The sequence below is a fragment of the Gossypium hirsutum genome, chromosome A12 (genome assembly GCF_007990345.1).
Source record: "Gossypium hirsutum isolate 1008001.06 chromosome A12, Gossypium_hirsutum_v2.1, whole genome shotgun sequence".
Taxonomy (NCBI): Eukaryota; Viridiplantae; Streptophyta; class Magnoliopsida; order Malvales; family Malvaceae; genus Gossypium; species Gossypium hirsutum.
In genome coordinates, this window is record NC_053435.1 from 93,886,793 (window position 1) to 93,958,396 (window position 71,604).

Consider the following 71,604-nt stretch of genomic DNA (forward strand, 5'->3'; position numbering starts at 1 on the left):
CTGCAGGAGCGTTCGTCAGTCTAAATGGCATAACTAGAAACTCGTAATGACCATACCGAGTCCTGAATGCTGTCTTATGGATATCTGTCTCATTGACCCTTAACTGATGATTTCCAGATAAAAGGTCGATCTTGAAAAATACAGAAGCTTCTCTAAGCTAGTCGAACAAATCATCAATCCTTGGCAGTGGATACTTATTCTTAATCGTCAGTTTGTTCAACTGGCGATAATCAATGCACATCCGCATCGTACCATCCTTTTTTTCACGAATAGCACCGGTGCTCCTCATGGAGACACGCTTAGCCTAATGAAGCCCCTATCCAACAACTCTTGAATTTAAGCCTTTAACTCCATTAACTCCTTCGGTGCCATCCTATACGGTGTGATGGACACGGGTGCCGTTCCAGGCAACAAATCTATTTCAAACTCAACTTCTCGGTTCGGAGGCAATCCTAGAAGCTCCTCCGGAAAAACATCTTGGAACTCCTTTACGGTCTTAACCTTATCCACTGTCAGTCCCTCCTCTTCTGACTGACTTACAAATGCCAAATAGGCCTCACAACCTTTCCGAATCCACTTTTCGGCTCTTAAAGCCGACACCACATTGGACAAATAATCCCTTCGCTCACCTATACCATAACCTCCTCATCCTTTGTGGTCCTTAACACCATTCGTTTAGCAGCACAATCCAGAGTCGCCTTATACTTAACAAGCCAGTCCATTCCCAGAATGAGGTCAAACTCTCCGAACAGTAACTCTATCAGATCTCCAGGGAAAACCTTGCCTTGAGTTTCTAAGGGTACGTCCTTATATAGTTTGTCTACCCTAAGCGAATGACCTAAAGGACTTAACACAGATACCCCACTCACCATCTTCTCAGAGTGCACACCCAACAACCCAGATATGGCACATGCAACATAGGAATGAGTAGATCCAATATCCACCAAAGCAGTATACGGCATGCTAAAAACCAAAAACGTACCAGTTATAACATCGGGTGCATCGCCCTCTTCTCGACGGTGAGCTACATACACCAATGGTGGCTGTCGAGCTTCAACATTCCCAGCAACCTTACCAGGTGCCCCTCGTCCTCGACCATTTCTATTTTTGCCCCTACGTTGTCCATGTCCTCTCGGTGGTTCTGGTCCACCTCTTACGGGTTGAGCAACTTGAATCTGATCAGCTCTCTGAGGACAGTCCTTAACTCTATGCTCCATAGATCCGCATCGGAAACAAGCACCGGAACGTTTCCTACACTCGCTCAAATGTACCTTACCACAGTCTCCACAAATTTGTGGTCTAACAACATTCATCGGCACTGCTCGAACTGGTTCCTCCACTCTTGCTCTCTTAACATTCCTATTAGCACCACCCGAGGGTCCTGAATCCCTCCGAAAACGGTTCCGATCCTTCTCCCGATTCTGCTTTTCAGCACGCTTTACCTCTTCAGCTATCTTAGCTTTCTCTACCAAAACCGCAAAGTCCCGCTCCCTCTACGGAGCAATCAACACCCTAAAATCATCTTTAAGACCATCCTCGAAGCGCACACTTCGTTCATATTCCGTAGCGACTATGCCCACGGTATACCGGCTCAGCCTCATAAACTCGGCCTCGTACTCAGCAACTGTTTTACCTCCTTGCACCAGATTCAAGAATTCCTTTCTACGGGCGTCCACATAACTCGCCCCAACATACTTCCCTTTAAAGGCCGTTTTAAACAGTTCCCAAGTTACCCTATCAGCTGGGATCCCTTCTCTCACAGTGATCCACCACTGATAGGCCTCGTCCCGCAGCAACGATACGGCTCCCTTCAGCTTCTGCTCCACAGAGCAGTCCAAGTCGTCCATAATCCGTTCTGTGGCCTCCAACCAATATTCCGCCACATTCGGGGCTATACCAGACACGCCCTTAAAGATCTCCGCTCCGTTAGCCCGAAGTCGTTTAGAAATAGATCCCCGAACTCCATTGCCCGTACTTACCCCGGTAACCCTTTCCAGAATACGAAGCATTGCCTGTGACAGGGCATCATCCTCGGCACCGCAGTCATGAGACTCTACCTCTGTTACCGGTGGTACCGGTACATCCACCGCCGGTATATGTCTCGAAGACGAAGATCTCGCTCGAGCACTTCCTCGGCTCCGTCCACGGCCTCTTGTACTCATATCGTATTATCTTGATTACGAATTTTATGCATCAATTAATATTCCAGTGTTTATTACAGATGTTTTATGAATCAGACAGTAGTTCAGAGTTTGTTTTCGCAGAATCGAAGTCTAGCTACAGTTTCAGTCTCTTATCAGATTTTCCTATGGTTTCAGTATCATCCTATCTAGAGTATCCTAATAAGGTTTCAGTACAGACAGATAATTCAGGAAAATATTCAGAAAAATTCAGAATACTTACAGACTTGAGCCGGAGATTCGGAATTCCATATTCTAAATATCTAAATTTTGAAAATCGAGTTTTTCGCATTCTTTATAAAATTTTCGATTTCGAAAATCTTTGTTTTTATAAACCCATTCCACAGCCAAGTTGTTGCAACCTAGGCTCTGATACCACTAAATGTAGCACCCCAAACCCGGCCTAGACGTTATGACCAGATCCGGCATGCCATATCGAAGCGTTCAAGACATTTTATATTGTTGATCCAGAAAAACTTACTTAGTGTTTTAAAATATAATTTCATTATAGGTTAAAGTGAATGGAAGTTGTGCACCAGGTAGGAAACCGGAAAAGAGGTGGTGAGTCCATCGGACTGCTTAAGTACCAAGCTTCCTTCGGATCCAATCCTAGACATGCATACCGCCATTGCCACACATTAACTTCATGGATATTTCTAGGAAACCGATTTGATTAAGTCATTTTTAGGAAAAGTGATTAATTTTGGAAAATACTTTCATTGCGGAAGCTTTGCTTGTTGTCGTGTTATTTTGAAATCAATTGTTGTTTTTTTTTTGAAAACGCGCCCTAAAGCTATCCAATTTCAACGGTTAAAATAAGTAATACCTATCTTAGTAATACATATTAAAACCATCAAAAATAATTAAGTGGCCTTATTACATTTAAAAACCCAAAACTTCAAACGTAAATAAAAGGATGTCCAGTTCACCAGAAGAAAATCAAACTTTCAGAACGGGTGGCCACTCCGAATTCCCTCACAGCTCCAAGCCCACTATGGTTGGGGATTACCTGTATGGATGAAAATAAAAGGGATGAGTTTGGGGAAACTCAGTGTGTAAATTAACCCAACCATAGCCTATATCAGCTCAAACCATAGAAACAGAATAAGTTAGCCTTAGCCCAGAACATATTTCAGAATGAAGCCTATAGGCCCATAACAGAACAGAACAGATATTACATGTTTATGCAGAAACCCAACCCAGATTCATCCATAACACCCCCGTACCAGCCTTACACCATGTGGGGAGACTACTCGACCTACCCAACCGCTAAACACCACAGAAATTGTAGCGAGGCTGCCAGATATTGTGACGAAGTCACCAGATACAGATATTGTGGCAGAGCCACCAGAACAGATATATGTGGCAGAGCCACCAGATCAGATAATCGTTGCATAGCCACCAGAACAGATATATGTGGCAGAGCCACCAGATCAGATAATTGTAGCATAGCCACCAGGACGCTTCCTCCATAATATAACCCATGTCCCCATGCAACAGATATATAATCATGGCATACATCATACAGAATCAGATCGTCATGCTTTTCAGTCAAAATTAACCCTAGGGGTATAACGGTAATTTTGCACCTAGGGGTATAACAGTAATTTTCCATACATAGGGGTATTATAGTAATTTAGCTGCTTTTAGGGTTTTCATGCATATCCTAACTATTTACGTACTATCAGAACACTTACCGCGCATACTTACCGAATTGGGCCCGTTGACCCATGAACCCGACCTTTGGCCCATTAAGCCTAAATTATCAAAATGTACGAAATCGCGCGTCCTGCAGTTTATTACTTTAGATTACCAAATATACAAACCCAACTATCTTACGAGCATTCTCACACTCGCAAATTCCCAAAATACCGACTTTTCGGCATTTCGGTTTTTCGACTTTTGCCAATCTAGTCTATGAGAGGGTGTCAGTTACACACCTGTTTGCGACGATATGCTGACGAGATCCACACACGAACCGCCTACAATTGGATTACTAACACGTTAATCTAACTATTCAAATACAAACTACGTATTAACCCCTTACAATATTCGGCCAACCACACCTACAGATCATAGTAAGCTTATAAGAAAACAATAAGTAACTCATTAACAAATTTTTGTCAATGTTTACCACATAATCATAATTTCACTGCAAGCTGTCTTCTTGAGCAACAGTCACTAAATTATTTATAACTGGAGCTACGAAACTCCAAATCAAGTGTCGTTAATTTTCCCTGAAAATAGACTCATATATCTTCTATCCATAAAATTTTCAGAATTTTTGGTATGGCCAATCAATACCAGATTTTTCTTAAAGTTTCCCATGTTTCACTGTTTGACTAATCTAACCACTCTTCATTACGAATCAAATTTCTCATTGTACAGAATTCAAAATATGTTCTCGTTTATTCCATTTGAAACTAGACTCATTAAGCTTTAATTACATAATTTATGCAGCTTCTAACACATCTCCCACAATTTATGGTGATTTTCCAAAGTCACGTTACTGCTGCTATCCCAAGCAGATTTATTACCAAATCCCTCTTTCACACCTAACTTGCATGCTTGTTATTTAAACATGTATATCACCAATCAATCATCACATATCTATGATTTTACTTAAGTATAATCTCCATTTCATCATTTTAAAGCACAACATGTTAGCCGATTTTTCCCCTTAGCATCTAAGGCACATGCATGCTCATTTGTTTGGACCAACTTCACCTATCTTCCATTTTTCATCAAAAGAACATGAAACAACAACCATTTCCTTCATTTTAATTCATGACTAAATGCTCACAACACAACTAAAAACCAAAATATGCTTCAAGAGTTAAGGTAGAATCAAGAAGAACTCATGAACATCAAGATAGAAGCAAACTACCATGAACTTACCTTCAATTTTCTTCCCTAAGTGACCGAACATTCAAGAGCTTTCTCCTCTCCTTTCTCTTCTCTAACTTTCGGCTATGATGAACAAAGATGGACAAAACTTTGTTCTTTTCACCCCTTTTTCTTTTAATAAAATTTCATATTTCATCCATTTAATTCTTTAATACAAAAGACATGAAATGCCCATCATGGAACATTTACCTAAACCATTATCATGGAACATTTACCTAACCCATTATCATGGAATATTTACCTAATCCATTATCATGGAACATTTACCTAACCCATTATCAATTTGTACCATGAATTATGGATATCAAGTGCTCATATTGTCTACAACAACATGATGGCTGGCCACTTCATGTAAAATGGGAGGTTTGTCATGCAAATCCTCCTATTTTGCACTCCTATTTATTTGGCCACTTCAATTTAGCCTATAGCATTTTCAAACATTTTCACATAGGTTCTATTTCATAATTTCAACCCCTTTTTCTTATGGAACAAAAATTAACTAAAATTGCCGGGTTTTATCTTAAGCTTGGGCCTTCTAGAGGCCCACTAACATAATTAAACCTATGCCAACATTCACAGAATTCCCGAAAATTGGGGCGTTACATCTATTATGAATAAAATATATAGGTTATGTTTATATAATAAAGTTTGAAAAATTTTACCAGTGGAAAATTTTACAAAAATAAATGGAGCTATTTGCAGACAGTAAGCTCAATTTCAAAAAGCTTTTTCAGAATATTTTCTACAAGCTTATGTTTTTACAAATGATTTAGATGAAAATTTTCCTACTATAAAATTTAGACTGGATCATGAACCATTTGATATAAACAGTATTGGATGGGGTTCTGTTAAAGAAATAATAGTTCAAATTTTTTCTTTTCATCTATTAAAAAATTTCCCTGCATCTATTAAGTCTATATTATTAAGCATAATAAATGAAGATGACTTTTATTATTGTTTTTATCTTGAAATAATCAATCTTATTGGTATTGCTGAAAAAGAAAAATTTTATGAGCCATATCAAATTTAAATTATTCAAATAATGATTGGAAGTCTCAAACTTTCAGCAGTCAAATAAGACAAAAGGATACTTGACAAAAAATATTGACAAGTGTTATAATAATCCCAGTTATTATCAAATCCAAGCAGGGATAAATTTAATGACAAAAACTCAATATTTACTTCAGCAAATGACTCATAGACTCCAGACTGATGGAAGAAGAATATTGGCATATGAAACTGGAAACATCCAAAAAAACAGAGATGAAGAATCTGTGCAACTATTAAAAAAGGTAGCTGACATGGAGATAGATGATTTTCCATCACACATAATAGAAGAAATCAAGAACATGTGGAAGATTTGGAACTCACCAAGACTGTTAACAGATTCATTACATCTAGATGAAATAGAGTTAATGAATATAGATAATATTCAAGAAAGATAAAGCCAAACAATGAAACCACGTGGGAGAATAACATCCAAGAAAGGAATATTCAAGTTTAGAGGTTACTTAAAGAATAAGGCAATCCATATACAAACAAAAAAAGATCGCAACCTAGAAGCAACCATTAATGATGTGACAAGACAAAAGGAAAATTATGTAGAAATAACCATTAATTTATCATTAATGAGATATTATATTTATCAGAAACATTGTGCGGGATTCAAAAAAAATAAAATAGAGTTTAAGAATTCTCTTATAAATAAAAATAGAGGAAGCCTGAATAAGGCATCAAAAAATATTTTAGAAATCTTTCTTTTTACTTTTCATTCAACATCCTCTCTTTGTAAAAACTTTTCATTTACTTTTACTAAATATTATCTACTTCCACATCTCCTTTTATCCGTTATGTAATTGGTGATTTTATAATAGGATATATTGCAAGCAAGATTGCTGATGGGTTTTTATTTGTTTTTTTTATAAGAATAATATTATAAAATTAATTAAATATAAACATAAAATAAGAAACAGATTAAATACGAAAATAAAATATACGAGGAATCCTTTCTAGAATTAATAATAAAACTATTTTATCTTATTAAAAATACTAGTAGAGAACAATAAGATTTTATTAAGTAAAATAGGTTATCAATTCTAAGGAAGTTTGATCAAATGATGCGTTTTCAGTTCACACTTGTATCCTGGATTTTAAGGGTTTAAGTTTACGCAATTCGCCCACCAGCCCACCCATATCCTGGACGGAGCTTCCCTCCTTACTCACCGCTTCCAATGTTTTTTCCTTCAATTTTTTAGCCTTATCTTTCAACCCACCCGCCTTGCTCATTGACTCACCAATCACACGGCTCAACTCACCCGCCTCAGGAACTGACCCAGCACCCTTACACACCCTCACTCCCACCCCCATATCCTCCACCAGCAGCCTCGTATTCACTAATTGGTCAGCTTCCATAGGCCATGCCAGTATCACCACCCCACCCACTATCCCTTCCAACACCGAGTTCCACCCACAATGACTCAGAAACCCACCCACCGCCTCGTGATTCAGTATCGACACCTGCGGTGCCCATTCCCTTATCACCAAACCCCGACTCGCCACCCGCTCTTCAAACCCATCTGGTACATTTTCAAACTCGTCTTCTCGTGCTTGGGTCGAACCCGTTTTCACGACCCAAACAAATCGGGTGCCACTCTTTTCAAGCCCAAGAGCCAAAGCTTCCATTTGTTCCATTTTCAACAGCTTTTGACTCCCAAATCAAACATAAACAACAGACGCTTTGGGGCATTCGTCAAGACAAGTCAGTAGTCGCTCATTCAGATCAGACTCAGAACCCAAATTTTCCGGACCTGGCAAGTTTAGTGGACCAACCCCGAAAATCCAATCGTGGCTCAATTTTTTCTTCAGATAATCCATGTACTCGCCTTCAAATGCGTCAAAAGAATTGAAAACGCAACCCCAATTCTTGGTATTTGCAAGCTTGAGATCCTTGATGAACTCCCAGTCAGGATCAGATTTTTTATACAAACGAAACAAAGAAGGCAAATGATTGGATTTAAAAACATGGGAACCAGGCAAAGCAGAAAGCTCAACCTGCTCCAAAGTTTTAAGTTGTTCAATATTGTTCCATACATAATCGTCTATAGCAGCCAAAAAAGCACCGGAAAGGAAAAAAAACGAGTCTGGATATGTTTAATTGGTGGGCAAGGTGTAGCGTCCAACCAAGGAAGAAATCAGAGATGATGGCAATGGGTGGGTCGGGGTGAGAGTTGAACTAATGGAGTAAAGGGTCGTGAAGTTTGGAAAGAAAGGTTAGCATAGGGAGGTTACCAGAGTGGCCGAGGTCTTTGACGTTTTCGACTCCGGGAGGGATGGAAGGGTGAGAAGGGAAAGGGAGGATGAGGGAAATGATGGAAGAAGGGTGAGAGGAAAGAAGGGAGGAAAGGTAAGTGAGGTTTTTTGGGGTGATAATGATGGTGATGGTTAGGCCGTGGAGGGAGAGGCGGTGGGCTAGGTGGAGGAGCGGGAGCATGTGGCCTTGCGCTAGGAAGGGGAATAGCAAGATATGACAGTTGTTAATGGTGGTTGACATGGTGAGTTGAAAGACTGGAGGATGGATGCCGGTGAGTTGAAGGAACTGCCTGCTTTATTATTACAACTTTTGTCGATGGTAGGCTAGCCAGGAGTGAGATTTTTGTTGCCAATTTGTGGCGGTAGTGTGGACAGTGAAAAAAATGTGAATAGGTTGATTTTAAGAAAAATTACGGGGAATAGATTTTTTTAGGGTTATTGGGGTTTAGAGTTAAGGTTTTTGGCGATTAAAATATGAATTTAAGTTTAGTGTTTAGGGTTTTAGCTTTTTAATTATTTATTTTGTAATAATTTTTTGAGACGTTAAATAAAAATTATTTATTTCAAAATTTTAAAATATTGTATTTACACCAATTATATATTCAAATTGAAAATTTGAATTGGATTTATAATTGAAACTCAATTTACTAGACGGGAATGAAATATTCGTTATTAATTTTTTTGTTTTCTTAATATTGTTTGATTTGATTTTTCAGTAAATTATTTATTCTCTCATCTATTCTTTTTGAATAGATGGGTCCAAAAATTATATCCCGAAATCTCGGGATATATGATTGATTTTTTAGAATAAGGTTGATGTTGAAATTTAGAGAGAGAAAACCCTTCAAATAGGATGCATTATCATCAAAAGCACCGAAAATGTGTCCACCTAGAAGCGTTTTCAATTGACATGGTATTAAAAATGCTTTTAACTGGACGCTCTTTTAATGCTTTTGCTAACAATGCGTCTTATTTAAAACGTTTTCTCTTTACAATTTTTCTTAAAATTGACCTAATTACATAATTTTTTTTTGACATTTATTAGTAAATTAGTCGGGAGTGTTATGAATTTTCCATAATTTATTTTTTGATTTGACAGAGTAAAGTTCAAAGAAAAAGGAAATTTTGCTATGTTGGGCATTAGCCTTCTCCACCGGTGAAGAAAAAAAAAAGAATTGGCTATGTTTAAAGAAACTGTGTCCTCCATATCTTTGTCTGGTTAAAAAGGTTCGAATTTTAAGTTCATTTTAAAATTTGAAATTAATTGGATATTCCTATTAGGTTTGTTCATTTAATAATAAAGAATCAATCAATACTTAAAACATAATGAAAGAAAGGGGTCTGAAGTTAGCTTGCGTGCCAATGTAAATTTCACCTATTCATAAATTAGACTATCTATCTAAGTTTGAAGGTAGATTTGAAAATGAGTTTAAGCAAAAAAAAAATTAAACTTATTTAAAATATGAATCAAGCTCGAGCTTAAAAATCTAAAGTACTTAACTTATTTTTAAGTTTATAATAAATTATATTATGTAATTTACATTAAAAAACAAATTTATATTAAATACATAATAGCACTCTAATGTAAACATCAAAATAATGTTAAGATGATTGAAAATTTTTAATAAATAATAAAATATAAAAAATTATTAAATATTAAAATAATATAATATATATATTAAAAAAAGTAATAATAATATAGACAGGACTAAATAGGTTTGGGTTAATTTTTTCCAAATATGGATGGATTTGAGCAAAATTTTATACTCATATTTCAAGTTAGACCAGGCTTAAAAAATATGAAATATGTTAATATCATGTTTAGACCTAACCTAAACCCAACTTGATCCAACCTATGAATATCTCTAATGTGAATTATGGCATGATGGTGTTTGTTAATTTGCAGGAAAGATTAGAGTTTTATTTGATAGAACTTGTGTCCAAATGGGCTTACAACTGCCTCCCTCCATGGTCCCATTGCTTCTCTAATGGGCTATCTGTTGGATACATCCAATCCAACTTTAATTTCTTGACTCCCACATGGGTTTTAGATTAAGACTGTAACTAAAAAGTATTTGGGTTTATAAATTACATTAATCATGTTTGAATTTAAGAGATTGATTGAATCAATTCAAGTATTATATCAACTATAATTTCATATTATTTTTATTTTTTTGAGTAGGAGAATGATGAATAAGATTTTTTTTCTTAAAAAAATTCAAACTTAATTAAAAATGCTAAAAAATTATAAGGATGACGATGAATTACAGTTTCATACAATCATTTTCTTATAATCCTTAACTTGAGTAATTTGTGAGTTAATCTAACTTTTTACTATTGAAAATCTAAAACTTAAACTTAATTGATTATGAAATTAGATAAGTTTAGCAAACTTCTTTTTTAAGGATACAAGTCCCTTTAAACATGAATATGTAGTTATGGGAAGCCTCTTACTTGAAATATGACAAAGGGACATAACCTAAATATGTAGTGTATTGGCTAGATGATTCCTTTAGGCTAATTAGCTCCTCTCCTTTTTCTTTACTTAATCATATATATATATATATGCAAATCATTTAACAAAGTTAAGAGATCAAATATATATTTAAGCTTTTAAAGAAGATCTATTCAACTCACATTTAACAATCAAATAATAAAATCATGAAAAATTTACCCTTGAGTATAAAATAAATTTGTTTATTTCAGAAGATGCTCATGATCTAAGCAATAAAGAGAAAACAAATGTAGAATTTTCAGAAAAAGGCAAAAAACTGAATTTATGAGAAGCAAATAAAAGGATGGGAGTATAAAAATCCAAAGTTTGAGAAAAGGAAAATGAATATGGAATGAAGTTGATGGGTGTAAGCAGTTAATGTTAGAGAAGCTGGGAAGAGCCTGTCTTCTTTATGTTATTATTTTCTTTTCTTCTTTTACATGTTTGTTTGGTTTGGCTTTAAATTTGCCGACAAAGATTGATATTTGGACACCATCATTCAACTCATCTCAAATTTGTTGATGGTTGGTGCCGCTGATTTTTCTTTTTCTAGAAAGATATCAACAAAATAAAAGTTCTTGGATATTGTGTGTTAAGGATGAGATATCTTTGTCTATGCAGACCAGAGGTTTGCCTCAACCTGGAGAGGGGTTATAAGGAGTGCAAGTTAAGAATTTATATACATTTGGACCCCATTCCTCTTTGCTATTCAGAAAAACCCACTGCAACTAAAAAAAACCCTAATTAATATATCTCTTCTTTCATCATGCCATTGTCATTTCACCTAAAATAGACCCTTCACAATATAATTTTATTCCTAAAATGGTTTATATGAACATTTTTAAGTTATTTTATTTGATCTAATTATTTATATCTTTTAATCTTCTAAATATATTTAAAACTTTAAAACAATGAGTATAATTATGTGAAAAAAAAAAGCAAATTATTCTTTAGTACTCATTATCTTTCATATTAATTAGCATGATCAGTAATATAACAAAATCAATGAATAATCCAAATATTAAAATTTGGAACAAACTAAAGACATGAACTAAGTTACCGGACACACACTGATGACATTTAAAACAGCTGTTTGACACAAATTTTGCATGTAATTTTTATTAACTCAATATTAATCAGTTTAGCTAAGGCGTATAACTAATATTATTTGAATTTTTTTCAATAAAATCTTAATATTTGTTTTTATTGTAAAACAAAGACTAAATTAATATCTAAAATCTGTCTAGTATCAAAAATAAAAATAAAAAATTGATCCCTTGTTATTTGTTTTGCTTACAAAATAGGGAGCCAAAAACTTGGATAATATTCACATGAAATTCACATTTCACCAGCTTAGGAATGGCCGACATTACATTCCTTCACATAATATACATATATAAACCCCAAACTTTTACATCTACCGACATCAAAGTAGAGAGGAAACACACACACACACAAAAAAAAAAACCCCATAGAAACAAGTCCATGTTGTTCTCAAACATGTCTAAAACAAATATGGTAAGGAGACATGTATTAGAGAAGAAGAGATCATGTTCCAAAGAGAAAGAAAGTGGCTGTTTATCTAAACATCTGAAGAAAATCTACCCGATTGGGCTTCAAAGAACCTCTTCATCTTTATCGTTATCATCCTTGTCCTTGTCTTTGTCACAAAACTCCAATGATTCATCTCTTACAGACCATTCCAGCACTCCCTTGGAACAAAAGATTTCATTGGCACTTAGCTTGATTGCTCCTCACCGTGAGCGAAGAGAGTTCCCCATGGTTGTCAAAACTCATGTCCATCATCACCAGCAGCAGCAGCAGGATCCTCCTGGCAATGGTGAAGTGAGGAGGTGCCATTGGGTTACAAAGAACAGTGGTAAGTTTCTTCACACGGCAACATTGTCGGGATTCTCAACACAACTCTGAATACTAATAATGGTCGTTGGTTTTTAGTGTTAAAGTTTGATAGCAGATCTTCAATCTTTGTCTTCCTTAATTAATTTTTACCACATCCAAGACACAGTAATCAACCTCATTTAAACTATTTTATTACATTTCAGAATCAATGTGTTGGATGGCCAGAATTTTCTTTTCATTAGTGCATTAAAATTCATGTTTAATAATAATAAGATATATGATATTTACAGTGTCAAAGTAGTTGCTTTAGTAACAGATAGAAATAAAACAAAGAGAAGAAAAAGAAAGAGTAAAAAGGATGGAAGAAGCTGTTAATAACTTGATGCCAAAGAAACTAAGAAAAGTTTTTGATACAGATAAGGTTTACATATCATTTCACGATGAACAATGGGGTGTTCCTGTTTATGATGACAAGTAAGTTTTAAGTTCCAATTCATTAACATCAAATTTCAGACATCTAATCAACTAATGTTTTTATTGACATCTTCAACTGACATATCAATCAAACAGCAAATTGTTCGAGCTGCTTGCACTGTCTGGTATGCTGATGGATTATAATTGGACAGAGATTTTGAAAAGGAAAGATCTATACAGGTGCAATGTTCTTCAATTTGCAGATACATACTGCAACTTTTCTTTTTCTTTTTCTTTTTGGTATGAACACTGAACTAAAGCTTGCAGTTACCTATTTTTTTTTCTTAAATCATGTAGAGAATCCTTCTTGGGTTTTGATCCTGAAATTGTTGCTAAAATGGGGGATAAGGAAATCCATGAGATATCATCAAACAAAGCAATGATGTTGGCAGAGAGTAGAGTAAGGTGCATAGTAGACAACGCCAAGTGCATACTCAAGGCAAGTTCTACACGCAACATTTTAATTCATTCTGGTATTCATTTTCCGGAACTAAAAGTGAATGAATTTTGGGGATGAAAATACAGATAGTGAGGCAATATGGATCCTTCAGCAGCTTCATGTGGGGATATGTGAATTATAAACCAACCATCAACAAATACAAATACCCCAGAAATGTTCCACTTAGAACTCCAAAAGCGGAAGCCATTAGCAAGGACTTAGTGAAGCATGGATTCAGGTTTGTTGGGCCAGTGATTGTGTATTCATTCATGCAAGCAGCAGGGTTGACCATCGATCATCTGGTTGATTGTTTCAGATACAGTGAATGTGTAAGCCTAGCTGAAAGACCATGGAGGCACATTTAACTTCATTTCTCTGCTAACCCTAATTCTTTATCTTTTTCCATCGTCCTTTTTGCTCTTACTCAAACACAAACTAAGCTCTTCATGTATAAATTGGCCTGTAAAGATAGCTTTATATAATACGATTGTTTTGTATACATATATATCAAGTGAAATAGAAACCTTGGGTTGTAATTATAAGATCACATGATCCCACAAGTATATAAACATATACGTATTATATCCAAACCTCATATTGGTATCTCTGAGTATAGATATGATGGAATTGATGTCCTAACAACACTAGAATAATTGAAAGGATTACATGGTAAACCTGTTTCAGTCTATATCCGCGGGTAGTTGGGAGGGTTTGGTAGATGAAATGTAGTGTTAATATATGGGAGCCAATCATTAACCAAAACTTACTTGTTTTATTGATTTAAACACTTTGCACATATGAGTAAACAGGTGGGCATCAGTACGCGTGTCTCCATCATCAGTCAAGAGTGTGAGGAACGCAAATCAACCATCCACCTTGAAACTTCAACTGGTTTCATTTTGCCCTGAAGGCCCAATGGCCTGCAAAATCCATGGATTTCCCTGCGGCCTGCACCGGCGGTTTAATTCCAACTACCTGCAAAATCCAATTATTCTTTACCTCAACATTGTTAATGTGTGTTTGCCATGAATCTGCTGAAAGTCTCAATCCCCTGGAATATATGCAGGCAGCTTATATGGGCTCCTTGTTTTAACTAATCACGCTTTGTCAAATTGGAGTTCCCACAATAATATATGGATTAGGTCTCAATTCCCAAGCTGGATCATGGGGTTGATTCATCTCAGTGCTAATATTGGGTGACAAGTTGTTTAAAATCAAATGGTATACATGTAAAACCGGCCCAGCTTTTGCTACTCATCCGGTTCTTAAAAATAAGTTGCATGAAACCGCTGGTTTAAGAGTTCCGGTGAGATTAAAAATAGTCGGTAAAATTAATGTAATAGTAAGATTGAATAATATAGCGATAAAAAATATGTTTGGATTCAACCGTGGTAATAGTTAGATAATAATTAAAATTACCATTAAAGATATTTGATTAAACTTATATATAAATAAATAATTAAAAATATATTTTTTACATTAAAAAATAAAATATATACTAAATTTGTATTATTAATTCATATAACTTTTATTATATATTTATTAAATTATTACAAAAATCAAAATATATATTTTATATAATAATATTAATAAATAGAAAATTTTTGCTTCATTATTTTGTAAATTTAAAAAATACTTCACCTCTCACCTTTTGATCTGAAAAATGATAAATAAAAATATATTCTTAAATTCCATCTCACCATAGCTGTGGTGAAATCTAAAAACAACTTAAGTTAGAACTAATATGATATTACTTTAGATTCTTTTTGTTGTGGTAATTAAGGCATTCATTGTCCGTAATAGTGACTAATTTTCTCATCACGATATTTTTCGAAGAGATAAACAATTGGTCACGAAATGTGTTTCATTCTCATGAGTGAAATCAAACGCCGACCACATGATTAAGAGAAGAGATGAGTAATATTCACTGCACCATACCTCATAATTTACTTTAGATTTTCAAATGCAACACAAATTAGACTCTAAAATCAATTATTAATGTTAAGTGCTAGCTTCCTCCACTTTTATCCCATACTAAAGAGCCATTTAGACTCAATTTATGGAATTCATGTTTATCTCCATGACTGAAATACTTCACCTAAACCCCAAGTTATTATGTTACTCGAACATCTACCCCAATAATATTATCTTCCCAAAAATTGTTATGTTGCTGAGATATGGGGTTATGTAGGTGTTGGACGTGGATACTAATTTAAAACTGTTAAATATGACTCCTATTTTCAGTCAAATTTGAAAAATAGTCTTTCAGTTAAACTCTGTTTACTTGTTTCAATCAAACACTGATTAGTTTAGATTATTTTACTATTATTTGACTTATGAATTTAGCCTATAAATAGGCTCTTTTACAACCTTAGAAAACAACCATTAGAGATTAGAACTCATAACACATTTAGAGAATTTTGTGTTTACGTTTTGTGGGTTCTTTATTTTCAGATTTTCGGGGTTTAGTTTTTATCTCCATCTTTGGTACTCTTCGTTCTTTTGCCATTATAATAAAATTATCTTTGCCCGTGGTTTTTTATCCTCTTTGGAGGGGTTTTTCCACGTTAAATTTGTGTGTTCAATTTCTCAATTTATTCTGCTATTTTCTTGTTCGTTGCTTAATCGGGTCGAAATCCTAACAAGTGGTATCAGAGCTAGTTCAATTTTCATAGATCAGCCCATTCAGAGATGGCAACAACAAGGTTTGAAATTGAGAAGTTCGATGGTGAGACAAATTTCAATCTGTGGCAAGTTCGGATGATGGCAATTCTAGTTCAACCAGGCTTGAAAAAGGTTGTTATCGGGAAAAAGCCTGAGAATCTAAATAAAACAGAATGGGAAGAGCTTGAGGAAAAGGCTTTATCTGCAATCCAGTTGTGCCTCACAAATACGGTATTGCAGGAGGTATTGATGGAGAAGACCTCATCTGCCTTGTGAAAAAGGTTAGAAACTCTTTATGCGACTAAGTCTCTGGCTAACCGTTTAGTGTTGAAACAACATCTATTTACGTTTCGCATGAACGAAGGTGAGCTTCTTAGAGATCACATCAGTCAATTCATTACTCTTTTAAATGATTTAAAGAATGTTGAGGTTCATATTGACGATGAAGATCAGGCTATGCTATTATTGTGCTCTTTACCCCCTTCATACAAGTCTTTCAGGGAGACCCTGATTTATGGCATAGACAAACTCTCGTTCGAAGATGTGAAGGGTCATTTGTTGAGTAGAGACAAACTCGACAATGAGCTTCATTTGGATAGCAAGACAGATAGGCAAGCTTCCGTTTTGGTAGCATCAAAGAAACGAGATAAAAGGTGTCACTATTGTAAAAAGTTAGGTCACGTCAAAGCAGATTGTTATAAACTGCGAAATAAAAAAGCTGCTGAGAGTAACGAGGAAGATGTAGCTGGTGCTAATTTGGCCGATGAAAATGGGGATGATTTCTTGTTAGTGTCAACAAGTGATAACACCAAGCTCACGTCCGAGTGGATCCTAGATTCAGGATGTTCTTTCCACATGTGTCCCAATAGAGAATGGTTCTCCACATACAGTTCGATTGAAGGTGGAGTTGTGCGCATGGGAAACGATTCATCTAGTAAGGTAATTGGTATCGGTACTGTTAAAATTAAGATGCACGATGGGACGATTAGGACACTCTCAGATGTCAGATATGTACCTGATTTACGAAAGAATCTCATCTCCTTAAGTATTTTAGACTTGAAAGGATGCAAAATCAACATCGAGTCGAGCGGTATTAAAGTATCTCGTGGAGCTCTCGTTTTGTTAAAAGGTAAAAGAACCGGCAGTCTTTATATTCTGGAAGGTTATACAGTGACCGGTGAAATTGGACGTCCCTCGTCCGTTACGGAGTTGAAGTCAACTTGTTTAGAGCGGAGGCAACTTGGTCATAGGAGGGAAAAGGTATGACTGTTTCGTTGAAGAGAGGTTCTCTTTTAGATGCAGGTTTTGAAAAGTTAGGGCACTGTGTTCGTGAAAATCAGACCCGGGTTAGTTTTGATTTGGCAGTGTACAAGTCGAAGGCTAGAAGTCTTCCAGTTTCTAAGCACAAATTCGACTCAGTTAATTCCCTGCATAGTTCAAGATAGGCTCGTGGCGGGCTTTGGCAAAGATGGCGTTGTGGAAATATGAGTCAAGGTGGAGATTTGTTAAATATGACTCCTATTTTCAGTCAAATTTGAAAAATAGTCTTTCAGTTAAACTCTGTTTACTTGTTTCAATCAAACACTGATTAGTTTAGATTATTTTACTATTATTTGACTTATGGATTTAGCCTATAAATAGGCTCTTTTACAACCTTAGAAAACAACCATTAGAGATTAGAACTCATAACACATTTAGAGAATTTTGTGTTTACGTTTTGTGGGTTCTTTATTTTCGGGTTTTCGGGGTTTAGTTTTTATCTCTATCTTTTGTACTCTTCGTTCTTTTGCCATTATAATAAAATTATCTTTGCCCGTGGTTTTTTATCCTCTTTGGAGGGGTTTTTCCACGTTAAATTTGTGTGTTTAATTTCTCAATTTATTCTGCTATTTTCTTGTTCGTTGCTTAATCGAGTCGAAATCCTAACAAAAACATTTATGGTGATCAGTTAGTTTGGTGGTGGAAGCAAAAGAAACATAAATTATCCAAAAAGATGGTCAGAAAAGTGAGATGCAAATAAGGATCATTGAATCCCCTTTTTCTTGCACATGCTGATGAATTGTTCCCTAAAGTTAATCTTCCACCAAATGTAACCATCATTTTGCTTCAATGATATTGGGGACGACAAACAACCTACCAAAGCCTCCCCCCTTCCCCCTCCCCCACTTTTTGCCTGCCCCTCACCTTCTCTCTCCTCATTTATCATTTTACCTTCAACTACAATCAATGTGAATATACTAATAATATAATACCAATAAACCCCCCCATTGCAAAAAAACAAAAAACAAATGGCAGCAAGAGATTAGGGTTTGCCTTGCCATGTCCAAATTGTCCACAACAGTTCGGTAAGCTTTTAATTTTACACTAAATTGTTATATATAACTTTATGGTCAAATTAAGCAGCTGCTGCTGCTCATGATTACAATCTTAGGTGGAAAGGCTAAATCTGCTAGCTACAATTACTTCATCAAAACCTGAATGTTTATGAACTTTGGGTTGCACCCATGATTGTAACTTTGTTGATGTTGACCTCTATATAAAACCCAATCTCTTTCCAACTACTATACTACTCCAGTTCCTTCATTTTTAAATATATATATACATACATATATGCTTGACCATTGTCATGACTAGTTTGGAATATAAAGTAGTAAATCATTTGTGCACTGACTTGCGTGTTATATTTTGAGTTAAAATTCGTAGATGAACATTCATTTATTTGAATACGTAGAAGCAAACTAAATAAATTGGTATCTATTATACGAGTGTATTAATTTATATGTTATTTTTTTAGTTTGAATTTGTAGAGTAAATATTTAAAAAAGACAACATCATTTTATACATTCATGACACAGTTCAACAAGTCGAGCTTAATTGTAGCAATAGTTGTAATCAAATTATATTACCTGAATTCAAATATAAATATCAAATTTGAATAGGATTATGACTATATGTTTTACTTTTTCATTAATTATTTTGCCAATATACTTATCATGGTCATTCATCATTATGCATGGTTTTATAAATGATGAATGACCATATATAAATATATATTATTTATAACAATTATTTAAATTTTTTGTCTATTAGTTAAAAATAGAAGAATATCTACTTTTATCGAAGTTTAGAAAATAGTAAAACTTTTTAATTTTACATTATGGTTTGATTTTATTTTATAAATGGAATATAAAATATGATTATTATAATACTAAAATCATATATATTCTTTCTTATCTATAACAAATAATAAAAGTTGTCCCCAAATTGAGAATTTAGAATTGAGAAGCGCTTATTAACAAACACAATCAAATTTAAAAAATAGAAAATTTAAGGGAAATTTTACGTATTTAGGGTTTAAGTTTAATTTATTATTAATAATTTAAAAGCCAGTTGGGGATTTATATTATGTTATCACATTTATGTATTCATATTTTATTGATAAAAAGATCTTTTAAGTCCTTCTCAATATCGATATTGAGTAAATTGGTCCATTTTAAAAAGAAAATTAGAGCAATTTAATTATTGTCAATTTAAAAAGTGAGCAACTAAAGACAATTGATAATCACATTAAAGTTTTCTATCAATTGTACATAATTTTAATTGGTATAATAACAAATTTAACCCTTAAAGTTTACACATTCTATCAATTTGGTCATGATTTAAAAAGTTTAGCCTGAAACATTTATGTGAATGTATAAATGTTGAGGCTAAATTTGTTGGATTTTTTTAGAATCAAGACCAAATTGACAAAATATATAAACATCAATGACTAAATTTATTATTACACCAAACAATATTTTGTACAATTGATGGAAGACATTAACACCATAATTAATTATCCTTAGTTACTCACTTTTAAAATTGACATAAATTAAATTGCTCTATTTTTTTTAAAGGGACTAATTTACGCCATATCAAAATGAAAAGGGACTGGAGATGTTTTTTTACCTATTTTATTCATATTACTTTTTAATTATGTGTATTTTTTGGTCTGTTCAAAAGTATCATACATTTACATTTTAATTCTTTGGTTAATATATTTTTTATAAACTCGTATATGTATTTTATGTTGATGATATTTTACATAATATTTTCATAGTGATGCAATATAGTAAATAATTTATGTCGCTTAGTTTTTAAATACATATATTTTTTATAATGGTATAATGATTTATTTGGCCCTTCAATTTTATTTTTAAAAAAAATTCATTTTAGCCTTTCATTTATTTTTTTTTACCTTTTTTAGCCTTTAAATTTGAGTTTTTTTGTTAAATCACCTTAAAATAGTTAGAAAAATTAATGTTTTCTCACTTTGCTAACGTGGTATATATCTGGACTGTCATGTGGATGATACATGAGTATTTAATTAATTTTTAAAAATTAAAAATCGTTAAAATTATTTAAAAAGTAAAAAAAATATAAAAATATTTTTAAAAATTTTCAAAAATTAATTAAATGTTAACATGTCATCGACGTGATAACTTTACTATCTATTTTGAGGTGATTTGACAAAAAATATAAATTCAAAAGTTAAAAGAAAAAAGTAAATAGAGAATTAAAATATAGTTAGAAATAATCATTATGCTTTTATAATTTGTGATGGCCGTTCAATAAAGAGAATTTATTTTTTGTCATATTTGCATTATTGTTCTGTTTAAAGTATTATCAATTTATATATTTACACATTAATAATTATATTATGCACCTTCATTATTTGTGTCTATTTATGTTATTTTTCATATTTTATGCAATGTCTCAATTAATTTCATAAATTACATAGTATTTCATTTTAATTATAAATTTATTTAGACAAAATTAATCATTAAATCTAGTCTAACATTATTTTGTGTTAATATTCTAGTCTAATATTAGATCTCCATAAATACACAAATTATTAGACCTATATTGGAAACCAAAGAAAAGTAAGCTTATCATAATGATTATTGTATTAGATATTGATGGATGCAAAGAAATAGAATGAATCCTGACTTAGTTCATATTAAATTTTTATGTCCGACTTTTAGTATTTACTAATTTGATAGCTTTGATTTGATATTTCCATCGAATACTAATTATACTTAAAAAGAGTTAACCATGCATCAACTCTGATAACTATTACTAATTTATGCTTTATATCAATCATGTTTTTAGTAAAAATAACATCCAAGTACATAAAGCAATAATCGTTGTTGAGAAGTTTTCCTTCACTGGATCTAACCCAATTTTGGCAGAAAGATTTAACAAACGGAAACTGATGGCATTTGATTTGTGTATAACGATGGAACACCCTTAATCCTATTAATTGTTGTGGTTACTTCAAACCATTTCACTTGATAATCTACATAAATGTGGCATATGAATATTTACATGTTATTCGGCTTTTCCTTTGAAAACAAAATGGATGAAGTCATCCACAAATTGAAAAACAATAATATATAGAAGATGTGGATGACAGGCGGAAGCACTTTCGGAACAATGAAAATGACATCAATGATGATCAATCTGTGTTTAGCAAATACCGACGTTTTCCTAACCAACAGTAGCTGTACCCCAAAATCAATTTAATAATATCTGCTTCGCAAATCATTTTTATCATGCACTGCTATCAACAACATTTAAATTATTATATTTGTTTGTTAACCTCACTTGCATAACAAAATACATGCAAGACACACTCACCTCCCTAAATACACTACTTCAGATTTCAATACAAAATATGATAAAATGGTTGGATTCAACAACTCGTTTGTCACATATATTCATAAAAAATGGGATGCGATTATACACTACGAGCAATAGTATAATTATAATCTCCACCATAGAAATGCCCAAAGTCACATAAATATTCATTTCCTTTTTAACTTCAATCTACAGATTATTTATCAAACAAAGTTAAGGTGGAAAGTCAAAGGGGACCAAAGGAAGAAAATCAAAGCTAAAGGGTTTAAGGAAAAAAAAATACAAGCAATTCTACTAACCTCATCTCCCTCTCCACTTGGCTGAAGCCAAAGAATATTTACAGGGGAATTCATCCTACAACATTCCATGCAAAATCCATATCACTGTATCTATCCTAACAATCCATGCATCTCAACTCCCAACAAACCTACAATCTCTTATTTCTTCTTCACTCAACTCAACTTGCCTCTTTTGGTATCACCTCAAATCTCAAAACTGGCACGATGTACCAAGCCTCTGCATCTGCTTTTGACCTATGGTAACAGATTTTCGTTTACTGAAAGCCGGCTTCAGCAACTCCTGGAACTTCTCCAAGAATAAGATCCATTCCTCTTCATTCAAGTCAGCCAGCTTCACAAAGCTCACACTTGCAGGAAGTTGCTCATTTGCACTCCTATGCCCGGATGAGCTTGTAAGATACCCATTTTCTTGTTTTGTTCCTGAAAATTTGGAATATTTCTGGCTCTTGTCACATAAGCAAGTATCTCTAAGTGACATTGAAAGCTTCGAAATGGATGGGATCCTTTCAAGAGCTTCGAAAGGAGAAAAACCATTCTGCTCAGCTTCCAATTCACTTTCTTCATCTTCCTCAAAGCATTCCTCCAGCTTCGAAAGTGGTAAACGGTGGTGGTTATTCACAAATCCATTTCCAAATTGGAATGATGCTCTGGTCATAGAATCATCAGTTACCATTTTTGGGATGAACTCCAATTCTGGCTCCTCACAGTCAATTTCAAACTGGAACTCTGCATCTCCCACTTCAGACTTAGGAGATGACAGCTCCCGCTCTGCAATCAACCTCCTTGCCTCAAGACAAACAACTTCTAGCTCACTAGGTTCCTCCTCTCCAGCTCGAAATTCTCTACTCATCATCTGACCAATTTCAGCAAGACAGAGACCGAAGGCTGCAGCTTCCTTGAGGAAAATTGTGCAGAGAACCAGAACACGTAGGCAAGCTTCCCGTATCATGGGGAGTTCCCTTCGCAGCATCTCGCAATCTTTAACAGGATCAAGCTTCTCTATGTACTCAAGTTCATCCTCGGAGAAAGGAATTGAAGCCTGAGGCCAATGAATCCACTCAAAGTATGGATCTTCCAAAGTTTCTGGCAAGCAAAGGCCATGATCAATAGGAATGAGTTCTACCTGACCAAACCTCCCAATGCCATCAAGCTTCCGCACTAAAAGGTTTCCTGCATGTCTGTCTGTGTTAAATATTCGTATATCAAGTATCCCTATACGGTGCACAGCAGAAACGGGGAAGCTTGAGGTTCCATGATCGCTAGCATCAAAATCATGTGGTATAAATTGTTGGAAAGACGCAATCTTGCTAACCAGATTCTTCTTGAGAGGCTTATGTGCATTCACCCCATCATTGACATTGAAGACTGAGTGAGTAATCTTCACCAGAGCAGTCGGAGGCACATTCGCAAAATGACCGTAGTCCAGAAGGTAAGCCACAACTTCTCTAAAACCTGTCTCCCCTACTCGGACAGATAGTTTCAAACCAGGTTGTCCAAGGGCTTTCCCAACAAAGCCTTTTGGATTGTTTGGTGCAAAAGGTTCTTCATCTGTTGGCTTCACGATTGCAACACTCTCACCTCTGGAATTCCTGAAGTAATAGGCACCTCCAAGGCCACTATGAACAGGAAGTGGATCAACACCCATCTTAATCGCCTTAACAACATCCTTAACCAGAATTTTTAATACGTTAAAGCTATCAGAATGCCCCAGTATCTCAATAGGACCACTCCTATCTCTCTGCTGAAGGTCCCTTCCAGTAGGCGACAGACAAGGAGTAGAGGAGCTTCTATGGAGATAGTTCCGTGTCAGGAGAAGTGGAGAATCATTCCGAACGGCACTAAGATCATTCTTCAACTCCACATCGCCAAAAGTCAGCGAGCTTTGCTCTGTAGGGAAATTAAGGGCAACCTGCAACCTTCTCTTAACTGTATGAGCATTGTCACTGCGATCTAACTCCATGCCCAAGACACAGCCGGTCTCAGTCTGAACAAAAACCCGTCTTCTTCGGGTAGGTTGTTTCTCTTCCATCGCATTGTTCCTAGGATATTCCCCTCCAAGAGGACTCTTAAACACTGCCACAGCCATCTGAGTTTGAACAGGACTGTCCAACTTACGCGACATGAAAAATAGAGAAAAACCGATCACGGCTTTCCTGGTAGCCGGCAGAGTCGAGGATGGAAGAGAACTTCTTGTCCTTCAAGAAGACCCCAAACTCCAAAGCCAATAGCAAATGAACCAGAAAAAACTCTAATTTACCAACAATCATCAAATAATAAAACCAAAGCCAAAAAGCCCAACACAGAAGCTAGAAGAGAAAAAAAAAAAAACCCAGACAACAGATCGCAGACGAAAATGAAGATCTATCCCTACACTACATTAAATGAGCCATCTTTAGCACCCATAAACAGAATCGAAGCCCAGAAAACCTGTAAAAAAAACCAAGATTTGATTCAAAACACTATTCTGATTTAGCACATAAAAGAAATACTATCATTATATAAGCCAAAGCATTCTCCAAATGGTTAGATTTAGCTTAGTAAAGTAGCAGTTACTACAATGAATGCATTCGTGAAATACAAAACAAACAGAATCTCACATCCAAAACAGAGTGAAATTAATGCATTTCTTCTAACATATTCAAGGAATCTACTAAAAGACAAGGAAGCCGCTAATATGAATATTAGCTTAAAATGCATCCATATTAATAACTGATCCAAGAAACTTCCACAGTAAATAAAAAAACGCCTAAAGAAAATTAAAGATTTTTAATTAATTCCAAAAAAAACATAACATGGATAAAATCTCAAGACATTGATCTTCAACGTTCCATTCTACTTAATACCCGACACTGAACCTACGAGTTGAAGAAAATTAACTTACCAAATTCCGAGATCTGAAGGAAAAGGAACAAAGAAATGCCGATTGAACTTTAATTTCGAAGAAAACAAAAAAAAAACAGAAATAAAATCTTAAGTGGACGAGTTCAATAAAGAGAACGAATCAGGGAGAGGGGGGAGTGTAAAAGGAGGCAAGGAATCGTCCGAGTTGACACAGTTGTCTAAACACAGTAAAGCTTCCTTGTCTCTCTCTTTCTCTCTCTATCTTTTTTTTTTTTAATTCCTTTCACCTAGGTCTCTCCTTCAACGAAGAAACGCTCTTTAACTCAGTTTTTGCCCTTACCTTGCTATTGAGTTAAATTGACTAACCCTAGTTAACTCTATTACTACTTTCATTTTTCATGTTAAGGGGGGCAATGGAAGGATCTAGAACTGGGAATTTTGGCCGTTGGATGTAGGGGGAAGAGGGCTTGGGCCGTTGGATGTGCTTTTGTTTTTATTCTGCATTTAGTCTTTAAACATTTTAATACTTGTGGAGGCGACGTGGACATAGTGGATTGGATGGTGACGTGGCGGGAGTCACCGTCTTTCCAGGAAGTGTTAGCAAATGGCCCGGTTATTGCTAACTTTTTATTTGCCGATTTGATCTGCGATACCTAAATGACCCTTGTGATGAAATCACCAAAATACCCCAATTTTGTTGAAAAAGCTGGACTTCTTGGTTAAATTCTGTTCTTAGCCGCTGTATTTTGTAAATGTTATGGGTTTAGTCAATCCATTAAATGAATGTGGAAATAACATGCTAAATTGTCATTACACATATGATAATATGTCTAGAAAATTAGATTTTTAAAATATCAGAACTTGACTTAAAATGGACTTCAATTGGTGAGGACTAAAATTCCAAAAATTGAAAAGTAACAGAGGCTAGAAATGACAAAATTAATGTACAGGGAGTAAATTCATAAATTTCGAAAAGTATGGGGACTAATAGCAGAATTTAACCCGTAATTCTACTTCTGCTTAGGTTGGGTCCTAGCGTATCTGATAACTTCCATTTCAGGAAATTTGATCGTACGGTTTTGATTTGACGGAATTCTCAATCTTTGACCTCAATTTATTTGGTGTTAATCAGTGGACTGAACAAACTCCACAACCAAATTTATTAATTTTTTTTATTTCAAATAAAACTTTTAATACATTGAAAATATTTTATAAAGATTGATTAAAAAAAACTGCAAATTTTAATTAAAAAGGCAAAATAATTTAAAACTCTTTACATGTCTTACATTAATTAATCCGTCAAACAAAACTCATGTTTGGTGCACTATTTTAATTTAAATAAAGTAAAAAATGGTTTACATCTTAAAATATGTATACGGAATTTTATATTCCACAATATATTGTCTCTATGGAAATACAACGAGTAGAAGTACACTGTCTAATATAAATGGTTGGGTTTACTCGCTTACCCCGAAGGTATATTCGAAATTTGAGAGTATTTAGATAAAAATATTTTACCTAAAAAATAAATTTGAATAAAAAAATTAGGCATGTTTACAATATGAGTTAGACTCGAGCTTGAACGTTCAAGGCTTGAGCTTAGCCTGTCCTATTTTTTAATTTATAATATTTTATATTATATTACTTTTATATATTATATAATTTAGAATAATTAAAAAATAAACTTATACTAAATATATAATATTACTCTAATATAAATATTAAAATAATATTAAGATCACTATATAAAATATTTTAATAAATAAAAAATTATAAAAATATTAAATATTTAAAATAATATGATAAAAAATTAAAAATTAAAAAAATAATATGGGCGGACCTAAAATAAACTTGAGTTAACTTTTGCAAATATAAATGGGTTTGGACAAAATTTTAAACTCATATTTTAGATTAGGCCAGACTTGGGCAGATATGAATATATTAAAATTATGATTAGGCCCGACCCGACTCGTGAGCACCTCTAATGTCAATATCTAATATTGATTCAGTATTTATCATACGTGAGCCTAATTAGTTAATGTAATACAAGAGATGTCAACACGGTAAATATCGAGGTCATTTTTTACAAATACCCCCACACCGTTCTTTTATGTTTTAATCGAAAACCTTTGCTGATGAAGAATTTTAAAACTTAGGAAATTTTCAAAATGCTACTTTTTTTAGAATTTATAAATTTAAAATACTAATTTGTTTTGTTTAGATAACTAATTGTTTTAGAAAAATTAAATTATAAAAATTATAAAAAAACTAATGATATTAAAAAAATAATATAAAAATAATCAATATGGAACACTAGAGTTTTTAAAAGTTCAAAAATATTTTTAATAAAACAAAATTTAAAAATTACATCGAAATTAAATAAAATTGAATTTTAGACATTAAGTTTTTTATTTTATAGTAGAACAAGATTTTTTTTAATGAAAAAAAATTGAGAATTTTTAATAAAACCATCTCTTCAGATAAAATTTGAAAAGGAAAATAAAAATACTGAAATCATCTCTTAAAATTCTTTATTATTTTATCTAAATAAATAATTTTATTTTTAAATTTTCGAAAACTTTGATATAAAAAAAAATTCTCTCCCACCTAACAAAAAAAGCCCCCTTAAATTTTCTACTTCTCTTTTAAAAAAATTTTGAGAAACACATAAATTATCATACCATAAACATGGTAAAATTACTCACACTATCTTTTTTAATTTTGTTTTTATTAGATTTTATTATTATAAAATATTTTTTTTAATTTTATGGAAGTAAATATTATTTTTTATATATTAAACAAGAAAGGGATCGAAGTGTTCATACCAACAAGAAAGAGATTGAAGTGTTCATACCTGATATAATTTAAATTTCTCGAAGCCTAGAATGTCACTTGAAGAGACCTAGGCTATTAGCTGACATCTAGATTAATCAAGTTTGCAATGATGCCAAAGTTACTTGCATTGTCACTGGAAAGATGGAGGCCAAAATAGTATACCGTTCATTTTTCATGTATGGAAGCAACTACAACTCTAATAAATGTAGCTTTAATAATCAACCTTTGGATCGACAAAAAGGCAGTAATCAAAGTTAGCAACATTATATTAGTATCTTCATGTAATATTATGATAATCAGTTGAAGATACTTATCGAATTGATATTTTCACGTAATGCAATTATGGATCAAATGAAATTATATGCTTAGGTCTATGGCATGTGGTAAGTGTTTAATTTATATATACTTTTGAGTCAAATTCGTGCTTAAAAGCTTTTTTTGATTTTCCCATACCATTGTAGGTGGTGAAGCAAAGTACAGAGGCGGCCCTCGCCCCGAAGGGGTATTTCTCTATCATACTATTCCCTCTATTAACTACTATACTAGATAGTAGTTTTTTTGCACTAACATAGAGAAACCTCTTAAAGACTCAACCACGGAATCATATTATACACATCTCTTAGCCGTTATAGCGCCCTTTAACTCAAGGGCAATAAAAAGCCAATGAACTCAATGACCAAAATAAGCACATTTAGTGGCATCATATAATACCACTAAACCCATGACCCAATGCTTGACAAAGGAACGCAAAATCAAGACATTTATTGGACAATTGTCGAGGATTCTTGACAACTTGGATCACAAAATCCTCGACATTTATGCTTCTTTTAATTGTGAATCATAGGTAAAGTCCTAATTAAAAAAAAATTCTCATCAATCTTGAGTTAGTATTGAATTGACTTATAACACTAACTCAATCGACAAAGCTTTAGTTGAAGTGGTCAAGTTGATGTGCTATTGATGTTGGTGATTAGGTTCAGATATTTTCATATGCAATTTTTTATTGGTTTTCTTTAAATATAAAAAAGACTAAAATTTTCTCATAATAATATAATTTATTCCAAGTATTAAGGGATTAATTAGTAATTTAATTAACTGATTCGGTGTCATGAGACCAAACTTAGAAACGACTTAATATTAATGGAGATACAAATTTTTTAATAAATTTTTTAAAAAAATATAACATGACAAAAATATTTTCTTGATAATATAATTCATCTTAATTATTAAGAAATAATTAAATTTTAAACCAATTAAATTAGTGATACAAAAGTCGAATATTTTATAAAATAGTGAAAATTGAAAAGGTTAGGTTGAAGTTGTTTGTTATTGAACATTACATGTCCAGAGGTTGACATAAACATGGGTAGCATAGGTTGCTTACTTTGAACTGTTGAAAATGGCTTTAATTGGACATAAGTGCCCTTTATTTGTTGTGGGGCTGTCATGTCTAACTTCTATATTACCAGATTCAAACCATCACTAACTCTCTTTTTGTGGTAAGTGATTTGAAAATGATAGATTAGGACTATAGCTTTTTAATTTAATTTTGTTTTTATATGTTGTAATTAGTTTTAGGTAATAATTAATAATTCCAATGAGATTAAATCAAATCTAAAGTACATAAATTTTAATATCTTTCATGTTCATTTTATGAATTATGAAGATTAACTTTTTTTTTTTGGAGTTCATACCTATCCTTTTTAATAATGTTTTTTCTAAGGTTTAAATTTAAATTTTGTCTTTAAAAGTACAATATGTCTTTGATTATATTAACAAATAATTTAATTTATACAAATTAATTAATCAGAATAATTCCAAGGATGGATTTGAATAAAGAATTTCAAATTTATAAATTTTAAAATTTGAAATGCATGATTTTTATATTCATTATTCTGTTAGGATAAATAATTAAAAAAAGGTTAATAAAAAATAATATTTTTTAATAAATTATAAAAGAAAAATAATGAGATTAAAATATATAATACAAGAATTTTGATAAATTGTTTCTTTTTAATCAAGTAATTTCTTTTAGATTTTAAAAGCCTCTTCCAAATCCTTCACCTAAAAAAACTCTAAAACAGAACTCACACATAAATTACCACGCAATGAAACTTAAATCTGAGGGGAAAATTTGCAATATTTAACTCAAACCTAAAATATTAAAAATTATAAAGGTTGTTAGTAGTAAATGAATAGGATTGGCAAATCTAAAAGTTTTTACCTTTGATTCTATTAAATTCAAATCAAATCTAAAGATAATCAATTTTTTTATCCACAAAATAAATTACGCCTTTTTAGTTGAGTATAGTATCAAATTAATGCAATTTAATAGATGTTGCATTCATCTTAGATGTGTTCATGGGCTGGGTTACTCGGCCCGGCCCGAAGGTCCGTCTGAAATGTGAGAGGGTTTAGACAAAAATATAAGCCCGAAAAATGAGCTTGGACAAAAAAATAAGGTCCATTTAAAAAATGGGTCGGGCCTTGGGTAAGGTATTTTTAGCTAGGGCTCGGCTTGAATTCACTAAAGAAAAAAAAATCTACATTTTTTTTATTTTTTAATATTATTTTCTTGTTGTTTTCTCCCTATTTTGCTATCATTTTACGATTACGTAGCTACTATTTTGTTGTTATTTTTTGGATATTGTATAAAACTTATTTTATTGTTAATTTTGTTATTATTTTAAAGGCATTTGTTAATTTTTTATTATTTTAGAGGCATTTGCTTATTAAGTTATATCTATCTTAGTGCTATTTAAGTCTACATATTTTTTAAAATTTATTTTCAATTTGTTGGGAAATATTTATTTTGATGTATTATATATATTTAAAAATAATATAAAAATTAATACGGGTGGGCTGGGCTGGACCGGGCCGGGCCAGGACCGACTTTTAGTGTTTTTATCCGGGTCGGGCTTGGGCAAAATTTTAGACCTCTTTTTTAGCTCGGCCATGCTCGTACCCAATAAATGAGCATAATTTTTTAGTTGAGCCTAACCCGAACCCAGTCCATGAACACCTCTAATTCATCTTTCCAAATTAAATTTCTTTTAAGAAAATGGATTCTTAATAGTGAATGTGGAAGCCAGACCTTTAACTATACTTTTACTTTTCTTTTTGTCTTTTAAGGTTTCTTTCTTACTAATGACCTTTTCAGTGTTTTTCATGGCGATTTAGTATCCAGATACTACCGTATCAAATTTCTATATAAATAATTTGTGATATTTTACTTTTTAATTTTCATTTTTTTTTCAGATCTATTAAGAAATATTATTGGATGATCTCATTGAGATTAAGAATTATGATGGTGTTCACAAAATTAGATTTTAAAGTGTTGTAGAGAAAGATATATCATTTGAGATATAACTTTTTGTGCATCATTAATGTAGTGGACCTCTTGAGATTTTTTGGTTGAGCTATGTTCATCATCAAGTAGGTCTAATGATAATGGGGTGAGGATGTAATTATTGACAGTTGATTAAGGTGATACATTTTTAGTTGTTTTTAAATTTTGGGGTTAAATATAAAATTGGTATTTGAATTTGTCTACTTCTTCCAGACTAGTACTTATGACTTTTTTTATCTTAGATTGGTACATGAACTTTTTTTTCCATTAACTAAATTAGTACCTGAATCTAATATCGCTAAGTTCAGGACACATAACGAAACAAAATTGTGACAAAAAAAAGGAAATTAATTATAGACAAAAAAAAATTTGGGGGAGAAGAGTCAAAAAGGAAAAAAATTAGATTATGGCATCATCATGATATTAGATATGCCACGTATCACAATCTTATTCAACCACGTGTCCTAAATTTAACAACGTTAGAATCAGATACCAATTTAGTTGAGAGAAAAAAAAGGCCTAATACCAATTTGGGACCAAAAAAACTATAAATAATAATATAAGAGAAGTGAACAAATTCGAATACGAATTCTATATTTAACCATTTTTAAATTATATGGATATTGTGTTACTATCTGTTTATATTTCTCATTTATTTGGATTTTTTTAAACAATGATACATAATATATTTATAGTTTATATTATATGCAATATCTATGTATGCCTTATTTATGGTTGATTGGTTGGTACTAATAATAAATATTATTCTTAAAAGAATATCATTGTAACTGTCGGCCATGATCAAACAAAACAAAATATTATATAGTGTGTGTTGAATTGTGGAGAGAGAAGGACAGAGGTGAGGTGATGGAATAACTTAAAAGTCAAGACTTATGGGAGTGAAAAAAATTAAGAGGGTAGAATTTAATTATCATTTTCTGTATTTTTTGTTTAGAAATGTAATCCGATTGAATTCACCAATTTGCTATTATTTTTTACTAAAAAGACTTTTCCATATAACAGCCTTTTCTTCCTCTCTTTTTTAACCCATTACCTCCTTTATATATATATATATATATATATATAAAAGTTGAGCATTTAACACTAATAAGATTTGACGGTTTCTTATTTTATCCATATTTATATTTAAACATTTTATTATATTGATGTCAATCTTTATCTAATAGTGAATTCAATTATGAAACTATAAAAATATTTCTTTTTTAAAATTATTGTTATTATGACATTTTTGTTTTCTTATACTTTTTATACTATTTTAAATAAAAATTACAAATGCTAGGATCAAATATATGTTCAATAGTATTAAAATACAAGTATGTTATTATTCTATCTATATTTTTATTGAATCAATTTTAATATATATATATTAACAAAAATATTTTATTTTATCCATATTGTAGGTGTGACAAAATCTAGTAATAATAAGAAACATAATTATATCTTAATATTGAATATTCATGTAAAAACGAGTAAATATATTATACATCTACTAAATTATGACACCCCACGATGTAAGTAAAAACATTTATATAACAAATATATATATATAAATATAAAAAAAATATGTGTTTTGATTGAAATGATAAAATTGAGATAACTAAGATTTCAATAATATATTGGGTTCAAATATCATTATTCTCATGCATATATATATATATATATATATAGATTTATTAAATATAAAAATTATAAATACTCTCAAAATAATATTTTCTATTTTTATAATATAAAAGAATATTTGGTAATTTCCTAACTGAGTTAGGATTCACCTAATGGGTGACATCAACTTAATTACTCTCTTAATGTGTAGTATAAATAATATATAAAGCGAGTAAAGATATTATAAATACAATATTATATAAGAATTTTGTCTAGAGTGGTGTTATGAATTAATCAAACACTAATTCAATCAATAAAAAGTTTAAAACAATTATTTTTAATAAACAATAACTATTATTACAAGGTTATTTATATATTTTATTAATTTATACAAAATCTTAAAAATAATATACCTAAAAATTACAATGCTGGAGTTTGAATTATAAACCTTGTGATAGAAAAGTCTTAACATTTGTTTCTAAGATGATATATTTTTTTTAATTTTAAAATAAAAATTATAAATTATATAAATTTTATCATACGCATATATATATGTGGAAATTACATATTTATAACACAAATATGTTTAAAAATAACATAAAATAAAATATGAAGCCTATGATTTGAAACTAATTAATAATAACTGGAAATTCTATCACCCGCATAAGCATGTGGAAACCACGTATCTAGAACACAAAATTGTATTTAAAAATAGCATGCAATAAATAATGAAATGTATAGTTTGAAACTAATTGATGACTCTAATATCTTTGAGTTATTTGTTTTTTTTTTATTATTCTAGTAGGACTTTAGTTTATTTTCTAGATTAATTTTAGTAGAATTTAGGAATTTTCTTTTATTTATATTTAATTTGTATTTTAAGTTATTATATATTATTAGTGTTAGTTCAAACTCATTTTTAGAATTTCTTACCTATTATAGGTTATTCAATAACGTATAGAAAAAGGATAACTTGATAAATGCAAGTAATGTAGGTTTTTCGCTTCATTGAAAGATTTGTCCACTAGAGCGTGCATACCATGTGAATAGTGACAGGCAACTTTCCGCTCCAACCCAGCGAAAGATTTGTCTGCTGGAGTAACACAATTACTCGATCAATTACGGGCTACGAACTTTTATGGAATAAACAAGGAAAGAAAAGACCTAACTTTAAGAAAAAAGTGTGGGGAAAAAGGGAGAAGCCACTAAAATCTTCAAGCATCAAGGATCGACGAATATCATTGAGAAGGCTCAATTTCTTCATCTATTTTCTTTCTATCATTAGTTTTTGTTTTTATTTCAAGATGTTTTCAAATTTTCCATGAACTAATTTTTCTTTTCTACGGTTACAATAGGTTACATGCTTATTTAATTGAATATTTTTCTATTTTAATAACTTTTTATTATTGATAGGGATTTGACTATTTATTCATTATTGTTCTTTATTGATAATAGTCTAACCAATAATTAAATTGGCAAAACCTAAAGAAATTGGAAAATGTTTTTATTTTTTAGGTTTTGAAATGAATAGCTATTGATCTAAATTAGATGAATCAAAACTTTATTTGTAAATCGAATAGAATATATTTGATGACATTAAGTAGCTGTAGCTATAATTGGGGTTTGTTTTTAGTCGATTTGGTCTAAATTATTAGCATGAGAATATAGTTTAATAATTAGATTAAGTTAATTCTTTAATTGCTTAGAAGAGAACTGAGGGAAAATTAGTACCCAAGTTAGTATTCAACTTTATTAGGATAAATGGGGTGAAGATAGAACAATTAGCTAATACACTAGATGATATTGTAATCTTAGGCTTTTATTATTGATGAACGATTTTGTTTTAAATTTGTTTCGCTATTTTTTTTATTTACTAGAGTTAGTTTGAAATTTTTTACTACCGATTTATTTGGATAAGTTATAGAGTAATAATTGGTAATTAACGTTCGAATTAATAATAATTCTCAATTAACGTTAGAATTAATAATAGCCCTATGTGGAAACAATATTTTTACACTACTTGTCACAACATATATACTTGTTATGCAATATTCGACCAACACTAATTAATAATAGTAACACAAGAAATATATACTATATTAAAATGAAAAAAAATATTAAATTCTAAGTAAAATAAAATTTATACACAAATACATCAAATTAAGAATTATTGTATAAATACAATTATTTATTATGACGTTGTCATTAATCTTGAGTTGGTGTTGAGTTAATTTGTGACGCCAACTCAATCAACAATGTTAATAATACATACAATTGATGAAAATAATAAAATTAAAATGTATAAAAAAACAAAATAAAGCTTTGGTTGTGTGGTAAAATTAAGCTTTTTCTAACGCAATTAGCGTAGGTTTAAATCCTACTACATGCATATTTTATTGTTTTTTAAATAAAATGTCTAAAGTACCATCGAATAATATAACTTAATTTAAATAAGGAAGGACATATAGTATTTTTCATAATGAGTTGGTGTCCAATTGACTCGTGACACCAACTCAGTCAGGGGTTTAAATAAATAAATAAATATATAAATATATATAATTGATGGAGGTAATAAAATGTACATAATAAAATTAAAATAATACTTTGGTTGAATGATAAATTTAAGGTTTTTTTAATGCAATTGGCATGAGTTTAAATCTCATTATATGCATATTTTTTTATTATTTTTAATAAAAAATACTAATGTATCGTTGAAAAATATAACTTATTTTAAATACCAAATGAGATTTAATAATTTCCCGACTAGGTTTTTGCTCGGTTGACTTGTGGTATTAACTCAATAAATGGTTTAAATAATAATATTAGTTATTCATAAAACCGAGTTGTTGTCCAGTTAACTCGTAATACCAACTCTATTACACGCATATGCGTATGGAAACCATATATTTGGAACATAGAGGTGCGTTTAAAAATAACAAATAACAAATATGATTTGAAATTGAATAATAATAACACATGAAATATGTACAATATTAAAATGAAAAAAATAGATTAAATCGTGAGTATAAAAAAATTTAAATACATAAATACATCATATTAATGATATTAAATGAACACAATTATTTATAATGATATTGTCATCAATTCTAAGTAGGTGTCAAGTTAATTGGTGTGACATCATCTCAATTAGAGGTGTGCATGGGCCGGACCCAGAAAAAATTTTAGGCCCTTTTTCTAGGCCCAGACTGGGCCCGGCCTGAAATATTGGCCTAAAAATTTGTTCAAGCCTGGCCTGAAATAAAATTGTTAAGCCTAAGTCCGGCCCGGCCTGACCCATATTAAAATTTTTTAGCATATTTCATTAAATAAAAAATTTAAAATATAATAAATCAAATAAATTTAAAAACATAAAAACAAATATTAAAAGAAGAAACAACTAAAAAGTGAGAGTAAAACAATTCTTAAAACAATACACAAATTAAAAATATAATAAAAAGTGGTTATATTAAAATTAAAAATAAAATGTAAATATGATTAAAAATAAAAAATATATATTTAGTATATAATCGGGCTGGGCCTAAAAAAGTTTTACCCGAGGCCAGGCCCATTTTCTAAACAAGCCTCTTTTTTTGCCTAAACTCATATTTCGGGCCTATATTTTTTCCCGAAGCCTCCCATTTTTGGGCGTAGCCCGGCCCATGCACACCTCTAATCTCAATCAACAACATTATTAATATCTACAATTGAGGAAGGTAATAAAATGTACATAAAAATTAAAATGTAAAAAAAAATTAAAATAAATCTTTAGTTGAGTGGTAAATTTAAAGTGTTTCTAAAACAATTAGTATGGGTTCAAATCTCATAGTATGAATATTTTTTTATTATTCGTAAGGGTAAACTACATAGGTAGTCACCCAACTATAAAAAAATTTCATTTTAGGCACAAAAATAAAAGGTTTGCAATTTAAGTACCCATGTTACATAGTTCGGTCGTTTTTGTCATTCTCGTTAAAATCACAAATGACAAGCTAATGTGGTAGTTAAAAATCGATATAATAACAAATTTAGTCATCAACATTTACATATTATATCGATTTAGTCATAGTTATAAAAAGTTAACCCTCAAAAATTACAAATGATCTCAATTTGATCCTAATTCTTAAAAAATCAAGAAAATATATAAAAGTCATAAATATTTTTTAAAATATATAATAATAATTTTATATTTTATATTAATATTTTTATTAATATTAAATAAATATGATTATATTAATATAAATAAAATAAAAATCCCTCCACCTCTCTCCTACCGAACCTCCCCCACCATCGTCTCTATCCCTCTCTGCTACTGTTGTATGGTAATGCTGGACGAGAAAGGTGGTGGGGGAAGGATGGAGGATTTTTATATTATTTAATATTAATATAATTATAATTATTTAATATTTATATAAATATTAATATAAAATTTACATTTATTATTATATATTTTTAAAATATTTATGTATTTTTATATATTTATTTAAATTTTTAGGAATTAGAATCAAATTAAGAACATTTGTAAATTTTGAGGGTTAATTTTTAAAATTATGACTAAATCGATATAATATGTAAAAGTTGTGGGCTAAATTTGTTATTATATCATTCTTTGAACTGTCACATTAGCTTGCAATTTATGATTTTAATGGGAGTGACTAGAATGACTGAACTACGTAACATGGGTGCTTAAATTGTAAACGAACTATTTTAGGTGCCTAAAATGAAAAGTTTTGATAGTTGGATGACTTGTAGTGTGCATGATTTTTAAATAAAAATACTAAAGGAGCCTTAAACATTATAACTTGTTTTAAATACGAATGAAAATTTCAAATAATAATACAAATATATAATTGATGGAGTTAAAACAATGGCCATAAAATTAAAAATATATAAATAAATATTAAAATAAGTCTTTGGTTGAGTAGTAAATTTAGAATATTCTTAACCCGATTAGTATAGATTTAAATCTTATCGTATACATACTGTTTTAGTCTTTTTTTTATGAAAAAGATTAAAGTATTTTCGAAATGAAATTTTAAAAAAATTTCTAATCGAGTTGGTGTTTAATTGACTTATGAGATTAACTCGATCAAAAATTTAAATAAAAATAGATATATATATTTAAAAGATATTTTTGTACGTATAGTGGACCAAGCATAATATAATAATATGTATTCGTGATGGTAAAGAATTAATTAATTTATCTGTTTCGAATTTAATAATATAAAAAAGAAGAGATTTATAATTGATTTAATCAGACATCGTTATCGCTATGGATATGGTTTAACAAGTGTTCGGTCGTGCAAAAAGGTATCTTGTTCATGTGCTGGCGACAACAAATAACATAAAGCCCTGATTTTTATTATTTTTAAACATTTCTTTTGTTTTAAACTAGACTCCTAATGATAAAAATAAAAAGATAATATCCCTATTAAAAATATTATTTTTATTTTAAAAAATTAAAGTGTATGTTTTGACAAAACTTAAATAATAATTATAATTAGTAAGACTCAAATCTAAACTATGTCTAGAGCGATAAATACTTTTAATTATCATGTCATAACATAAATTTAATAATAATTAAAAATAAATAAATAAATAATTTAAAACTATTTATATATATAGTCGACATTGTTATCAAATAGTTCACTGATTAATCTGGGGAAAGAAAACAGTTAACTGATTAAGATATAAAAATTGATAATAAAAATCAAACGGTCAAGGTCAAACAATAGCATGGACTGTGCACGTGACGGTGACTCAACAACATTTTCTTTTTCTTACTGAATCCCATCAATTTCTTGGTATTATCGTGCCACGTCTTTTTTTGTCAGTATTATTTATTTAATTATTTCATTTAGTTTATACACACAAGATCATTAAATTATTAGTATATTTATGTTTTGATCATTTAATTTTAAAATATTAAAAAATGATCACTAAATTATTCAAAAAAATTTATTTAAATTACTGAATTATTCAAAAAAATTTATTCAAGTCATAGGTTGTTAAGTATTTTTTTTAAAAAAATTTAGCTAATGAGCTCCATGCAATAATTTGACAATCAGTATGGTGGATTAGTATTCATCGATGAGTGAAAAAACATATCTTAGATCCAAATTGATTTAACTAACAGTGTCAAAGGTTGGAGAAGAAAATTGTTTGGATTTTAATTTATAGATTTATGGCGTTCAAAGTTGTTTCATAAAAAGAATTAAACTGTAAAAGAGAAAGAAAATGAAAATTTTTTATTAGTGCAAATAGTAAGAATAAAGAAAACCATACAATAATAATTTTAATAATCTATTGACTTAATTACAAACTCTTAAAATTACTAATCATTTTATAACTTAAAAGAAAAAGGGTCATTGTGTTTGGTGTTGAAGGTAAATTTTGGTAATGCTTTTGTTAGGGTGGAATTTGTTAAAGTTTAAGTCATGCGTAGGAAGTTACATATATATTCAATTTAAATAAAAAAAATAATTGTATGAAATTATGATTTCATGTTATATTTATCTTTTTTTAATAAGAGAATAACAAATTAAATTTTTCTCTTATTGAAAAGTAACGTGAATCACGTGAAATTATAATTTTATATAATCTCAGTTTCATACAATCATTTTTCATTTAAATATGCATATAAATAGTGATGAACGAATCAGGATATTGAATGTTATGGTTAAAGATATAAATAGCAGAAATGTTACGTTAGTGGGTGAGCAGGTTCATTGAAGTGTAAGGAAACGAAGAAGGGACAAAGTGGTAGCTCAAGAAGCAGGAGATTGTAGTTTTAAGGAAAGGTATGGATTTTGCTGAAGATAATGTGATCACGCATCACCCTCAGAGGCTGTCTCATATATAATGTTAGCTGTTATATATAATGGGGGAATATTTATTAAGATTTCCGGTGGGCGTTTGTACACAGAATTCCCTGCATAATTGCGCCTCACGTTTTCAGACACTGACTCCCCAACCCATTATCTCCTTTTTTTCATGCATGGCCCTCACGCAATTCCAATATATATAAATATATATATAACTGTTAGGAATTTGATTCCATTATCTTCTCTTCATATTTGAGATCCAACGTGACTCAAATTTATGTGTTAAATTTGAGTAATTGGTAAATTAAATCTTAATATGTATTTTTGTTTTGATATTTTAATTACCTGTATAAATTTTTATATTTTTAAAAATAATAATCTTGGTTTTAATGAAATGGGTTTGAAATTTTGAATGCATTCACTTTTATTTTAAGTTCAGTATTAGTTAAAATATTAAATTTAAATTAATTTAACTCGAAATTAAAATTCAAGTTTTGTATTGCATCAACTTGATTTGCAGCTTTTATTGAAGTTCAGCAAATAATTATTCAAATAAAACACAACCTTGGATCTTGGTATTAAGTTTTGGGAGGGTTTTAGTGAAAATTTTCAAAAATTTGGTAAGTCTAATTAAAACTTAAAATTTTTAGAGATTTTATGAAAAATTTTAAATTTTTCTAAGACTCTAATAAAGGTTTAAAAATAATTTTCAAAAATTTTGGAAGAGTTTTATTTAAATTTCTAGAAAAATTTTAAGGGTATAACAAAAATTATAAAAAAATTTTATGAGGATCTGCCTTTGCTTAGAGATTTAGCCATTTAGGTACCTATTTGAAAACAGACCAAGTTATTAGATTTTCGAAATATTTATAGAGTGAATTTCAATAGTTGAAAAATGCAATTTAAAACAATAAAATAAATATAAAAAAAGAAGTAATAGAATAGACATGAGATTGTTTATATAACCCCATACTACACTAAAATTTGTGGGATCTTATCTAAAGAATGAATCCATAAAACAATTCTATGCCAACCATTAAGGACAAAAGCAATGAGCATCATATGCAGATATATGTAAGGGGACACTTTTTCACATTTAGTCCTGTGGTAACCAATGGATGATGAAAACTTCATTGTTGAAGATTATTTTCTCACCTTTCAACTCACCAACATTGTTTGATCTACTTGGTCCGAAGGACAATATTTCAAGACCTCTGAACTAGAGCCCACATATACGGCCCTTGCAACCAGAAACTGGCTCCTTAACAAGAACAGCATGGTGGTTAGCAAAAGGATGGCAACCTTACTGTAAAGGTGGTTTCATTAAGTTCTTTTAATCTTGGTTAAGTAATCTTTGATGAAATTGTTAAGCATGCAAAGGCCGAAAACAATAGGCATATATATATATGTGCCTTTTCCTTCGGTCCATCCATCAAATTCTAATTAAGCAAACGAAGAATATAGTGCATGTTATCTTCAATATACAACAAAAGGGGGTGAAATGGTATTTATAAAATTTACAAAAATAAGCTCAAGAAAAATGATACAAGAATCTATAGTAATTTAGCTTCAAATGCCTTTCTTTACTACCTTAATTTTTTACAACTAAATACTTTTCACTAATTGATACCTTTAATAGACAATGTATAACTTTTACACAATCTCTATATTTTGAATAGCTAAAACTGAACCATTTTCCCTCAAAGTTTTCTACCCAAAACATTAATTATTTTCACAAACAAGAGAAATGAAATTAAGAATGAATGAAAACTTTTCAAAGGAAAATTGGTTCTCACTAATACAATTAAACACTTGAAAGGAAGAATAACAAATGACCTTACAAGTGTTTGTACAAGAAAATGAGTACAACATTTAATGCAATTTGCAAGGTCAAGTCTCGAGTTTTAGAATAACAAATGACCTTACAAGTGTTTGTACAAGAAAATGAGTACAACATTTAATGCAATTTGCAAGGTCAAGTCTCGAGTTTTAGAAGGGTAGTTTCGAGACTTGGTTGAAAAGAAAAGCCTGGGTATCAAGACTATGAAGGCAAGTAACAAGACTTTCCTCCCTTGAAGCAAACTTTGGCTATTGATTTTGCTAGTACTGAGAATTGCTACTAAATCTCGAGACTTTCATGGTAGTCCCAAGTCTTTGCTCCCCTAAAGCAAAGTTTGACTACTGACTTACAAAGTCTCGATACTTAGCTGGAATGCTACATAATTAAGCTTAGAAACTTTTGTAAAATAACTTGAGGGTAATCAAAAACTTTTATAATATTTCTAAGGCATTTGGAAATTTGATTTTGAGTTTTTTAACAGTTGAAAATAATCTTAGTGTTGTCAAATTAATTTTTGGAATTTGATTAAGAAAATTTTACTATTTATTTTGTTATATCAAAATATTTGAAAACAAAATTTAATAGTGTAGAAAGATAATGTTACCGTACCTCAGGTATTAGAATTGAAGTATTCTTTAAAATGGAAAATGGGCAAACATGTTGTTGATATAGATTTAGGAGCTAAGATTGAGGATGATGAAGATCCTATACTAGTTGATGTTTTAGTTGCAAGGGCTTTCTAATGCTGATAAGGTTAGATTAATGTAACATTTAGATGAAGACTCAGTCTACATTAATAAACAACTACAAAATTTAAAGAGCCTAATGAAGTTGTAGGGGGGACAAATGACTCGTGTTCTCCGTAAAATGCCTTTGCTTTTTTGATAAAAAAAAAGAAAAAGAAGAAGAAGAAGAAAAAGTAATGAGTCAAGTGAAGAAGTTAGTGAGAATATAAATTCTTTTTTCACTTATAATTTTGTTGTTGGATTTTATTTTTGTCCTCTAACTTTTACATTTTATTTTGTTAATACTCCTTTACTTTTACACACACGTAGTTGATTTCATAATTTTGTTTACATATATAGATGGTTGGATTAAAAGAGAGTGTCGCATTGAAGATCACATTACCTTGCTTGAATATGTTGTTATGTTTTGATAAAAATGCCAAATGTGAAATTGTTAGTGATAGTTACGTTGTTCAGATGTAACTCCAGTTACAACTCAACTTGTATCTGGCACATTGTGTAATTTATCATATTTTATTGGCATCATTTGATCGAAAAACTTTAGACTTTTTTAATGCGCATAATTAAAGAATTTTTAACAGCATATTACTAAGTTAAACTTAAATCATGTCTTGAATTGTTGATTCATAATAAGTTAATCTCCAAATAAAATTGAAAAAATTGTAAAGTGCATGATTAAATTTGTGTCCATCTCTGCTAATTAACAATTAACAAATGTAGAGATAGGCAAAATCAACTACCATCGTATAGTAACAATTTATAAGAGTAAAAATCATAGGGGTTGTCGCGAAATGATATAAATGATTAATTTTTATGGTAAGTTTGGTGAAGCATCAGTGGTATTGGCTAATAATGAAAGGTGGGGTAGTTGAAGTAAGGAAAGTAAAAAAGATGTAATTATTGGTAAATACTAACTAAAATATGAGTGATGATTATAAAATTAGATGGATCTTCATATTTTAATGCCCATGTCTAAGAAATGAAACAAAAATCGAAGAATAGAGCCCATTTATCATTTGGATCTACCTTCTGTAACTTTGAACAATCACTCTTCCTATTTGGACCCATCTAACTATGATTACTTTTTTTATTTAATTATTAGCTGTTTCTTTTACAAAATATCAATTTCATTAACATCAAACAATACAAGCATTGGGCTTCAAAAGCCTACAGCATAACACTGTCAATACAAAGGCTAAAAGGCAAATCCACCACTAAGGGGGAGTCAAAGCCACAACAAGAGCCTGGAGAAGGTTCACCGTCACTACGGTGTACATCGTCAGGAGTCACCGACTTAAGGAGATTTCAAGCCTTAGGAGCGGCGTCAGCAACCAGCCACCACGCGCGAGCTGACGAGGGTTATCGATGACGGTGGCTCCACCAAATGTACAAACCTTGCCGGAGCAGAAGAAACCGAGAACCGAGGAGACCCCTGGCCAGAGAAAAGGAGACGTGCTCTGAGACAAAAATGTGAAAAAACCACATGGTAACCGAGAGTCGCTCCACCACGTAGGATTCAAATAGTATCATATATATATATTATTTTTTTTAAATTCTTGAATTTTATTTTTTTCTGTAACGTAGATGTCGCTCTTAAATCCTGTTTCAAAAATCTAAAGGTTTCATAATTAATTCAAACAAATAAAAAAAAAGAAGACTTGCAGCATATAATTATTTTTATATCTACCATTTTTCATAATAATATATTTTATATTTTCTTTAAATCGTAAAATAGATCAGAAGACTAGATGGGACTTAATGCAGGCATGGACAAAAATCCGTATCTAAGGGACTACACCATCAAGCCCAGGTTTGTGACCCATGAAAAACATGTTTTAATGTATTAAATCCAATAATATAAATAAAGTAGGTATAAATATCATATTTAAATTTAATCAAATTCATAAATTGCTTTGCTTTTCTCCTTATTAATATAACATCAAATCTATAACATCTAAATTGATTGGCATAAATATTGTTATTAATTTAAGAAGATATTTTCTGAGTGTCCATTTATATGTCGCTGAGAAATTAAAAATAATTCTAAATAATAATAATAATAAAAGAAGGGCCCATGTAATATAAAATGCCCAATTTAAGCAAACCTATCACGGGAAAGCCACTCACATGACTTGCACTTCATCCCTTTTCTTTTTGTCTCCCTCTCCATTCCATCCCATTCCATCAAAAAAGAAAAACAACTTTGTAGTTTAACCCCACACACAGAGTACTGTTGTTCTCGCCGGGAGCCAACCTACCAACAATCCTCCATATTTTCCTTTCCATTTCCTTCCACTTTTTTGCTTTTTCTCTTCCCTTTTCCTTCAACCCGACAAATTGTCTTTTTGCTTTTTCATTCTTTTTATACTTTTGGGCGGTTTCCTTTTTATAACACATTATGTATATTTTGCTTGTGACATCTGGAGAAGTAAAGAAATGAGAAGGGGAAAGGCAAGTCAAGAGGAAGAAGAGTTTGGTTCCAAAAAGACACGGCCTTCTTCCTTTCATACTCTCTCTGTCAACGCCAATACCAATACCAACACCAACATCAACAATGGTATATCATTAGATTGGATCCCACTCTTTAACCCAGATCTCCCTTTTCCTTTATTACTATATTTCTATATGGTTGTTTCTTAAAGGGTGTTTTTTTCTTTTCTTTTGTTGAATTTGGAATTCTGGGTTTGTTTCGTTTTTTGTTTGTTTGTTTGTTTGGGGCTGTAGAAGCAGACGGGAAAGACAGTGATAAGGCTAAAGCTATACGATCAAAACACTCTGTCACGGAGCAGAGGAGGAGGAGTAAGATTAATGAAAGGTATCTCCTTTTGTTTTCTTCCAGTTTCAATGTCCATCTTTTATAATTACTATGGAAATTGAGGGAAGGGGACTGAGCTGAAGTTCAAGTAATTGCATAAGCCATGGAATGTAATGGTTCAGGATACGTTGACTCTAACAAAGTTTTTAACTTTATCAGCTTTGGTTGACTTTGTTATGGAAATATTGATGATTGATACAAGGAATTGTATTTTGTAGCTAATTCACTGTATTATGAGTAGATGATGATTCTACTGAGCGTTTAAAAGAATGATTAAGTTTATAAAATTCTAACTTGAATTGGCACCTGAAATGTTGACGTTATTGGCCATGTTATGGTGACTGAAAATGTTTGCTTCTTCTCTTGCTAGCACTGAGTTAAGTGCTTGTTCTACATGGAAGCTTGGATCCAAAATTAAGTGCTATTGTATTACTGTATATGTACCATAGATTCTTGAGAGGTTACAAATTGATGATGCAGCTTGCTTAACTTTATGAATAGTAGTAATACTAATAGCTTTGCCGTCTTTTAGATTTCAAATATTGAGAGATCTTATACCAAACACGGATCAAAAGAGAGATACGGCTTCATTCTTGCTAGAGGTATGTTATGAATCCAGAATGGTGTTTGTATAACTATTTTCCATCTGAAGAACTCTGCTTGAATAATTGTTGTTGGATCAATCTTCTTTTGCAGGTCATAGAGTATGTCCAATTTTTACAGGAGAAGGTTCAAAAATATGAGGGTTCTTACCAGGGATGGAGTTCAGAGCCCACGAAATTAAAGCCATGGGTATGTTCTTATATGGAATGCCTTCCATTCATGTGGTTTAAGTGGTTAATTTCCATGCTATGATGATTTGTGTGTATATGCTTTATTAAGCTATTAGATATTCTATTTTCTTCTTGTCATTGTTATTATTGGAAATTCAGTTCATTAGGCTTGTTAATGATGTATGTGATCTTTTACTGGTCTTATTTTTGAATATGCGAATTGCTTTAAGTCAAATTGTTGCAATTCTTCATTGTGGTGATAAGAGAATATACTCGATTCGTTTATTTGTATGGTATTGATATTTTAAATTTTATGTTAAGCGTTGCAATAATTGGATGTGGAGAAGTATCTTATCTATTAGTCCTCATATGATTGTTGTGAATGTGAATTTCACGCCATGGCACTGCTTAGAATTGCAATATTCAGGTGCTTTGTATTGTTTTATTTTGAAGGTGTTGATTGCTTGCATTAACAATTTACTTGGTGTTGAAGAATGTGGCTGTAGATGGTGCCTTCTTATTTGTGGTATTAACCTTCCGATTAATTATTTACTCTTGCCTTCCTCGAATAGAGAAACAGTCATTGGCGTGGTCAGAGTTTTGTTGATCACACGCAAGCTATTAAAAATGATCCTGGGCTGGGGTCAACATTTTCTGGGAAGTTAGATGAGAAAAACATCAATATCAGCCCCTCAATGATCGCAAGTGCATTGGATTCATCAGAAGCTGATCCAGTCAGAGATAATGAGCAAGCTGAGTTGGCTGTGCCCATTCAAGGTGGGCATCCACTTCAGAGACCTGTGTCTGAGGCTCAAAAGTGTCTTACCAGCAATGATACACTGAACCAACAGGATGATCTGGCCATTGAAGGAGGAACGATTAGCATCTCTAGCGTCTACTCTCAAGGGTGGGTATTACCCCAGCAACATTGCTTGTTTTGCATACATCACGAGGCAGTTATGTTGCTGAATGTTGTTTATGGATGATAATGTGAAGCAGGTTATTGAACACACTCACACAAGCACTGCAAAGAACGGGTTTGGATCTGTCACAGGCCAACATCTCGGTACAGATAGATCTCGGAAAGCGTTGCAATAGAGGGCTAACATCGTCTGCTAAGGTATTAACTCAAATCAAGCAAAACATGTGTTGGTTGAACCTGTTATACGGTTTATTATCCCATGTTTATTACTAAGATGGGTTAATATAACACTACGTCATGCATGTTCTGCTATAATATTTTTACAGGAGTCTGCCAATGGAGAGGATTCAAATCCGGTTCAAAAGCGGCTGAAGAAATAACATTCAAGTTTTATCCTTCCATCTGTTATATATCTGTTTTGGTTTCATAGGGTTATTGTATATGCCTGGGTTTTGGTTGTAGCATATGTTTTTGTGATGGTTCCTGGGATTTCCATCCGTGGAATATCAATGTTCAACTGTATTATAATGGATCATGTATGTATATAACAAATCATCTTGATGGCGAAGGTTAGCCATCTGAAATCATAAAGATGCCTCAACTAACAATCAATTGGTTATTCAAAAGACACAAGCATCAATCACTCACACAAAGGATTGTATGAAACGAATCCCTTTGTTTAATATTTTAATTTCCCTGTTAATTAGTTACATTTTATGAGAGACAAATTTATTGCTAATTCATGTCAACTCCCATGGCTTTAACCAGAAAAGCATAGTCGTAAGCCAATTCCTCGCACTGAATGTAGCGGCCACCTTCACCGAAATGTCCTCCGCTCATATTTGTCTTAAGAATGACAGAACGAGAACATGAAGAGCAAGCAGAATCTCGTACTTTGGCCACCCATTTGGCAGCTTCCCAAACTCCAACCCTTTGAATCAATGTACAAAAAGAATTTAAAGCCATGGATTGGCACAAGTATAGAGACATTCATGCAAATATAAACTAAAAATTAGAAGTGGATGAAGCTGGCTTTTACCTCGAGTCGTTAAAGGATGCTGTAACAAGAACTGAAGGGTGGCAACCTCTGGGACGAATGTTTTTATATGGACAATAACTTGATATGCACTCAAATTCAGACTTTATCCCAGGATTCCCAAATTCTTCATAGTCCAACATTGTGAGAGGCAAACTAGGATCCAGTAATGAGTTCAATATATCAAGAAAGGGTACCTGTTTGAAATATTAACAAACTCTCTATTATGACACTTTAACGACAGAACCGGAAAAAAACAGCTTCCTCATGGTCTTCCCAGTTTTATTAGCAAAAAAGTACAGGAAAAAAATTTTTAATCTTTGATTTAGCACTGGAAGGTTTCTAATCAGTACTTCAGATCGAGCTTCTGTTTAGTTAAAGTCTGCTTATTAGCTATGTAGTACTCGAGCAAGAAAGAGTAATAATAAATGTCAGGTATCTTGCTAAAATGGCTAACCTTCAAGATTGCAGCACGAAACAAGTTTGGGTACATATTGAGAGCCGCCCCTATAAGAAGACACCCGGCACTAACTCCAATGGCACTCAGTTGATCTCTCTGAACATAGCCCTCATCAATTAGGTACTTGCCACACGACACGAAATCATGTATAGAATTTTGTTTAAACAGTCCATTGCCAGTTTTATGCCATGAATGATCATCACCGCCACCACCCCTTTTGAGAAACATATTGAGCATTTGAGATAACAAATAACAATATCCAAGACTGTCATATACCGACAAATGTTCATTGAATTCTTTCCATTTTTAACTGAACATGAAGTACAAAGCATGAAAAAAAAAATTGATGCAAACACAATGCCAGGAATGTAAAATCAAGAATGTGAACAAGTACTTAAGGAGAAAATGATTCAAACAAATGGGGGAAACAACTGATCAGACAAGAAAGAGAATAATGACTTCTAGTTGCATTTTGTCACCCTTCTTAAGATCCATATGCTTGTATACAAAAATCAACAATTTTGAAGACAGAAATAGACAACTAAATTCACAAATTAGTTGAAAATGATGTGGTCTAGTTCGAAAAAAGGGATGCCAAACAAATTTGATAGAAGGAAAAGAACATGAACCAACCTTACATCAGCAAATGCAATCACCCATCCACGATCAAGTAAACTGAGGCGGTCCGCACGCCAACTTTTATCAAGGACTTCACCATACGCTCCATAACCATGTAAAATTCCAGGAGACTGACTGCTCTTCCATGCTTTTGGAGAGTACAAAATGGTCAGAGGAACCTGGATGCCATCATGCGAAATAACTTCCTTTCTTTCGCAACAATAAGTACTGGAAAAGTCCTTCCATCTTTCTAATTCAACATTTTTGTCCTTTGCATCCTTTTCAATGCCACGATGTTGCAGGGTATCTAGTTCATATCCTGAAGAGCGTGATCGAGCATTACTAGGAGCACCAAGCACTTCCTCTTGTTGGACAATTGAGAAAGTTCGTCTTGCCATGTCAAAATCAATAATCACATCAGGTATCTAGAGAAGCAAAAAGACAGGCTAAACAAATTTAGAGTCAATCAAACAAGATAAACATCCAAGGCTCAAGTAACTAAAATAAGCACAGCACATAAAAAACAAATCTGACTCACCAGTTTTTACTTTTTACTAAGCAGAGAGACTTGTTACTATCATTAGCAAATGAAATAACTATGAAAATAGAGAAGATCAATAGACAGTTCATTTTAGTGACTTGAGAAAATGTAAGGTTTCCCTAGAGTCTTGAATCTCTAGCCATCAGCCTTTAAAGCTCCTTTTCTCAATTGGAGAAAGGCAGATCATTCATACTCATCAGCATTGCAAGAGCTTTGTCATGTTTGTAAACCAAGAAATGAACTGAAAAAGTAATTTCAGTGACAGAGATGCACATTAAGCATATTGACATCAAATGTAAGAGAGAGAAAGCGATAAAGAGTCCAAAGCATCAAGATATTAAAAGTAACTGTATCATAATCAAGCTCATAAGAAATTTACCACTGGAGATGACAGCACAACTCTGTATACTGAGCTCATGAAGTCAAGGTTTGAACCTGGTTCAACACTACATGAATTTGAGGGTATAGGGAAAAACCACGGATTAAGATCCTCGATCAGCATTTGATGCTACAAAATAACTCACCACATTGAAAATCAGTGCAAGTAGTAACAATGCCAAAATCAACAAAATGATAAAATTTATTATCTAGAAATTTTTTAGGCAGTACTTCATCAGTATCCTTTTATGTATTTTGACTAATACTTATTTCTATTTTCATAACTTGCAAGGGTGAAAAGGAATCATCAAACCATATAAAATTGAAAGGTTGCAATTAGGAGTTTAAAAACCCAAAATTAAAAAGCGTTTCCATGGTGAAACTCAATATTGTATCGAAAGGCAATGAAAACTAAGTTTCTGTGCTAAAAAATGAATAATATGTTACAAGCGACTTCAGAGTTCATGAAGCATAGAACGAAAAGCTTGGAAACAACAAACAATAATTCATATTGCACATTTATTTAATAAAAGAGAGACAAAATCAGAAATTGCAATACCTTGCACTCAACATTAATAGGCAAATCAATAGAACATATCATAGGAAAGCCATCCTTATTGAGAAAAAGCACCAAATGTCCATTGAAAATATCCACATCCTGTATACAGGTATCTTTACCTGGATAGAAAATATTCTGGGAAAATATACATATAGAAATTTATCATGATGTGCATAAAGGATAGTTTGAATAGAAATTTTCAGTTGAGAAAAGATAAATACAAAAAGGAATCGGCTATCCACTTCTCCAGATACGAATAGAACAAACCTGCCAGGTGGTTGACTGGATGTCTCCAACTCGACATCTAGCTAAATATAAACCTTCATGGGAACACTTTATATTTTCTTTCATAGGAGCATTTGTAAGAATATAAAAGAAACCAAAATGATGTTCCAAAAAATATTTTACGCCAGAAACACGCTCATGTACTCTTTGCAAGCCATTCAAAGGTTCAGTTGCATCTACAACATAAACCTGTAATAATGCAATGGACATAAGATTGGCACAAGGGATAATTATAATCTAAAAAGGGTAAAAGGAAAAGGTAATGAAAAGGTAAATGCCTTCCTCCGATGAACTCCTTGAATTTGAATTCACAGTTATGAACTTGCCATCTTTTGTACTTGTTAGGTCCACACAATAGCTAGGATCATTTTCCATAAATACCAAGGTATCATCTGTATTACCAGGTTCTAATTTTGTGCAAAGAACCCTGCAAAAAAATTAGAGATATGTTGGATAACATATCAAGTTCTAAGAAAAATTAGGCAACACAGTGAAGAAATATGCCTGTAAGGTCTTTGATTCTCATCAGCAATTGTATAGAACAGAGTCTTGCAATCTTGAGCCCATGCCAAGCTAACAATTCCATTTTCTGGTGCCATTGGAATAATACATCCATTTCTGAGGTCCTTAATTTGAAGCATGAACTGTTCACTGCCAGTAGCATCAAGCGTGTATGCTAGAAAATTGTGATCTGGTGAAATTCGACACTGACCCACATGAACATAACCTGCACATATAACATGATAACACCAATCAAAACCTTAAGAAAAGAAAATTATTTCAGTTTTAGTCATACATATGTGGTAAAGAACAATACCATGGCCAAATAATCAGAACCCTAAACTTTCATTTTCTGTTTAAAAGGACTCACTTTTTGCTATTCTATTCTATTCATTCAAGTTTTGAAGTTTTTAACAGTAATAAACAGATAGTGATGGCATAACATATGCTGTGCCTCCATCCAATACAGATACAAAAATTTACCATGTTTTTCAGCAACTTCATTCCAGTCAAGCAAAATTTCCTCCCTTCTAAACTCAGCTTTCACATAACTGAGAATCTTTTCCGCCCAACCAGGTTTGTTAGTTTGTAACCTCCTGCAGAGAACTGGGTATTCCTTCCCTTCTGGTATGTACTCGTAATACAGCCTGCGTAAAACGTATGTAAACACAAATTTTATTAAGCTGCAAGCGTTGGCTAAGATTCTAATAAATTTTAAAGATTAGGTGATAACATGTTCTACACCAAAAACAAGCAGACATCCGTAAATTTTCTAAAACAGACACGATGTAAACAAAATAGCTCTAAGAAGGCACCACTTAATAAAAACCCAAATCTAAATACTAGCATAAACCCCAAATAACAACATAACCACTAATGTCAAAGAAAGATAGAAATTTCATATTAAAAAAAAAACTAAAAACTTAGCCAAAACTATGAAATGGGGCATATCAGAAAACACAAACCAGGGTCCAAAACATTCAACAGGGGTGGAGACCTTAGAGGGCATCCGGTTTTTCATCTCAGCAACAAGAGTTCGTTGCAGGGATCCAGTGTCAGCCATGAAAGCTTGAGCATAAGAGTTTTCTTGGTTCAGGTAGTTTAAGAAATCAGGGTCGTTGGTGTTGCGCATCCAATGGTAAGGATCTTGCCAGGAATGGCCGTGAAGGGAGAGTGTGAAAGGAACCCTTTTGGAAACTGGAGGGGGTTGAGAAGGGACTGAGATGGGCTCTGCTCTGCATTTGGAAGAGAAAGATGAAGAAGAAGCAGATATGGAGGGGATTAAGGCGAAAGACAGCGAGAAAGAGTGGGCTCTGAGTGAAGTGTTGGAGACTGAGCGGGAGAGAAGGTGCATATCGCTGTAGTTTCTAAGACCCAAGACCATTTGCCTTCACTCCCTCTTTCTATATACTACAGTATGAAAAACCCACAATCTGGCTAAAGAAGGGTTTATGGAAAAATATATATAAGTTTATTTAAAAATCAAATCAAACTTTGTTTCAAATCTTAAATTTGATTTATATTTATCTTAAAGAATTATTTATATAAAATATAGAAAGTAAAAAAATCTTTAAAATAATATAATTCATATTTTATAAAAATTATGGGTTTAATTACTTAGTTAAACTCGAAATGGATTGAACAAAAATATTAATTCAAGTTTATTTAAAATAAAAGCAACGCTAAAGTTCCAATATAATTACAAGCTTAACCTATTTTCCAAGTTATATAATATATTATTTCTTATATAGATAATGTAAAATTTTTTGAAGGTATATAAATAATATAATTTATATTATATTATATGAAAAATTAAACATATTATAATGTAAATATTATATGAGAAAATAATATAATTTACCGGTTGTTAAAAAGAATAAAGAAGAAAATCAACTAGCAAATCAAATGGAGCTTAAACTCATCTTGGAATTGAGCTTGAAGTTGGATTCAGTATTAAATTTTTTGAACCCACTGGACGAAACTGAATTACGAATACAAATACATAGGAAAAGCTTTAACAAGAACAATCTGATTAATAAGAATGAGTTTCTCTGTACAAGGCAAGTAATGATGTTCTAATTGTTTCTTGCGTTTAAATAAATGAATAAAATATCATAATATCTCTTTGCATAAACCAAACACACTGAAATCATTTTCTCAGACTACCCCCTTTCTTTAACAGCTTCTGCCATCCCTTCTCCTCGCCATCAGACTTACTCCCATTCTAAGCTTTAGTTCCTGCTGCATTCTTCGTCTCATCTTCAACATCCTGCAATTAGCCAACAAATTTGAATCATATAATGTTACGACCAATTCAAAGAAGGCAGAACCACCTTAGGACCAACATAGTTGAGCCAAAACTTAGACATGCTACGAGATGTAGATCCAAGGATGCAACGGACCTATTAGGAGTTAGGGCACCTTAATAACAGGATGTATACAGTTATTCAATCTTACAGAATTTTCAATCTTGTCAAAATCATCATCCAAGCTCCCATCTGCATCAGCATCAGCATCAGCATCATCTGAACAGCATGCAAATGATTAGCTTACTTATAGTTAAAAATCACTAACGCAAATAATGAAAGAATATCAAAGAATATACCTCCACCACCATCGCTATCAAAATCTCCCAACAAAAATGTGTCCAAATCTTGCTCGGCAGATGCACTTGATGTTTTAGTCTTCAAACTACTTTCTGACTCTGCCTTCACAACAGGTTTTTGCTGAGGTTTATCCTCTTTTACCCCTTCCACTCCTCTCTGTTTAACTTCCTCCATGTACTGCTTCTCATAACTGATAAATATAAACACCTTACATCATAATTAGAATTTGATTGCTAACCCTAAATTATCATAATCATCACATCATCATCATAATTAAACACTTACGGTGCAACATGAGTGCTTACAAGAGTGAAATATATCCTCCAAAAATTCCTTTCTTTCATCAAACGAGGACACAATTCATATCTCAATTTCTTGATTTCCTGCATAAGAATAATATGTTTTGCATAAATTAATTATTGGAAGTATAAAATCTGAAATGTTTCATGCAATTCTTACTAAACTTAAGTCTAGCTTGACATTTCCTTTTGGAATACAAAATTATAATGATACAAAGAATTGACTTCAGGGAAAGAGCATCTCAATGCCAAATTCAGCAATTAGGATTAAACACAACTACAGAGTAGAGCCAAACGCAGCCTTAGAACTACAAAATCTATAGCGAAATGTAACAAACGCACACACACATATATACCTTCACAGTAGTAAGAACAAGAGTGGCATGCCTCTCTTGCCATTCACTCAGATCCTTCCGTACATTGGACCCCGCAGTAGTCGAATCGGACGGCTCTGGTTCGTCTACAATGAAATTTAAAACTTCCAGACAATTTTATCTTTCAGAAGAAAAGAAACACACGAGAGAAATGCATTAAACGAAAAGTTTACCTTGGACAGGGGAAGGGAAGTTCTGGAAAGTAGTAGAAGTAAAGCCTTTGACAAAATCTCTCAAATCATCGGTGAGTCCGAACTTGCGGAGCTCCGACTCGGGGATAGGAGGAGGATCGGAAGAAGTGGAGGCGGGAGAGGAAATGGATAGGGAGGAGAGTTGAGGAGGGATAAAATCGGAAATGGACTTAGAGATGGATTGGATTTGGATTTGGTCGGCTTGTTTGAGAGCGGCAGTTTTGAGCTCATCGGCTTTCTTGGTGGCTTCGACAGCGAGTTCCTTGGACTTCTTGGCGGTTTCAGCGACAAGATCGGCCAATTTGTTGGGCGAAGTTAGGGTTTGCGATTTCTTAGCTGCTTCTTCAGCGAATGACTTCGCTCGCTTCCAAAAATCTTCCATCTTGGGGATCTGATAGATTTGATTCTTCGCTTTCTCTGTTTCCCTGTTTGCCGTCTTAAGAACTTCGCTTTTACTTCTTGAAGGACTCTTACGAAACGGCGCCGTTTCCAGAGTCAATAGATCTCTAGATCCCGGCTACTATTCTTATTTAAAAAGTTTTTTTATAATTAATTAAAATTCAAATAAAAAGCTTTTTAATTATGTGATAATTATTTGAAGTGGGTCCCACTGTTTAAGGCCTAGCTTGGGTGGGCTGGATCTAACGGTTGTACGAATGACAAAGTCGCAGTTCCTATTTCAGTTTAATTTTTTTATTTTTCATTTTTGCAAAATTAAAGTCATTATTCAATTATTAAAAGGACAAATAACCATATAGTTTTTTTTTAAATAGTAATTAAAAATTCCTGACTGTTTGTTAACTTCACTTAATCCATAATTATCCTTTCTTTAAATCCTCAATTAAAGCCTCCTATTTTACCAAAAATATAATATGCTCATGTTGTTTAAACATGATTGAATTAGTCATCAGACCGGTTGAAGTAAAAATCGACAATGATTGATTCAAAAAGTAATTTTAAACTGATTAAATTAAGAAGTAATACAAACTAATCAAACTAATTGAACAAACAATTAAATTAATTTTTTTATTTTTAATAATTTTTTAATTAAATCAGTTGAACGGATGAAACCAGTAAATTACTTATCTAATCGGTTATCCATAGATGCCAGTTGATTTCAGTCTTATCATCCATCCGCCCAATCCACTATTCTGAATTTCAGTGAACCAAAAAGTAGGCCTAGCTCTCTGAGGCTACCATGCTTCAAACTCGGCCGAAAAGTCCGATTCATGTATATATATTTTAAAAAGGAAAAACCTTAGTAATTGAAGAAAAATAAAAAATAGTTATGTTGGAATTACGTCGGATAAATAAATGAGAAAAATAAAGAACTGTGGCAACATAATTTCAAGCATATCCAGCTTGACATTTAACAACAATTCCATGGCAAACGCAGACTCAAAGTATCATCAAGTAAAACAATATGACATTGCAAATATTATCACTTTGAGATTCAGTTCAATAACATGAACGATGCAATATGTTCTCGGAACTGAATGAATTTAGCGTATGGGCTGAGATTATGGACAAAAAATATTCTGGGTAAATAGTAGGAAAAAAGAATACGAACAATGAACACTCTTTATCTGACGATAAAAGATGATACTATGAACAAATTGAAAAAACCAAAACCAGATGCTCCAATGGTATATGAAAATGATAAGACATTGCTTACAGCTCAATTTACATGCATGAGATCACCCCCCCCCCAACCCAAAATATAATTTTGATAAGCGCAAAATAATATATTTGTATAACCTATGGATTGAATAGAGAAGTATTCAGAATCTACAGCAAAGGAAGCCCTGTCTCCAACCTCGGTGCTTCCTGTAATGTCTCCTCTCAGCTTTTGCCATTCTTACCGGGCTGCTATTCCATTCAGATTGCAATCTGTAGGAATGAACAATATCCAAGCAGCCTATGATTAGTTTTGGGTTGGATATGAAGGACAAGTTATGTGCAAGAAACGAATGGTACTTACATGAAGGACAAGTTATGTGCAAGAAACGAATGGTACTTACATAGGGAAGGCAAAAGAACGAGTGCTTGTTGTGCTGCTATCTGATCTATGAGAGAGACTGCCTGAATATGCTATTGGCCCAGAGTAAGTTATTAGACCTGCAGCAGAGAAACTACACTCTCCATAGCCGCGTTGAAGATTGCTCGACAAAAGCTGATCAGCTGGATCTTCCACCTTGGGCGTACTTCCACTTGCAAGAGGTTCAAGATCAAGATTGTGGCAACAACGATCTTTGCTGCTTGTTTGTGCAGAGGAATCAGATACCTCATCGACAATTCTGCTGCCGGTTGATTCCTCAGAAGCAGAGGCCAGAACAGGACTGATCAAGGTAGCTTCCCATTTCCCATGCTCGGATTCTTCAGCTGCAGAAACCAAGGCAGGAGCTGAGAGAATTGCCTCCTCATTGCCATTGTTTGATTCCTCAACTGGAGAAACCAAAGCAGGCATCACTGTCGCTTCCTTTTCTCTCGAGTTCTACATGCAAATAGAAACATATCATGTTACTTCCTAAAATGTGAACCCTCTCCTCCTGAACAATCAGTATACATAATGGATATTCATAGATTTCTAATATAAATACTGTCATACTTGTTTTCTTTAAGCATAGAGGTACATTTTCATTGGAATTTCAGTATAATACATCAACATTTTAGTAACTTTGATTAATTAAAATTTACCTGAAAGTTCTGTTGTTGGGTTCCATCACTTCTGCAATCGGAACACACAATTTCAGCTTTCACTGTGCTCATTTCTGACATCAAAAGTAACTCTCCAAGTCCAAGGGTATACAACTTTTTGGAGACGTCTTCTGTAATCATTTTCACTGCATCTTCCTTCATTTCCCTTGATAAAATCAAATCCTTAGAATCACATTGATATGGAATTCCCTTGTTAGACTCACTTTCTTCTAGTAAGGAAACATCTTGTATACATGTATCAGCATCAAGTTTTTTCTTCGTGCTGCATTTATCGTCAATATCCTTGCCAGATTGATTTCCTTCAGGATGGGCTTTCAAGTTTTCTTTCACTAGTTGAGCTTCTAGATCCATTTCGGAAGGCAAAAACTTCTCATTCGCACCACTGTCAAACAAAAACTTGTCCTTTGTCAAGACTCCATCATCAATACAGATATCCTTGACAACATGATATGTACTCTCTTTATAACAAACTACCAATTCAGGCAAATTAGACTCCATCACACTTCTATTCAAATAAAAAACCGAGTCCTGAATTGAATCCATATTCTTTGAGAAATGAGAGTTTGATCTCACGAAATCTGTGACCTCCGTTTCGTTATCAAAGGAAAAGTCATTTACGCTCGTGCAATACTCCGTTCTGATTTTCCTTCGGCTTTTAGTCCAACCAAATCCAGACGCTTTTCTTTGTTCTCAAAAGGTTCTATGTCAACCAAGTATGAATAAGGCTGTAAGTCATTCTTGTAGCCTATTGTTGAATAGAAGAGCACTTGTTCATTATCTGCAAGTACAATAAAATATTCAATAAAACCTGTGACCTTCGTATGTAAACGATCAAATATGTCCAGCAGAATAAAGGACAGCAAGAAAAAACATAGATCAAGCCATTCAAAACCATCTAATAGCCATGTTAAACACCTTCATGTTGTGAAATTTCTATTGAACACTGTCCGCACGTAAATTAAACATAAAACTAAAATAAAGTAGCAATGCACTAAAGCAAAGACCGACTTTAGTATAGAAGTCATTGTAAAGCGAAGTTACCAAAAGTGCCCGCTAATTACAGGATGAGATATCAACCAAATATCTTAAATAGCGATTCATGTGGAAGAGATAGACTAGAGAGACCAAATCAACAAGAAGGAAAATTAACGATGGTGTTATTACTAAGTTCTACCAGCTTCGTGGTAACCCAGAGTTATGTCTTGCACTAGAAAGCTACTCTGTACATGAAATTTAGGACAAGTTTGATCAGCAACAAACTCAAATTATTTAAGTTCGCAGAAAACAGAAACAGCAACAAGCAGACATATTAAACATAAAGTTGCTCGAAAAGGATGGAATAAGAACATTTCACCAAGACAAAGCTGATCATATGATCAATTGAAAGTTGGAAACCACCATGTCATGATTTTTGTTTAACTAAATTAGTCGAAAAGGAAAACAACCATCCACCTCCATGGAAGCACAGAAATATATGAAACCAAACAAGGAGTAAAGGGCTCATATGAACCGAGCAGCCTTAACCCGGAAAACTAATATCCAGAGATTAAGACAGAAAGCAAAAGAAAAAGGATGGACTTCAAAAGAAAAACTAAAATTATAGCAGTGCTGAGAGAATGATAAAACCAAATTAGAACAATCATGTAATTCAAGCTCATTCACTAGCTTAGAAACCAACAATTATCCAATTCTATGCACTACCTAAAAGTGCTAATAGTATCCAATTAAATACAGCAATAAAGTGCAAAAAGTAATATTCACAAATAAATTGCTCCATCACCAAAAACATTTCAGCTCGAGGGGAATCTTCCTTTAGTCAGTACTCAAAATACAAAAAGACAAGACTCAGAAAATTTTATTAGGGGAAAAAAGCTTACATAAACTTTCAACGACTAAATTATGACTCAAAAGTTAAAAAGCTGATTTTAAAACCCCCCACATAAACCCTTTCCATCTGTTATATTTTCTAGTTTTAACCAGATCTAGTCCATTATAATTGGTTATAAGAAAATCCCAGATTTATTTAACTTCAAATACATGAAAAAGCTGCAGTAAAAAACAAAAGGAGAGAATGTCAAAGATCTAAAGCAGATCCCAACAAATACAAAAAGAAACAATCATACAAAACAAGACATTAAAATAAATTACAGTTTGTTTGTTTGTACCTTTTCTTCTCCGTGATATGGAGGATGAACTTTCACCAATCTTCACTGCAAAAGAGCCAAGAGAAAACACATTATAAATGAAACAAAGGGGGATCCTTAGGGAAAAGAAGACCCTTTGGAGGTTAGGGGTTTCTAAAAGAAGAAGCTTTGGGTGCTTCCAAGAGGCCTTTTTAACAACAACAAAGAGCAAAAGCAAGGCAAAAGAGTAGAAAATCTAAATTAATACAGAAATTAAATGACATGCAACTATCGAAACATAAACGTAATAAAAAGTGTCAAAATCAAAACATCACACTTATATCATGAACCAAAAAAAAACCATTTTTTCTCTCTTGGGTTTAGAGTTTTTGAGAGATTCCAACTGCCACAACAACCCTTTATTTATTAGGTTCAGTTTTAGCATTAACTATACCCACCCCATTTTAGAACTATAATAACCACACTGACAACGCCACCCTACCTGTTCAATTTCTCAGGAAAAAGAAAAACCAAATTTTCCTTCCAACCAAACAGCTGCCTCAACAAAATGCATGAGAAATAAAAATGTTTTACTCTTTCCTTTTGACTTTTGTTTTCTTGGATGCTGACACAAAGATGTCGAAGAACCTCATCAGTTCTCTTCTTTGAAGTCAAAGGAGCTTTGTTTATTTATAAAGTATAAACTGCAAGTGCGAATCCACTGAAGGTGATGACGGTGACGATGATTCAAGTTTAAACGTGTTGGTTTTTAATTGGATATGTTGAGCTGTCTGTTTTCGCGTGGGTCCCCTTCTTGTCTAGTTTAATCCTCGCCATTTTTTCCCAGGTCAAACTCTCTATTGTCTCTTCCCCCGAAATGATCCTACACAACCGTTTTCATTATAGAGCCAAGGGCTCGCGAGTTGGATTAGATTAACCGGTCATGATTTTTTAAAACATGTCCTCCATTGTTACCTATGTTTTTGTCAATCAGACCGGCAGTTGATCCCATCATGTTATCGAATGATTCAATTTTAATAGTTTATCTAATTTCATTAAATAAATTATTACAAAAATAAAAATAAAATTGATTGAATTTTCAATTCAATGAATTTGTATTGATTCGTAAATGAATTAGTTCAATTTCTTTGCTGGAACTAGTGTATCGATCAACTATCAGTTCAATCAATTAATCTAATTCGATTCAAATAACTTTGAACGTAAATTATTTAGATTAAGTTAAAATGCGTCCTAAGTTATTGTACTTTTCATAATTTTAGAATTTACTCATTGTATTTTTATTTTTAGGAATTTAGTCTCTATATTTTTTAACTTTCAAAATTTAAGCTCATTTGTTAACACTGTTAATTTTTTTATTAAATTTGTTAGTGTGGTAGTTTAAAATTAAAAAAATATTTATTTGATAGCAATGTAACTGAAAAATGATATTATAATGAACCTAAATTTAACAATGTTAATAGTTGGACATGAATTTTAAAATTTGAAAAAAAAAGACTAAATTTCTAAAGTTAAAAGTATAAAAATTAAATTCTAAATTAACAAAAAGTGTAGGGACTTATGATAATGTTGATATTTTTGACAAATTTACCATTTTTTTATCATTTTAGTAAGTCGCAACTAATTTTCTTTTCCTTCTATTATTTTTAACATTTTAATTAATTTTAAATTAGATGGAATCGACTTTAATTATCTCAAAATTTCATCCCTTGGTCACCTCCCAAATCCCGAAGAGAAATAATTCCAAAATAACTTCAACTTAAGAATATTGGAATAAAAATACCTTTTGGTGGTTGCAAATAATGGTGTGCTTTTTATATACTAAAAATTGAATAAACCAAACCTATTTAAGTGAGCTAAAAATTTTGGTTTGTGTTTATCTTTTATATAATGAAAATTGCACCACCACCGTATAAACTAGACCAAGGACATGGGTGAAATTGCCAGGAAGAGAAAAAGAAAGTTGGTGGAAAAATAAAGAGAGGAGAGTTAGTGGATGGTGGACTATGGTGGCTACAGGCTTGCTTCATGGCGATGGCTTCATTTTTGGGCTTGTGGCGCCTGAGAGAATGGGAGAACAATCAGATTTCTTTTTTTTTTTTTATGTCAGTTTATCATATCCATGCACACGTAGCTAATATGTTTATGATTTTATCAGACTATGCAAATAGGTGAAATACGTTGAAATTTAAAGCTTGTTGGATAAAATATGTTGTGATGTACTCCTCCACTTTGTCAACTCCTTTTCTTAATCATGCTTAGGTTGCCTTTGTGTTTTTTGTTCCTTTCATTAGTTGCAGCTCTTCATCTCAGGCTTTATACAGCAGTTACGATAAATCAACGGATTGTTAGAATTATTTTCTGGAGGGTTGGTTTTGAATAATAAATTTTTAAGTGAGTTAAAAATATAAAATTTTATAAATTTTAAGAAATTAAACTATAAACTTTTTATTTTTAGAGAGGGCTAATTTAGAAGGATTCAAAATATAATTTTATCAATTTATAAAATTTTTCTCAGGGGGTTAGGGCCCCTTGCCTACCCCCTCTACTTCACCCCTAGTTCACACTAATAATTGTCACAAAACGGGATCAAAGTGAAAGAGTGATTGTGTTGCTAGAGGTGTGACTAGCATTATCCTTAAAAGAATATTTCATAAATAATGTAATTTCGAAATTTAACAAATACTTCGTTTCTTAAGAACATATCAATAAGAAAGAAGATAAAAAATTTTGAGAGAGAAGTAAGAATACTCAAAATTAAATAGTTTAAAAAATAAACAATGCAAAAATGTGTTAGCGTATAGAGGGAGAAATCAAACGATTTGCACTCGGTTGAGCTTTTGGGCTCAATTCTCATGTACACATGTTCATCTTCCTATTTATACTCTTATAAAGCTAATTACAAGTAATGTTATATAAATAAAATTCATGAGGCTTCACAAAGAGATGTGTGATTGATTGAAAATACACTACATTATCTAATCAAGTTACGATTCATCTCGGCCTGTCAACAAGTTCGGTGTGCCCTGGTGGCTTTTCGTGCGACTTGACATGGCCATTCTCAAAATAGCATTCATGTATCCTGTTGCAGTTTCAAAGCCGTGTTTTTAGCATGTACTCCATCTTTCTTTTGATGAAAATTTCCTTTTATGAAGTTGGAGTTTATAGTATTTTAGAAGCACCCGAGTAACTTTGATTGCCACTTTTTCTCTTCGTTTCAGTCACTCAATTGGATGGGGAAAGGGAAACAGAGTCCGTATTTTATTGAGCCATTTTCCGTGATCCCATGGAAAAGCCTTCACTTTGAGCTGTCACATAACCAAGGACTTGCACATTTATGTTTCTTACTGTATTAAATAAACAAAGTACAACTATATGAATCTTTTTTATTAATTTAAATAATGGTCTATCCAGAACGATAAAACCAGCCAAAGACAGCACAATCTCCCTTGTCTGAATTGGACAAAGTGAGAAGAGCATGTTGTGGTGGGGGGACAACACCAAATCTGCTGAATTCTGCCATCTTATTTGTTGCCTCCCATTCAATTTCCATTACGTAAATGGACAAAACCCGATTTGCCTTTTTCCATATTGCAAACCATCGTACCCTTATAAATTGTACTTTAAGATAAAACGAACTAGTAATCAATATTGTAGCACTTGGATTTTAATATATGGGTCCGTACCACTAATTTATACCATCAATACTGGTCATGTTTTTCTTTACGATTTTAATGATGCTGTAACCCAACAATTACTCCATTTGTGCTTCCAAAGGTCATATGTTTAGCACAAAACCCATACCACTTGAGCATGCTTTGCTTCATCCAGCGGCTATAATGAAGTCAGTGACGTAGGAGTAGTAGTGTTTTTGCCCTTGGATTTTGTTCCTGGCAACCAAACTCATCTTGGCAAATTGTGCAACTTTCATAGTAGCCAAATCAGTTCTGGCCATTGTTTTTATTTGATAAAAGAAAAGCATAATAACTTATTTTGAAACTAAAACTATTTTAATTTTTCATTTAAATTTTTTTTAGTTATTTACTTTGTATTATTTGTGAAATGATTATTAAAATGGATGGAAATGTTAATATTTATTAACTTTATTAACATGGCATTTATGTGGCTATTCACGTGTACGTCACGTTAACAATTAATTAATTTAAAAAAAATTAAAATATATATTTTTCTTTTCTAATACTTTTTAGAAATAAATACGTGACAATTTATGTGCATGTCACGTCAATGATAAATAACACAAGTTTAAAAGTTAAAAGAGAACAAAATTAAATAAATGACTAAAATAACTTTTATTATAAAATTGAAAAGCGAATTCCTAAAAAAATATTGATAAGGATTTTTATATATTATCATAATAATGCAAATCTTAAAAGTATTTGGAAAATGGGGATGTAATCAAGAAATTGTGTTATCTAAAAAGTCTGAGATGGAAGCCAAGATCAGAAACACCCTCCTTTGATTGAACCAATGAGAAAAATTGTAAGCAATAGCAGCCAATTGAGAACGTGAAAGACTATTGTCATGTATGTATAGGAAAATAATGGGTTTTTTTCTTTTCCTTTTCCAGGCTTGCCAGCCAAATGGGGTTGAAGGGTCAGAATTTGAGATAATAAGATGGGTATGGGGGAAAGGGTTAGGATGAGTTTAGAAGGGGCATGAATGATGGTGAATTTGAGTTGGGTATTAAAATTAGAGGTGTTCATGGGTTGGGCCAGGCCAGGTTCGGGTCGGGTGCAACTAAAAATTCATGCTCATTTATTGGGCTCGGGCCGGGCGGGCCTAAAATTTTTCCCAAACCTGACCCAAATAAAAATATTAAAATCCAGGCCCAGCCCGGCTTGCCTGTATTAATTTTTTAGATTATTTTTATATTATTTTTAAATATATATAATACATTAAAAATACTAAAAACATCAAAATAAATATTTCTCAACAAATTGAAAATAAATTTTAAAAAATATGTAGACTTAAATAACACTAAGGTAAATGCAACTTAACAAGCAATGCCTCTAAAATAATAAAAAATTTTAACAAATGCCTTTAAAATAATAAGAAAATTAACAATAAAATAAATTTTATACAATATCCAAATAATAACAACAAAATAGTAGCAACATAATAGTAAAATGGTAGCAAAATAGGGAGAAAACAACAAGAAAATAACATTCAAAAATAATAATAAAAATATAGATTTTTTTGTCCTTTAGTGAGGCCAAAAATACCTTACCCGAGGCCAGGCCCATTTTTAAAACGGGCCTTATTTTTTTGTCCAAGCCTATTTTTCGGGCCTATATTTTTTCCAAAACCCTCCTACATTTCAAGCGGGTCTTTGGGCCGGGCCGGGTAGTCCGGCCCATGCACACCTCTAATTAAACCTTAGCAGCAACCTTTTTAAAACGAAAACCGTGGCTATCTTTGACAGAAAAGGGTTGAGGTTGTACATTTTCATACTAATCTCAATAATTTTTTTAATTGTTTGTCAAATTACTTTAAAATAAATAAAAATTAATATTCTATTTTATTGACGTGATATATATGTGAATTGTCACATAAATATCACGTTAGCAAATAATTAATTTTTTAAAACTTAAAAAAATTATAGAATTCATTTTAAAAATTAAAAATTATTAAAAGGTTTAAAATTATTTTTAAAATTTTTAAAAATTTAATTTATTGTTAATATGACATACATGTAAATTGCCATGCGGATGCTACATTAGTAAAGTTAACATATGTTAATTTTTTCATCCATTTTGAGAGTGATTTGACAGATAACGCAAATTCAAATGCTAAAAGAAAAAAGATTAAATGGAGAACTAAAATTACTTTTTCTAAAAAGAATGGAGGAAAAAAAAGTCATCATGTCAATTTTAAATATAAGTTTTTTTTAACTTTTTTTAAAAAATTAGTATTTTTTATTAAGTATTTTCGAAGCAAAAATTTGAGTAAACAATTCAATCTTTGGTGGTATTTGTATTAATATCAGAAATTCTATCACATACATATGCATATGAAAATCATGTCTTTAGAGGTTAGAGGTGTGTTTGAGAATAATATACAACAAATAATTATACGTATAGTTTGAAACTAATTAATAATTACACATAAAATATGTACAATATTAAAATGAAAAAATTAGATTAAATTGTGATTAAAACAAAATTTGAACACATAAGTACATCAAAATTAAGAATATTAAATGAGTACAATTGTTATCATGGTGTTGTCATCAATCCTAAATTGGTGCCGAGTTAATTTATGACATTAACTCAATCAACAACATTAATAATAAATACAATTGATGAAAGTAATAAAGTGTGCATAATAAAATTAAAATGTATAAAAAAATTGAAATAAAAATTTATAATTTTTCTAATGCAATTGGATGAGCACAAATCTCATTATATTCATTTTTTTTTACATAAAAAAGATTAAAGTAACTAGGGGTGAAGTCAGAAAAAGTTTTTTAAGAGGACGAAATTAAATTGTATATTTTTACTATAAAAAATATAATTTTATTATTTTAATAGTCTATATTTTTATAATTTTTAAAAGATTAAATCAATTTTATCATTTTTTTTGAAAGAACCAAAGTGCATTTTGACTATTACTAATTTAAAATTTTATAAATTATAAAAAAAAAGTCTAAATGGATCATTTTAGAGAAATCTCTACTAGCCCCTAACTTCATTTCTAAAAATAACCTCAATAATATAATTTATTTTAAATACGAAATATTATTTTAATAATTTTTCTAGTGTTGAATAAACTTATGATATTAATTCAATATAATACAAAGGTGAAAATATTAGCAAGGAACATTGGAAAAGGGAAGGAAGAAGGGAGAGAGAGGACCACACACAACACAAGTGGATGTCTTAAATGTGTCTCTTTCAGTTAGATACAGTGTTTGATTTGGGTGTAAATGATTAAATGCGGATTTCAGGACCAGCACCGGGACTGACTATGGGGCGGGGCGTTATCTACATCTACGCTGCAAATGACGGCTAATGGGCCTTTCCCTATTCACTATTCTGTGCCCTATCATTATTACGCATTTAAAACCCTCCTAATTCTAAACATTTCAAAATTATTTTCAACTTTTATTTAAAAAAAATTAGATTTAATTGATTTAAACCATTAATTTAATTCAAATTTAAAAATAGTATTTAAATCATTACTTTGTTGTAGGAATATTAAATTAAATATTTGTTTTTAAAATAATAACTTTTCTCTCTCTAACTTCATAATATTTTTAATTGGTTAAAACTACCATTAAAATATTAGCTTTAATTTTTCTTAAATTATTAATATTATTATTTTACTTTCACCATATGCCCTTACATGTCTCCTTTAATGGTGTGTCAGACGATGGCAGACTTTCCACCTTTCACAATAGGCGAACCTCTAAGCTAAACGAGTTTAGTGAATCTTGTATCACACTATAGTGACGAACTTGTATAAGGTGATCTTCACTAAACATGCATAGGTTACAAGTAGGGGAAATAGACTTATTGATTACCTAACAATTTTAAGAAGTCATATCTTAAGACGTCACATCATTTTCACTACAAGAGAATGAAGCATGATTTTATTATCAACAATCTCTAAACACGTAAACATCCATGTTCCCCAATATAAAAGCTCAGGATAGGAACTGAAGATAACTAAGTTCCTTTCCAAATTTCATTCCCTTCCTTCCAAAGACCTATCAGCTAAATTACCTAATCAATATTCAGTGGCTCTTCGCATTAATCTCAAGTGAATTACCATCCATCACTTCACCCTTTTGTTAATCAAGCTAGTTAATATAAAAATAAAGAATTAAATTATGATAAATTAAATGATAAAAACTAAATCTTAAACTTCAACATGACTAAAATAAAAATTCAACTAATATATTTGGCTTCAAAATTCCTTTAACCCTTTCAGAATTCCTCCTTTATATGTCATTTTTTGTTTAAATTTTCATTATTCTCATCCCACCATTAAAAGAGCGAAACTAAAATTTGTTTTTCTTAATTTATTAAATTTATTATTATTATTATTGTTATTATTATTCTTGCCATCTAACACAGCGAGAACATTGTTGGAGAAAAAATATTATTATTTTTCTAAATAAGAAATAGATGTTATGAAATAAATAATAAAGAAGATAAATAACAAGAAAAATAGGAGAATAAAGAGAAGTATGAATTTTATTAATCAAATAGGGATGTTTACAATGCTTCTCTGAAGTCTATATTTATAGGCATAATAAGTATAATTGACTATTAGAATCCTAAAGTACATTAAACTTATATTGATCTTGATGGACATCCACTTAATAATAAAATATTTATAACACTCCCCATTGGATGTTCATTGATAGATAATATGTCTTATTAAAACATACTGAGCTAAAAACCAATCTTAGTGAAGAAAAATAAGTACACTTATCTATAAAACACACAATATGTTACCTCATAAAAATCTTACCAAGAAAACCTAATGAGACAAAACCTCGATTAAAGGAAAAATAGGGCGACATTTATTTACTCCCCTTCATGATAACATCACATAATATCTCAAATTCTACATATTCAATCTTAAACACTAGCTTATCAAATAATTACTATAAAGAATTTGCTAAACATGTATATCATCATTCTTCCAATGTCATGAGTGAGCAACTTTAAGGAAATATATTTTAATCTCTTTAGTGGTTTTAAAAATAATCATAGCAAACTTTGATTATGATCCTTCTATAAAAATACAAATACGAATATTGGATCATTTTATAAGTATTTCAACTTATATAAGTATTTGCGCAAACATATTGAAAAATTTCCCAATAATTTCTACACGTTTCAAACATTTTAAATCCTTCAAATATTTTAATATAAACTTCCACTCTATGGTGATTTATATAAAGATTGTAATAACAATCATAAGACAAATATTAAATTCTTCATGAGCTGCCACATTAATAATATACCTAAAGGTTATTGCATCCAACACAACAAAATATCTTTTCATAATAATTGTTAAGACTTAGCTAAAAACTTCATTTTTCTTATTTTATTTTCGCAAAAACTACTTATTTGTACCCCCATTGGCTTTATGCCTTTAGACGTTTGGACTATTGATCTAGAAACTTCACGAAATTAATTATATTTAAATTGTGTCTTTCTATTTTGGCCAATTTATTCTTTGTCTATAATTCTCAACAAATTTCTTCAAGCCCCTATTTTCTTTCATTATCTTAATGATAAAAATGCATGTAAAACCGTTATCGATAACTTTTCATCCATTAAAAGGTTTATACACCACATTATGCTTCAAGAATGGATGTGTTGTTTCAGACATAAAGGTATGAACAAGAATTCTTCTGAGGCATCTTTTTTTATTATGGTCGTTGTATTGAACCTCTTCACAAAATCTCATAAAGATTCTTCCTAATGTTTCTTAATAGACAAGAGGCATGCAGGTGATTGCTTAAACGTCTTGTTTTCTAAGAACCTACTCATAAACAGGTCCACCAATTTCTCAAAGTTCATAATAAAGTGTTGTGGTAGCTGTAAATACCACGCTTGGGCTAAGTCCTTTAACATCATAGGAAATGCTCTACACTTAACTTCACTTGAAGCTCCAAATATGTTCATATGGTTTACATAATGGGCCAAATGGTCTTGAAGATCACCTCAACCATCATGCATTAATTTTGGAAACTTAAAGGTTAGAGAAACATGATGCCACAATATTTTTTTCAGCTAAAGGTTCATTTTTATATTTATTTTCCACTAAGCTCAGTGATTTAACCTTTTGAAAATATTATATATGGTTTTCTAACCTTTTTATTTTTTTGTTAAAAAGTATTCTAACTAGAATAGTTATAACTATCATCATAATCTTCATTATAGCTATCATGCCTATCAATATCATCTACTAAATCTTTATTACATTGACTTGCATGTTGGCAATCGTGTTCAGAGTGAATGGATTCTTCCCGAATCATTCAACAATTCATCCTCCTTACTCTTAACTTCTCAACAAGTTTTTCATTTCTTTCATTTGCTTGTTCATGTCTATCCATTTGTTCCTAGATAAACTTTTGTTGCTCTTTATATCTTTTCTGCTGGGAAGGCGTTTATTCATCCATGACTCTTATTCTCTCTTGCATGTCCAAATAGTGTTGACTATCTAATTAATAGTGTTGGAATCCACGGTCAATTGGTGATGCTTTAATGTGGTGTTGATTTTAAGGGTTATCATACTATGGTGGAATTGGTAAAATTGTCGGTGTGAGTTTTGCTGGTAGGGATTTTGTTGGTTTTTGTTTTGAATGTTGGTTTGATTTTGTGGGTTTGAATGTTGACCACCATGCAAGGGGTCTTGAGCTCGAATTGGTCTAGCTTTCTCTGTGTTTATTCAGGTGTTTTGAATAATGGGTTCTTAGGTTTGGTCGTTGTTAGGGGCTAAATTCAGTGCTGGGAGGATCATTGACACTTAGGTTTGTCATGTCTTTCTACACTCACCGCACTAATTATTTACTAGTGAGGTGAACAAAGGAAGAAGACGATGGCTTAATGGAGGAATATAAGATGAAGGTTGGGGAAAAGGGTTTGCTTATGGAAAAGCCTAAGAATTGAAGAAGATGGGAAGAGTAAAAGTGTGTATGAGTTGTTTGCATCATCTTTTTCTAGTAGGGCCAAGCTTAGCTACTTGTCCTGAGGCCACTGACAATGAAGTCTGGTTTGATACTCTTGCCAACGACATTTATGTTATGTCCTAAGATAAGATGTTTTAAGACGACTAGAAATCAATTACCACGAGCCTCCATATGGTTCTCATATAATCTTAACGGAGATGTCTAGTCCTAATGTTTGTCTAGATAAGGTTTGCAAATTAACCCAAAGTCTACCGTGTTGTTAGCTTCATTGAGAGACGTATGTCAAGTTCTCTATGGGTATATTGTCAAATTTGTGAGGTATATTGTGAGATTCGCTACGTAAGGTATAACACATATCACTCTATGATATTTACAAATAATTACTAAAGTTATTTTTAAATAATAATGATGAGTAACATAGTTAACATACACTAATCTTTACTTTAATAAAATTCCCAATTGATAAATTACCAAAAACTCATTCTTTTACAAAATAATATTATTATAAGAATATTTTTGTCAGGGGTGAAGTGAGAAAATTATTTTAGGGGATAAAATTAAATTATAATTTTTACAACAATAAAAATACAATTTTACCAATTTAATAGCTTATATCTTTATAATTTTTAAAAGACAAAATAAATTTTTTATTATTTTTAGGGGAGCCAAAGTGTAATTTTACCATTATTAACTTAAAATTTTAAAAATTCTAAAGTGCTTAAAATGAAAAAAAAATTATTTTAGGAGGGTGAAGGTCCTACCAACAGCTAATTACGCCATTGATTTTTTATACATTTATATTTTTATAAATAATAAGAATTCTCATTTAATGAGATTTGAATTGATAATATTATGAATTTTAAATTTTCGATTTTACCATTTCAATTAAATATAATTTAATTTTTACAAAAACTTGAAATAAATATATTTATTAGCCGTGAATGTGGTATAATTTAATAAATTAAAAATGTTCTGAGTGAAAGGTAAATGGGAGAGAAAGTAACTAAACTAATATACTGACCCAACAATATTTTTTAAAAATTTTATTTCTTTGGGAGTAGGAAAGGTGCACGTGACATGAGTTAGAGCGCAGACACGTGATCAGAATTACACATGGAGCTAGCATGGCTATCACTCACGCACGAAACCCTTTTTCTTTTACCTCTTATTTTTTTTTAAATTAATTGTTGAAAAGGTCTGTTGGATTGTCCACAGGGTCGCTGCCAGTTCAGCGTTACGTTGCTAAATTAATTTATTACTTTTGGATAGTTTGTTTGTTATTAAGAGGAATAACTTTTTTTTATTAAATTTGTATATAAATTTTGATATATTTTGTGACCTAATATAATTTCATTTTA

The 71,604-nt window shown here is 31.8% G+C and overlaps 6 protein-coding genes and 1 pseudogene across 12 annotated transcripts; 2 read left to right on the forward strand and 5 right to left on the reverse strand.

Annotated features, from left to right (window-relative positions):
- Positions 1–7,102: 7,102 nt before the first annotated feature.
- Positions 7,103–8,957, reverse strand: LOC107934739 (UDP-glycosyltransferase 89A2-like; annotated as a pseudogene).
- Positions 8,958–12,225: 3,268 nt separating this feature from the next.
- Positions 12,226–15,014, forward strand: LOC107934744 (DNA-3-methyladenine glycosylase 1). 3 transcript variants are annotated; one of them, XM_041083124.1, is made up of 6 exons: positions 12,309–12,769; positions 13,167–13,224; positions 13,321–13,404; positions 13,522–13,663; positions 13,750–13,901; positions 14,473–15,014. In XM_041083124.1, exons 1-6 carry the CDS (start codon positions 12,376–12,378, stop codon positions 14,690–14,692), a joined length of 1,050 nt encoding a protein of 349 aa, XP_040939058.1. In that variant the 5' UTR covers positions 12,309–12,375; the 3' UTR covers positions 14,693–15,014. The 3 variants fall into 3 exon arrangements, with proteins under 3 accessions (XP_016722734.2, XP_040939058.1, XP_040939060.1); XM_041083126.1 differs by lacking the exon at positions 14,473–15,014 and adding an exon at positions 13,980–14,210; XM_016867245.2 differs by lacking the exon at positions 14,473–15,014 and having other exon boundaries at positions 12,226–12,769; positions 13,750–14,210.
- Positions 15,015–22,152: 7,138 nt separating this feature from the next.
- Positions 22,153–25,450, reverse strand: LOC107934759 (phosphatidylinositol 4-kinase gamma 5). Its single transcript, XM_016867258.2, has 2 exons — positions 25,187–25,450; positions 22,153–24,732 (listed from the first exon to the last, which is right to left on the reverse strand). Exon 2 carries the CDS (start codon positions 24,425–24,427, stop codon positions 22,496–22,498), a length of 1,932 nt encoding a protein of 643 aa, XP_016722747.2. The 5' UTR covers positions 24,428–24,732; positions 25,187–25,450; the 3' UTR covers positions 22,153–22,495.
- An 18,974-nt stretch (positions 25,451–44,424) lies between these two features.
- LOC107934764 (transcription factor BIM2) lies at positions 44,425–47,451 on the forward strand. 2 transcript variants are annotated; one of them, XM_016867266.2, is made up of 7 exons: positions 44,425–44,914; positions 45,088–45,172; positions 45,705–45,774; positions 45,869–45,964; positions 46,518–46,852; positions 46,945–47,065; positions 47,194–47,451. In XM_016867266.2, the coding sequence occupies exons 1-7, from the start codon at positions 44,794–44,796 to the stop codon at positions 47,245–47,247; spliced, it is 882 nt and encodes a 293-aa protein (XP_016722755.1). In that variant the 5' UTR covers positions 44,425–44,793; the 3' UTR covers positions 47,248–47,451. The 2 variants fall into 2 exon arrangements, with proteins under 2 accessions (XP_016722755.1, XP_016722754.1); XM_016867265.2 differs by having other exon boundaries at positions 44,436–44,914; positions 45,082–45,172.
- A 9-nt stretch (positions 47,452–47,460) lies between these two features.
- LOC107934765 (protease 2) lies at positions 47,461–52,680 on the reverse strand. The gene is made up of 11 exons (XM_041083127.1): positions 52,211–52,680; positions 51,729–51,892; positions 51,249–51,471; positions 51,027–51,171; positions 50,727–50,933; positions 50,460–50,594; positions 49,902–50,030; positions 48,997–49,406; positions 48,361–48,577; positions 47,907–48,100; positions 47,461–47,798 (listed from the first exon to the last, which is right to left on the reverse strand). The coding sequence occupies exons 1-11, from the start codon at positions 52,627–52,629 to the stop codon at positions 47,603–47,605; spliced, it is 2,439 nt and encodes an 812-aa protein (XP_040939061.1). The 5' UTR covers positions 52,630–52,680; the 3' UTR covers positions 47,461–47,602.
- Positions 52,681–53,258: 578 nt separating this feature from the next.
- Positions 53,259–55,255, reverse strand: LOC107934772 (uncharacterized). 2 transcript variants are annotated; one of them, XM_041083130.1, is made up of 6 exons: positions 54,698–55,255; positions 54,507–54,610; positions 54,137–54,234; positions 53,851–54,041; positions 53,703–53,770; positions 53,259–53,514 (listed from the first exon to the last, which is right to left on the reverse strand). In XM_041083130.1, the coding sequence occupies exons 1-6, from the start codon at positions 55,095–55,097 to the stop codon at positions 53,470–53,472; spliced, it is 906 nt and encodes a 301-aa protein (XP_040939064.1). In that variant the 5' UTR covers positions 55,098–55,255; the 3' UTR covers positions 53,259–53,469. The 2 variants fall into 2 exon arrangements, with proteins under 2 accessions (XP_040939064.1, XP_040939063.1); XM_041083129.1 differs by having other exon boundaries at positions 54,507–54,628.
- Positions 55,256–56,278: 1,023 nt separating this feature from the next.
- Positions 56,279–60,253, reverse strand: LOC107934767 (uncharacterized). 3 transcript variants are annotated; one of them, XM_016867273.2, is made up of 5 exons: positions 60,059–60,253; positions 59,599–59,643; positions 57,413–58,211; positions 56,737–57,209; positions 56,279–56,605 (listed from the first exon to the last, which is right to left on the reverse strand). In XM_016867273.2, the coding sequence occupies exons 3-5, from the start codon at positions 57,974–57,976 to the stop codon at positions 56,497–56,499; spliced, it is 1,146 nt and encodes a 381-aa protein (XP_016722762.1). In that variant the 5' UTR covers positions 57,977–58,211; positions 59,599–59,643; positions 60,059–60,253; the 3' UTR covers positions 56,279–56,496. The 3 variants fall into 3 exon arrangements, with proteins under 3 accessions (XP_016722762.1, XP_040939062.1, XP_016722761.1); XM_041083128.1 differs by lacking the exon at positions 60,059–60,253 and having other exon boundaries at positions 57,413–57,815; positions 58,007–58,211; positions 59,599–59,976; XM_016867272.2 differs by having other exon boundaries at positions 59,599–60,219.
- Positions 60,254–71,604: the final 11,351 nt, after the last annotated feature.

What these genes read in the sequence shown, in the direction of transcription:
- LOC107934744 (XM_016867245.2), top strand. Translation starts at nt 12,250, where the DNA reads ATGGCCGACATTACATTCCTTCACATAATATACATATATAAACCCCAA. An exon ending in GTTCCTGTTTATGATGACAA is followed by an intron (nt 13,225 to 13,320) that starts GTAAGTTTTAAG and finishes TCAATCAAACAG; the next exon opens with CAAATTGTTCGAGCTGCTTG. An exon ending in ACGCCAAGTGCATACTCAAG is followed by an intron (nt 13,664 to 13,749) that starts GCAAGTTCTACA and finishes ATGAAAATACAG; the next exon opens with ATAGTGAGGCAATATGGATC.
- LOC107934759 (XM_016867258.2), bottom strand. Translation starts at nt 24,427, where the DNA reads ATGTCGCGTAAGTTGGACAGTCCTGTTCAAACTCAGATGGCTGTGGCA.
- LOC107934764 (XM_016867265.2), top strand. Translation starts at nt 44,794, where the DNA reads ATGAGAAGGGGAAAGGCAAGTCAAGAGGAAGAAGAGTTTGGTTCCAAA. An exon ending in CGGCTTCATTCTTGCTAGAG is followed by an intron (nt 45,775 to 45,868) that starts GTATGTTATGAA and finishes CTTCTTTTGCAG; the next exon opens with GTCATAGAGTATGTCCAATT. An exon ending in GGCTAACATCGTCTGCTAAG is followed by an intron (nt 47,066 to 47,193) that starts GTATTAACTCAA and finishes ATATTTTTACAG; the next exon opens with GAGTCTGCCAATGGAGAGGA.
- LOC107934765 (XM_041083127.1), bottom strand. Translation starts at nt 52,629, where the DNA reads ATGGTCTTGGGTCTTAGAAACTACAGCGATATGCACCTTCTCTCCCGC. An exon ending in TCCAGTCAACCACCTGGCAG is followed by an intron (nt 50,595 to 50,726) that starts GTTTGTTCTATT and finishes ATATTTTCCCAG; the next exon opens with AATATTTTCTATCCAGGTAA. An exon ending in CTATTAATGTTGAGTGCAAG is followed by an intron (nt 50,031 to 50,459) that starts GTATTGCAATTT and finishes GTTATTTTGTAG; the next exon opens with CATCAAATGCTGATCGAGGA.
- LOC107934772 (XM_041083129.1), bottom strand. Translation starts at nt 55,097, where the DNA reads ATGGAAGATTTTTGGAAGCGAGCGAAGTCATTCGCTGAAGAAGCAGCT. An exon ending in CTTCCCTTCCCCTGTCCAAG is followed by an intron (nt 54,629 to 54,697) that starts GTAAACTTTTCG and finishes ATTGTCTGGAAG; the next exon opens with TTTTAAATTTCATTGTAGAC. An exon ending in GTAAGCACTCATGTTGCACC is followed by an intron (nt 54,042 to 54,136) that starts GTAAGTGTTTAA and finishes TATATTTATCAG; the next exon opens with TTATGAGAAGCAGTACATGG.
- LOC107934767 (XM_016867273.2), bottom strand. Translation starts at nt 57,976, where the DNA reads ATGGATTCAATTCAGGACTCGGTTTTTTATTTGAATAGAAGTGTGATG. An exon ending in CCCAACAACAGAACTTTCAG is followed by an intron (nt 57,210 to 57,412) that starts GTAAATTTTAAT and finishes ATTTGCATGTAG; the next exon opens with AACTCGAGAGAAAAGGAAGC. An exon ending in CGTTCTTTTGCCTTCCCTAT is followed by an intron (nt 56,606 to 56,736) that starts GTAAGTACCATT and finishes TCATTCCTACAG; the next exon opens with ATTGCAATCTGAATGGAATA.